The sequence below is a fragment of the Anopheles arabiensis genome, chromosome 2 (assembly GCF_016920715.1).
Source record: "Anopheles arabiensis isolate DONGOLA chromosome 2, AaraD3, whole genome shotgun sequence".
Lineage (NCBI taxonomy): Eukaryota > Metazoa > Arthropoda > Insecta > Diptera > Culicidae > Anopheles > Anopheles arabiensis.
In genome coordinates, this window is record NC_053517.1 from 86157188 (window position 1) to 86225272 (window position 68085).

Consider the following 68085-nt stretch of genomic DNA (forward strand, 5'->3'; position numbering starts at 1 on the left):
TATTTGTTTTGTTTATACAATAAACACCACCAAGGAGTCAATGGAAAGCTTCGTCGTAAAGCTACTTGAAGCGCACCCACCGACAAAGAACGTAGCATATTTTTACACTCCATTATCATCGGGGTTCCTTTTTTGTCTTTCCTTCCCTCTGCCGCATAACATTCACAGTCGGGTTTTGTTTTTTTTTGCTGTGTGCGGTTACACAACAGTTGTATTTCTGCACCTCTCTCGCTCTCTCTCTCACACTGCTCCTCAGACTCACACGCACACACAACAATCTTCCCCGCATCTTTGTTGCGCCCGAGAACAAGTGGGCGGGAATTGCCGGGAATTATCAAGCCGGGAGGTGTTATGCTGGCACACGCTAACACCGAAACCGATTATGCAACAGTTTTCCGCCGACTTGCGGTGCGGCGGGAGACCGTGTAGACGGTGATACAGGGAGGGGGGGGGGGTAGACAGCCAGGTTTCTCTCCGGGAGATTCTAGAGGCCTACTCTCGCCCACCTTTTTCCACCCAGTGTATGGAAGGTGTTCATTGCTCAGTTTGTGTGTGTGTGTGTGTGTGTGTGTGCCTGGAAGCGGCACTGCGTTGCCATCGTTATCCCGAAAAATCGTGCAAAGTAGTAAAAAAAGCAGGGACTGGGAGAGTCCTTTACCACAAAGATAGAGAGAGAGAGCGTAAGAGCGCGAAAAGTAGTATAGGGAGTATTTGCTTCCAGCCATTAACGCGCGTGTTGGTTTTTCGCGCCACCAGTTTCACCGGTGCGATGGGGGAGGGGCAGGGGAGAAATTGCACGCCACCCGGGTCCGTTAATTTTCCACCGGTCAGTTAATATCAATGTGAACGTGGCAAGGAAACGGCCCGGCAGCACGCAGCTTAGATTTATGCGTGCGGTGATAAGAATGCTGGTAGTGCGTGTGATTAGGAAACACTGGAAGGGACCACTCTGGCAACGGTACTTTCCACGATAACAATGGTTTATGACTTTTATACCAGAGCGGGGGAAGAGGGTGTGTGCCGTTACGAGTAGTGTCCCGGTGTAGTCGGGAGGGATTTAATTACCCAGCCATTAGCCGAACTCAAACGCATTCGATTTGTAAGGCTCCCGGAAGTGTGTTTATGACCCGGTGCCGATGGTAGTAAACTATTTGCCCCTTAAAATGTAACATAATTATTACACCGAGAGCCAATATCAAATTCGGCCGACAAACGGCATTGACCTTCCGAAACAAAAAGATGCCACTCAAACGGTTCGATTACATCGCCCTATGTTGTGCCCGTGTACATTACACCCCTTTTTTGTGTGCTGTCGCCACCACCGCCAATGATGTCCTTCCGCCATTGCAGCTGCCCTAGCGTGCGCAGTGCAGTGAGGGAAGTGACCGTTGCGTAATGCAGTGGGGTTTTTTTTTCTTTTCCTTCTTCCTGCAGTTGATTTCTTACGAAAGTGGGAAGATGGAAGGACAAGCCCGCAGCGGATGGGCCCCGCTTGTGAGGTTACGTCCTATTATTGTTCCATTTTTACTTTATACATTACATGATGTCACCACGGTTCGACCAGCGGAGGAGAATGGTTGAAACATATTTTATAATAGAATTTGCATAACCGCTCGGTGGAGTGGGGGGGGGGGGGGGAATGGGAACCATTCGGAAGCGCAGGACGCGGGTCAAAGGTGTGCGGATTCTGTTCCGCGAATTGTTGCTTATTTTTAGCAGCCAATTACACCCGTCGCGTGTCTGTGAAGTGTGTTTTGGTGTTTTTTTTTTGTTTTAAATCGGCTTTGTTGTGCCAACACGTGAAACTGAAACCTCATTAAGTGGAAGTTCGCTCTGCTCGCATGAGGAGCATTGTTTTTTTTTATCTTGAATATGGTTATGGATTACTTCCGTGGCACAAACACGCTGTGCCAACATCATTCCAGGACCGGAGGTCCTTATTGCATCATCTGCAATTGCATAATGTACGGCATTATCTCATAGTGAATGAGGAAATTTGTTTTGGAGCTTCTGTTTTCCCGTGTAATCCCCTAGCAGTGAAGTAATTTTAGACGACCAATGTCGAAATTTTACCGAAACGAATCAAATATTTCGTTAGGGAATAAGGAATGGAAAAAAGGTTGGATGAAATTTAACAATAGGTCTTGTTATTAGTAACACACTGAAATATTTTATTTTACATTTTCATGTTTTAAGGCCATTTTTTATGAATTAAGAATGTTTCTTCGAGCAAGAAATAGTTCTTCAAGCATTTCCAAACAACCACTCGTCACGCCAGCCCACCTTTTTATCCCGCCAAGCAAATATTGTTCCCCTTTTCCTTCGTTAATTATTGCACTCTCTTCAAACACTACTCAGCGAAACAATACTGGCATAATTATAATTATAGGGCTCAGCTCCCTTTGCTTCACCGCCCGCTAAGAATCTTAACCAACGTCTTACCCTTACGCTACCAAACAGGAAACCCACTGGTCCCGTTACACGCAATGCATATCGCACAGCGGTTCCGCCCGCTTGGTTACAGTCCCCATCCCACATCATCCCTTCCAACTCCAAAAGCCCTCGGCGTATAAACATTCTAGCCCCTCTAGCCGTTCTGATGCTACCAGCGCTGCACAAAAACGTACGCCAACGAAACGACATTGCAAACCGACAAACCCACAAACCCCCGTAGTACTCCTGTAGCCTCACTGTAGTTAGGGTTGCGGCTGAAAGCATGCTGGGGGAGGGTGCGATTGCGTGCGGTCGGAAAACTGTGTGCTGTGGCGTTACGTTTTTGCTGTCCGCGTGCGGTTTTTTGCTTTCATAACACAACCTTCAAAAATCGCATTTTATTGTTATATGGGCTGAGGCCCCATGCTGGGGGGAGATAGCACCACGCGCCACACGCCAAGTTCGTGCCTCTCTCTCTCGCTCTATCTCTCTCTCTCTCTAAGATTCACCCTCTCTGTTGAATGATGGGGAGGGGGTGTAAGTCCGTGTGAAAATGAGAGCAAGGGAGCAGTTCTGCGAACAATAGCAAAAGTAACAAAAAGCCGTGAACACGATTACGCGATCAGCGTATGCTCTGGACTCTCCCTCGAATCGCATACCGTGAGTGTCCGTGAGTGGTTCATTCGCGCGCTCGGATGAACCTCCACTCTCCACTCTCTCTCTCGCTCTCTGTCACTCGCTCGCTCTCTCATTTCTGGCTCGCGTGTTTATGGCGTTCTTGGCTGCACCGCACAATGCCGTGCCAGTATTTCTTCGCGGCCTCTCAACACGAACGGGGCAACAATTTTGTCGGCTGCTCGGTCTGGCCGTTTGGCGCAAAGTGTGCAAGTTTTGTCGCGGCGTGCGTGCACGCTGACCCTTTTTTGGTTGGTTTTCTAGAGCCGGAGCACCCAGTTGGCACTGCAGCAGCTCGCGAACCGGTAAGGGGGTTACTGTGTGTTTCGGCAAAACGAATTGTGGAGTGAAAAAGTTCTTGTTCAATATTTTATTGAAAGTTGGTGACAGTTTGTGTATTGAAACACCGGTGACTTTTGTGAGGGAGCGAATAAAAAGTGTTCCTTCACAGCAATAGAGCCTCCAGACAGTGTTCCATCCATGTGCCGAAGAGCCGTACCACCAACCAAACCAACATCGACGTCGTCGTCGCCGAAAAGCGTCGGTCTCTTGCGTTATGTAACGAAACGGTGTCGGCTGAGAACGCGAGAATGAGTCTCGAGCGACAGGACAGTGTGTATGTTTGATACGCTCGTGTGTATGTGTGCTTGTGTTTGTCTGTGTGGCTGGAGTGCAGTCCCTCACCAGAAAATCGGTGGAAAGATGTCCCTTGCCCAACGACCGCCTCTGGGGCATTACTTTTTCCACTCCATTTTTCTTTGCCCGCTCCGTCACCGGGGGGAACCAGCCAGCATAGCACTATTTTACGGTTTTTGGTGTCCCTCCGGAGCGTTTGGCTTGCATGTGTGCGTGTGTGTGTATGTTTTCTCAACCACCAACCCCCCAACAACCCCAACGCCTTGTTGCTTTTCACCGTCGTTCTATTCCCATATTCTTCTGCTGGCCCATGTTTTGCTGCTGCTGCTGCTGCTGCTGCGTACGTGTCGCGTTACACGGTCGGAGTGTGTGAGAACGCTGGAGAAAGAGAGTGAAACGTATGCGCGCTGGTGAGCAGCAGAGAACATGTGCGCGCCGGGTCCCGCTTGTGCGAGATGGGTGCAAGAAGAAACAGCAAACCGACCCCAAAGGGAAACGGGCGTGAGAGTGAGATTGCGATACAGCAACAGTTTTGCTTGTTGGCCGCCCGAAACTTTGTTAGATAACAGGCCGCCGACGATTCTCTGTGTGTGTGTTTGTGTGTGTGTGTTTGGTTGTTTTTTCTTCTTCGGATTGCGAGGGGTTAGAATGTGTGGCTGTGCAGGAAGAAGGAAAAATGCTTACTGATGAAGTGTTGTGCTGCATTTTGGAGGTTGATTTTGGTGTAATGACGCGTCCACGGTGCACGGTTCTGAAGTGGGAGAACGTAACCTACTGCAAGACGGGTTTATGTAACGTCGATTAGCTTCACCGGACAGTCAAAAGTGATACCATATGGAGCGGGCAAAGAACGAATTAAACTGGCGGAATGAGTGTTTCGCTGAAGTTTGTCAGGGGCACTCATTAAACGTAAATTATTCTTCGTATAAGCCTTGCTTAAAAATCAAGCATAATTGTGAAAATTAAATACCCAATCAAAGCAGTTACATAAGTGGTTTTAGTCGTACGATTGTGGTACCATTTAAATTTCAATCTATCCCTCAATTCTCGCCCCAGAGCTCTATTTATAAGTGTTACTTGTTTACCGCCTAGAGAACAACATTTCTAACCTTCCGCTCGTCCCGCGCTCCAAATAGCGTTTAATCGTTCTGTTTACCGACGCAGTACGCACCCAACAAACGCGGCAACGCGGCTGTGATATTTTTAGGTCCCACCACGGGTCCACCATTTGTCCGAAGCCACCGCACCGACCGCACGTTTCTCACTGGAGCTAGCGTGCACGCGACACACAACCAGTACAGGTTGGGGCCGCAAAAATGTCTCAACTCGAAAAATAAACAAACTGCTACCGATTCCCCACTGTGCCCAGCCCCCAACGATTGCCGTATCCAGGTGGTTGCAGCGGGAAGCAGTGCGAACAAAGGAGGAAACTGTTAACACCACCGGCACCACGGGCACTAAGAACGAGGGCAGCCTGGTCCCCGCCTGTGGGCGAATTGTTCCTCCCTCGGGGCCTTATGTAATCCGCGGAAAGTTTTTGGTGTTTTGATGTTTGCTGTGCTGGCTGAGAGGGGTTTTTTTGTTCGAGGATTTTCCAACCACCTGCACCACGAAAGCAAAGGGGGGGGGAGCTTTTGGCCCAATTTCTAAGCGGTAAACTGGTTAATGGTGATGGTCGAACGACGACAGAAGCAACAACAGGTCGGTTGGGTTTTGTTCCGAATTTACCTTGCCTACCGGCCGGTACAGATAACCACACAGAGGGTGGAGGAAAAGCAGAATGAAATTAAATGTTTTATACATTGTTCGGGAGTTTGTGTGTGTATGTGTTTGTGAGGGCTAATGGAACTCGTTCCTTTCCAATAGAAAAAAGACACAACCAAATTAACGAACCACCGAACCGCATGGAGGTGAAATGGTGAAATGAAAGCAAAGCAAACCAACCCCGTTCACCTTCCTTCCGTCTAACCCCTATTCAGCTGGTTAGTGGTTGCTAGGCCGGGAAAGCTTCAATTGGTTGCGTTTATGTACCACACCGAATCGGCCACTACCGGCGGCCATTACCGTTCGGTTACCCGAGAATCAATTAAAAACATTAAAACATTCCTTCCCGCGCACGCGGTCGCTCGCCGTCGCTGTCCCGGCGTTAGACCCACATTTTTCTAATTTATCTGCACAGAGTGGGGGGGCTTTTCCTTATTTAATGCTTGTTTCGGGGCAAACTTCTCCATCGCAGCGTTGGCGGGGCCGCAAATGAAAAAGGATCATTTTAATGCACCTTTTAACGTCACCCACCCGCAACGCACAGCGAGAAGAAAGGGCAGGGGCACGATAAGATAAACAGAGTGGCAGCGGACCGCAATCAATAGCGGTCGCGTCTCTTCCAGAACGACATCCCCGCGAGACCGTGTGCGCACGCTGATAAAGAAGTTTAATTATTTGCTCGTAATGTAAACAGCTCGTAATGTTGTTTTCCGATAAGCTAATTTGTGTACAGCAGAGTGGCAGGATGAGGCAGCTATGAGGCTTAGACGCGGGGCCTACGGCAAATGGGCGTAAATAATCGTCGCGACGTCATCAGCGGACAGGCTGACTCATGGGCGAGCAGAATCCGGACGGTTCTGAATCATAGTTTGCATTATTTAAAGATTTTTGCTGCATTTATAGCCAACAGCACACATAAGCAAATGCTTCAAAACATGTTCTCTTAGAACGGATTCTATTGGCTTGTTGATTTTGTTTTGTAAACGATTGCCTAAAAAGGCAATCATGGTGAGCTTTTGATCAGCTTTCTATGTGAGAAAATGAAATTCATTTCCCTGTTTTTCCCAGAAAATGCTCTGTCACATCCAACCACATGCTCCCTCCGCCGTCCCAACCAGATCGTTGCCCACCATCTTGAATTTCGCAATGATACATTATTGATCGGTCTCGGCAAGAATTGTACGCACTGACGCATTGCATTCCGAGAATTGTTTTGCCAGCAAAGTATACATTTCCCTCCGTACATCTCGCTGTCTTCGCCTCCGGGATGGGAGATGTTTTACAGCAGATTTCGGTTTACTTTCGACAAATGAATTTGCCCGAAACCATTTCCGTGCCGTACCGAGAATTAATCATAACTTTTGCTAACGTTCCGTTTCTTCTTTTTCGCTCTTCTCTGCACTCAACAGGCATCGCAGCATTTGAAACTCGTACATCCAAACCAACGCTGTGCCCGTTCCGGGAGAGACGGAGAGTTTTCGGGGTGGGCAAGTTGTACCGAACATTTTGCCATCAGTTCACATGCGAACAAACAAACCGAAATCTCCCCAAAAAACAATAGGTCGCTTGGAAAATTGTGCTGTGTGTGTGCCTGTGTGCATAAGTGAACCGTTTATAACCGATTTGAAAGTTGGTGTTGCCGCAAAGTGACAAAACCACCACAAGCTGACGTACGCTCCCGCTGGCCGGGACAAAACGCCCCCACAGCGAGACGGGAAAAGTTTACCCCAACCTTGCCAAAACCGCCCAGTGTTTGGTTGCAGTTTGCGCCTGGAGCACCACCACAAAAAAACAAAACAAAAGAGAGAAAAGTTCTGCTGACCAACCGCACAAATGCATTCCCCAGCATTTCCCAGTGCGCTACAACGCTCGACGATGCGTTAATGTGTGCGCTAGTGTACGCCATGCCGGGTGGTTTCTATTAATAAAGCGATGAAGCAAACGCTCCTGCTGATGATGATCATGATGGGCGCGAATAAAATAATGCCGACCGGCGCATCCGTGTGGATCCGTTGGTAAGTTGGAACCGTGTGTCACCGCCGCGTTTGCCGAATTTCCGCGCGCGAAAGTGCGTGAAGGCCGTGTGCAATCGCAGTAGGACGGACGGTGTACCGCAGAAGTATCGGAAGTGTTAAAGTGTGCCCATTAGTTGATATTCTCTGCTAAGAAGCTCAAGTGGGGCAGTGAGTGTGAGTGTGAAGCTAATTTATTGTGGTGCATTCTTTCTCGCGGGAAAGCAAACGAAGCAAAAGTTTAAAAAAAAAAAACCTAGCCTCATAATAAGTGTCCGTTTTCGTATCCATTTGTGCTGCGTAAGTGTGTGAGTTTTGTGTGAGCAGTGATTACATAAGCACCAAGGAGTGTGGTGGGGGCCAAGGTGGCCAGCAAGTTGCATCGCAAAATCGTGGTGCGATTAAAATATTGTGCTCGTGCGCTGGCGCTGGCGCGCACGTAAATCTGTCCACACCTCGTTTTGGCGCTTTATCGGTGTGTGGTGCGCGAACGAAGCCGGCTTCACTTTCACGCGGCTTTCAAGTGTCTTGCATTGCGAGAAGATCAAGAACCCTAGGCGTAGTGTGTGTGTGTGTGTGTGCTTTTGTGCAGTGAAAAACGTCGCTCCGACCAAGGCCGTCGCTCCGTGCGTGGGTTCAGGCGTGGTGAAGTTCCGCAGTTCTCCGTCCGGGCGGTAAAGGTTAGCTGTTGAAGGTGTGCGGGCGTGTATGTGCCAGTGTTTAGTGTGCCACACGTTAGTGCTAGCAGGTGGGAGCCGGGTGGTGGTGGAACAAACAAGGTGCGTACAGCCATAATGCCCGCCACGTCGTACGTGCGCGTACACCGGAAGTCGCTGTACTATGCGCGCCCCGAGCGGGCCACCCTCTACGACAGCACCGAGGAGGACGTTCGCAACGTGTGGGACGGTTCGTCCCAGGAGGGTGACGAGAGCGGTGGGAAGGATGCGGCCGAGGATGAGCTGTTGCTGGCCGAGCGACCGCAGCCACTGGTAGAGCGGCCCGAAACCGGTCGGGCCGAGCTGAGTCGGCAGTTGATGGAAGATGTGGCCACCGTTAATCTTTGGGCGTCCGTGCTGGAGCTGGTGGGTCGGGTTGAGGCACGCCGTACGGAACACATCCGCCAGGGCATCGGGCTCACCGCCGACGGGCTGTGCTGTCCGATCTGCGAGGGTGTGCTGCGGTACCCGGTCACGGCGACCTGCGGCCACACGTTCTGCCGGCAGTGTTGCTTCGGGCATGGGCGCTGCACGGTCTGTGGACAGCGGTTTCCCTCCGTCACGGGAGCGGCGGCTGCATCCAGCAGTGCGCCCATTGCATTTACGTCCACTCCGTCCGCCTCCGTCTCGTCCGCTTCCGGCTCTTCCTCGTCGTCCTCGGCGACGGTGACGTCCGGGTCGTTCCGTGCGCTACCGGCCCCGGAGGAGGGAAGCGAGCTGGCGCCCGCGGCGAGCGTTGGGTTCGAGCTGGACATTCTCATCCGGCGGCTGGTGGAGCGGTGGTGGGCACCGGAGCTGAAGGCGGCCGATCTGCACGAGGAAGCGCAGCGCCATCTGGAGGACAACTCGCTCGACGAGGCCCTGCGCTGCTGCAATCAAAGTCTCGAGCACGGTAAGTGGAACAAGACAAGAGCACACACACACACATACACTTATCATGGCGGCAAAATTGCCACCAAAAGGAATCAATTGGCAAAACTTTTTCGTCACGTTTCACCGTTTTCGAAGCGAATTTCAACCGACGAAAACTAATTCGCTCACGGTCCATTTTCTACGGCTCATCCATCACGTTTGCGGAATTTTGCACGACTTGAACAGTGTTCGAAACTAAGTAGCACCTCGGTCTGATGGCACGAACAGGTGACACAAAAGTTTCGCTGATCATCGCCCAATAGCATCTTCCAATACTTTCCGGGGGATTTGATTAATTGAGCCTTGATAGAGTTCGCTCTTGCTAATGGAGCACCGTGTAATTGACTTTTCGGGGGACTTTTAACTGCGCATTATTCATTCTGTCTGTGAAGTCGTTCAATTACTTGCTACAGACAGCGTGACAGCGCTCTTAACAGTTTTAAAGTTGTGCATTACAATGAAGGACGAATCAACGGAATGGTGCTGAACTTGTTTCAGAAGGTCATGTGCAACAAGGGAAAGAGTTGAAGGTTTTATTAAATCTTTTTTTGTGGACACGAGCAACTTTCCTGGAAATGGGGAATCCATCCACTTTATTCCTTTCTTCCGAGAAGCGACATGAAACGATCTGCTCGAAAAGGGTCCATTTTCATACTCCGCCATCTCCGACACCCCGGTCCCTGAACCTGATGGATAGAGATGATTGATTTCATAAAAAAAATAGCTCCAAAGGTTCATCCTCGGCCACCCCATTTCCGTCATTTCCAGCAGAGAGTTCGTTTCGCTACCAATAAGTAGAAGCAGCCTTCCGGTCGCTCGAGGCCTCTGACCATGATGGCACCTAAGGAGTGGGTTTCATAAACTTCTACCTCGATGCAGCTGCGCTTCTACATCGTATTGTAGCACAGCGTTAAGGAAAGAAAAGCATCAAGACAATCATAAATCGGCACTTTGTCCATTTTCGTTCTGCAGTACCTTTCCCTAGCGCGGCCTAACACCATCCCCGGCATCGGGTTAAATCCTCCCGAGAATCCATGTGTGGAAGGATTTATGTGCCCGCAGTTGTTCGGTTTGCTCCGTTCCGTGGGCAACACGTTGCTCACAAAGCACACACGAACAACAAAGAACACACCACACCCGGGTACGTGTGAACTGACAGCACAGGAGGCTGATAAGCGCCACCGTCTCGCGGCGCATAATGTGGCGCGCGGCTATAAACACGGCAGCTTCACGGTGTGTGTGTGTTGAGTTGAGTGCTCTAGTTTTTTTTATTATTTCGTACGAAAGTTTCTTTATTCGTTATTTGCAGCACTCTGGTGCCGACACAGAAAGGTAGGAAAATGTTATCCTCCCGAGTGAGAAATATCAATTTAACACACCACAAAACACGACGCGCCTGCATTTCCACTCTGGCCTGGATTTGCGGTCGTGGCAAGGATGAAGGTTTTTTTTTTGTTGGCCACCCAGTTTCTTTGAGCTGCTGCTACTCGGGAAAACTAACTTTCCATTTCGGTGCCAAAGAAACGCACCAATACATAATCCTTTCCTGCGCCTTCGGTCACACATCGGTCGTAAAATGTGGAGTACGGCTACGGGGCAGAAAGAAAAGTTGCGCTCGCTGGTGATTGGAATTTAAAAATCAATTTTTTTGGAACTCTTTTTCTCCACTGCTCTCTGCTTTTATGTTGGCGGTGTACATTTCGAGAAGTACATTCTGAGGTACGGGTGTATGTGTGTGCATGGATTGTGTGGCAGCGTGCCCCTTCCCCAAATAAAAGTATTATTTTACGATCCTGTTTCTGCGATGGAATAAATTGAAAAAGGTCGTTAAAAAGTTGGTTATTGCAATGTTTGACTTGCGCTCGCGTGCAAAGGATTGCTGCAAAGGATTGAATTACCGATCCTTCTGCTCGTGTAAGGCTTCGCGCGGGCACAATTTATTCCAATTAGATTAATCACCAAGGTTCGCAAGGTTGCCGCGCAATGTGCGTACATTTAGCATCGAAAAGCATGAAACTGTGAATGTTTAAATTAAATTTAAACAATGAAATACCGCCACGAGTTTTTCCCTTACACGAGCTGGCTGTTTTCGATAATCGGATTTCTCCCCGGTTAAAGCTCCTTTTACCTGCTGGATGCTGCCGAAATACTTATCTCATCAGTTTTCCTACACCATTAGGCACAAAAAGGAGGGTTTTGTTCGAGCATAAGAAATCACATTACATTTCTCCCACCGCTCACCATCACCTTCGGTGTGGGTGATATAATCTCCTTCCTTTTCAATCAGTCCTACATCTATCACACCCTTCAAAAGGCCGCTACCACTTCCGAAGGCTTTACCAGGATCGAAGTATAAGCCCCCCGCCGTGTGTGCTGGCGGAAAGTACGGAAAAGGACACGGTTTCTTTATGACTCACGATAAGAACGGTCCACAGATTACCGGGGCAAACTTCTTTTTTTTGCCCGTCCCGTCCGTTCGTCCGTCTCGGGGCATTAGTTGACATAACCTGTTGGAAGAAAGTTTGAATACCACCATGAAGAAGCGCACACAATCGCTTCATTTCGCTTCCAGTCCGAAAACTTTAGAGCCATATTTCCTGCCCTGCCTTCGCACACTGTTCTGCGGTTCCTGCGCTCTGCGGCAGTACGTTTACCCACCACTCGTTGCGTTTAACTTTGGAACAAAATTGTGGTAAAAATGGTAATCCCCCATCAAGCTGTGAAAGCTTTTCACGAAACAATTCCGCTCCCCCCGCAGCTGAGCTCGTTCAGGAAGACTGCATGCTGTGAAAGGCATCGCTTTCCCTCGATACATTTATGAAGCCTTTTTTGTCCGTGATTGGGAACCATTTTCAGAATGGCTAGCTTGAGCTTCCGGGCTTGAAGCAAAATTTCTAAAGCTGGGAGTCGATTTTTGGTGAGAAAATTTCAAGTCACTGAGGCAACAACAAAAATAATATAACCGTGTTTCATGAGAGCCTTAGGGTAGTTTCACCCAAGAACCGTAAGGAGTGTTTCTCAACAAAATGCCCCCGCAAAGCACAGTGAAGGCGAGAGCAGAAGCGAGACGAAAGAAATTGCTAAGCAAAGAAAATGAAATAATAAACTGTTTAACTTTACGAGCGATCAAGAATAAAACACACTAAAAAGAATCTTATCGTAGGGCTCGCTGGTTGGGGCTTTTCCTCTTGCTTTTTTTCGGAAGGATACGTAAGGAATTGAGCTCCACTATTCCCTTGGCAAACGCTACCAACGGTTGAGAAGATGTAAAAGATTTTTTATTTCACCTCCTGCTCAGGCCCCTACCGAGCCAACCAAAAACGGGACCAGTAAATTGTCAAAGCGGAAGCACCATCCCGGGGAAAGAGTGGACTGAGCAGAGCAGCAGAGAACGGACAGAATGGAGCACACAATTTAATTTTCGCTTCAATTGCTTTGCTTGTGCTCCGAAAAAAAATTGCGGACGAGAAAATCGGTGCTTGTAAGCGCGATGTACATACGTAGTGAGTCAGCGGTTCAACCGAACCTCCAAATCGCTCGCCTTTAGTCGCCTTCTCTTTCGAACGGCCCCTGAAGCAATTTTGATAGAAGTCACGAGCAAGGCTGATCGAAAGTGGAATCCTTTTTGTGGTGGTGAAGAAAAAAAGCAGAGCCAAGGACAGGTGCCAGGTTGCGATTGGATTCGCTCTCAATCTTTTCGTACACTCCCAGCCACCCTGCCCAAATGCATGTAGCAAGTATGAAAGAATCGTTCTTTCCGGGGGTTTTACCGTGAGTAATTTATATGAACACCATTCACACCACCGTGGTAGACCTTTTTATATGAAAGCAAAAGTTGGAAGGAAGGAATGTACTTTCCTGTTGTACAAACGATTACCAGCCACAAAAGTGTCGGAACACACGTCGGTGACACGGAAGGATCGTTAAGGGAGTTACATTATGGGCTGTCTTTTTTTTTTTTTAAGCTGAAGCCATACTGTCGTCGTCGAGTGTGACATAACGAGCCAGCTTATGGTGTGCATTGCACATGAACTTTAGTTTTATTTAAACAAAAAACCTGGAGTATTGTTGTGCGGCTAAAAGTGAAAAATTGTCAATAAACATGTTGAACTATTACTGAAACACTTATTTACTTACAACACGCTCTTCGTAAACAACATCTTTTTTGCCCAATCATTCTGTTTGCCATTTCATCACGCCGCTCTTTACCTCGCGCGCCGTAATTCTTTCGAGGCTTAATTCGAGGTTAGCTAACAACTCCCACTTCCAACCATCGGGGCCGCTGCGTTGCACAAATGCATCATGTAACACGAATTCGAATGCACCGGCACTGCCGACGTCAACCTAATCAGAGAGCCAATCGGCCAATCACTATCGATACGACTTGTTTTTTTTCTTTTATGCTTTTTCTTTGCCCCTTGCAATGCCCCAATCGGTTGCCCTTTTCACCGGCCCGACGCTGCGCATAGGCTCGGTTCTGGGAAATGTAGCACTTTCCTTCCCTTCGCAGTCTCGCCTTGCGCCATCGCAAAATCCCGGCAACGTGCCGCAACAACTCATGGTCGGCTCATTTCGCCAAGGGTCTCCCCGTGGAATTAGGCGAACCCAGACGTGTCTGTCGGGCACGTGACTGGGCCGGTACACCCAGGCCCGAAGGTGGTTGCAGCGGGCTAGAAGTTTGAAATGCAGATCAAAATCTAGCGCCACCAACCGGCTGAAGAAGTGAATGGGGTAAAGGCGGAGGATGCGTTACAGTCACACCCGTGAGTGTTGAACGTTGCACGACGATAGGGACAGGCAAGGGAATTAAAAACTTACCTTCCACCTCCGCTTGGCAAAACTGGGGAGCTTTGGGATGAAGAAATCGAGACCAACACCACGGCCCAAGCAGCAGCAGTAGCTGCAAAAAAAAAAAGACTCCGAACAAACTAAAACACATCTACATAATTGGCGTAACCATTTCGATAGTGTTTGCCCTATCCTACCCGACCGGCCCGCGTCCCGTTGCGATTGTGAACGCGTTACGTTGCGCTCACGTGAACAGCCAACAATACGTAACGAACGGAACGGGCTCCCTTTCGCTCCCGAGGCCCGACCGTTGGGGTCCATGCCACCCACACGAATCACACACACACAATCCGGGGTCGGCACTTGGGATTGCGAAAAGCAGAAGTGGAGAAAAAAAGCATTGAAGTTTATTTAGAAGAGTAAGAGAGTAAAAAAATCGCCCCGGAACGCCGCATAACGATGGTGTTTCGGAATCGGGGTCCGGTCATCCCCTCATTCCCTTTACCGATGACCGAAGGGTTCGCGGGGGTTGACCGACAACAACAAGAAGAAACAGAAATGGGAAGTCGCTCAACGCTCGACTTTTACACTGAACTTGCGTGTGCTTTTATGGCGTTTTTTTGTTTGACTCGTGGACACGTGGAACGCGCGAGAGTGTCGTTTGGCGCCACAGGACAGTTGACGAGTTTAAAACATACTGGCCTAATTTGTGGAACTCTTTCGAAGAGCTGTTCCGGTAATGAGGTGTTGAAGTAGTGAATGGGGAGTGAGTTTTTCTTAATTACATTTTATAATTTCATTCACTTCTTGTAAGAGCAAGAATAGTGTTGCGCTAAGTGATTGACTAAGCCAATGAGGAAAAAGTAGCTGTTTGATTATGTATTATTATTAAACAAAATTTTGGATTATAAAAAGTAGTAGCTGCAAACAGTTTATTTTAGTTTTCGTAATACACTTTTGTAATGTTTTTCTAACCAAATTACTCTACTAATGGCTGTCTAGAATACATTCACCTTTCTCGAAAAAATATATTTTTGTATGATGGTAACAGAGAGATTTTAATTGGTAAAAAAAACTCTGATAATCATGATTAATACATAATTGCATTATCTAATTAAAAACAAAACGTTTACAATATCTTCACTACATGCAAACTTCTCCAACAGTAATCAATTAGCCGTTTTATTTTCTGTAAAATATATTCCACCACCAGTCACACGTGTTTGTGCACGAGAACCAAGCATGACAGTAAGCATGATTCATCGCCCGGGTTTCAGCTTTTGTGTAACTCATAGCACAGCTCGCTCGATCTCGCGTTACATTACAAATCGCGCGCGCGCGCTCCCACCCGTACGGGTGCCGGCGCAACGGCAACAATCGAGCCGTAAAGCACGATAAAGAAGTTTTGCATACGCAACCATTTGCATAGCTCGCGTCGGCAAAACTGCAGCATGGCCCGGGCCCGGCTTATCATGCTGCTACGCTTGTGCTGGGGCAAAAAAAACAACCCCTCTAGGCGATTGCCTCTTCCCCAAACGGGTTGGAGCGAAAAAAAAAAGGTTAGGAACCGAGGGTCCGATGGTAGATAACTCTCGTTACGGCAGCGGGTTTGGTACATTGTTGGTGCGTTACTCGTTGCCGTGTGCCAACATGCAAAATGGTTTCGGTTACGTCGTGGGCGGGCTAAAAAGAGCATTGGTGGTGGTGGTTGTTGTTTCCCTACAAACATCTATTTTTCCCCAAAAACAGATACAATATGTGTGTATGTGTGTGTGTGCATGCTGTTGCCGGGCTAGCGACGGTATGTTGGAAATTTGACGATGGGCGCTGAAAATCAAGTTCAGCGATGCTGGAGCAAGTTTTGAGAAGCAACACCCCTGCGTACACCGCCTCCCTTTTTGTGTTGTGTGCTGAGTTACGGGCAAAGTGCTGTCACTCAGCAAGTTTTCAAGCGAGTTTTTCCTTTCCTCGGCCCAGGAGGAAGGGGAGAGTAAGTTGAACGTTTGCAGATGTGTTTTTTTGGGGTTTTGTCAGCAAATGTTACATGCACAAGAGTTTGCGCATCGTACAGGTGCAAGAAAATTTCATGTTAACAGCATAAGTTTTGTGCAGAAAGAGTTTGAGCAGAAGAGACCGTTCACCTTTGACTACGGCACCCACTCACTATGGAGCGTTCTGTGCAGTAATGGTCCCGCCGATCCCTTCCGCAATGTCGTTACTTCTAGCTGACGCAAATACCAAAGCCAGCTTACACTGGCGCTTCAGTTGAGTTGCTATCGGGGTTAACCTTAATTTCAGCAACGTTCCGTTCCTGGAGTTGCCCGGCCACGTCGAAAGGTAACGAGATGACGTAAGGGCGGCGTGCAATCGATGCGATTATAAAATTGGCTCCCAATAAAACTGCAGGCTGCCCGCACTGGACAGTCGATTCGAAGGCAGGGCAGATTTATCTAGAACTGAACCACACGGTCACCAAACACGATCGCTCACGTACGCATTGCAACAGCAGTCGTCTCCCCGGTCCCATCCAGTTGCCTGCCATGCAGCTTCGGCGGCGGCGAGCTTGACGCAACATAATTTGACGCAATGGCACCTGAACTGCGAACTGCGGTGGACTGCCGGACAAGAAAATAAAGAGAGAGAGAGAGAAACGGCGAAGGTGAGAGATGTAATCCGCAACAAAGGTTATGTGCGTTATGTTATGTTTCGGCTGCGGTTTTTTTTTTTTTTGCATTATCCACTGCACCGAAGACAGACATAATTTTCATCGAGTCCCATGTTTTCCCGAACCATGTGCAAAGGGGGAGAGATAGTCCAGACAGATTTGTTGGTAGCGCCAAACGATTGAACCAAACCCTGTGCTGTGTGTGGCACGTCGTGTGATGGTGTTACGGATTAATGTTTATGCTTCTTTCGCGGCCACGATTGCACCGCCACGAAACAATAGGTCGAGGGTGAAGCGTGCGCCTCGTGTGTTTGTGTGAGAGGGGAGAAGTGAGTGATTTAAACCGCAACACTCGAAAGAAGTACCGCCGAATGTCTCGCAACAAAACGAGACTGACTTCGTAACGCCGATTGCAATCGCGTGAGCCTCCGGGGATTGCTGCCTCTATGTGTGTGTGTGTGTGTGTGTGATCTACATAATAACGCGTGATCGGCCGTGGTCACCTTCTCATCCCCTGCGCTTGCTGTGTCTGATGCTGAGACCGGCGCGCGCGCAATCTCTTGGGTGAACCGCAGCCGAACTGCATCCTGCACGCACGCGTTGTGTTTTGCGCACTCTCTCTCGCTCTCTGTTTGGCCATTCTCTTGCAGCTGTTGCAGCGGCTCTCGTAAGCGGCCCTCCGAAATGAGCTCAAGGTTAGCAGACGTTACCCAACCCTTGGTCTGCGGTCGAGCGAACCGAGCGAGCCGCCGAACCGAGCGAGCCTGAGCCGAGTCGCAACTCCTCTGGGCGCGCGTTTGGCTCGTCACGATCATATTACCTCACCGCATGTGCTGATCGAATGTGTGTGAGCCGGGTACCATTATACAACCAGCGGCAAGTGAGAGCAAAAGCGAAGAGAAAGAGAGAGAGAGAGAGAGAGAGAGAGAGCGAAATAGAGAGAGATAGGAGAGAGGGATGGTCTCCATTAAACAAATCGTACAACAAAATGCGAACCCGAATGCGAACGGTCGCGATCGGAGGAGGTCACACCGTCCACCTTTGGCAAGCCTTCTCCACACTTATCCACACTTTTTGGGTAACAATACGCACCGGCAACGTCAAAGCTCTGACAACGCGCGCGCTGTCATTACGCGAAGTCACTCGTTATGACGCCAAACGGGAGCAGCGCGTAACACACGATTCACGCAATGTTTCTGGTTGCACAGGGGATGGTTGGAAAGTGGACTGAAATATTTTGTATTGTACATGCATATGGTTCAAATTTGGCCACTGCTTTGCTACTACCAACTACCAACAGAGAGCAATGAGAACACAAATTTGAAGACGTGCAAATTCGCCTTTTTAAGAAGGAATTAGTGGCACCGATTTTGTAGCCATTTTGTCACTCGGCGTTACTGCACGCTGCATTCACATGTTCACACACATAGTGGTCAATGCATTTGCTTAACAGTAACAGTGCACAAAGCAAATCATTAAATAAAAACAGTCCTCACCGCACAACCCACTGCGAGTAGCTGTAGCACTTGACGTAATTTCATGAGCCACCCCGGCGATGCTGCGCGTCCCCAATATCCCAATGCATCGCTGGTGCCTGTCGCGTATCTGCTGTTGCTTACACACGTAATGGTGCGAAACCGAAATCACGCAGCGGCTTTGCTGAGGTGAGGTGAGCAGAAATAAGTTATATTGCCCCCAAAAACCGACGGACGACTTTCGAGGGTCCGTTGGCTCGAAAGGGGAAGGGGAACCCCAAAACGGGCAAACCCGAAATAGGGTCATTCGCCGCGGCAATGTAGCAGCAGTAGCAGGCGACATAACGACCACGCGCACACACACTGTGTGCCCTCTGTCTCTTACTGCTGGATCGTCGATGCACTGTGAAGGGGGGAGTAGGGGAGTGTTGCAAAAGCCATTGCTCCCAATCTTGTGCCGTTCGTTCTTTCGAAACAGATTGGTCGAACCGTGTTGTTGGTGGCGTTGCATAAGCAATATCCTTCACTGTTTGGACGTCCGAGTGATTGAAGGTTGTGGCGAACAACTAGAAGAAACTAAAACATGTCGAAAAGCGTTCATTAAAAAGCTCAATAAATAAAAAACCGTATAATGAATCGTGCAGTTTCAAAGAATGTAAAGCATATTCTCACCTCCAGGGAAATGCCAACTCAACATTCACAACCAATTCATTCCGTCCAACGCCCAACAACGCGTTGAAAAGAAAAAGTCACTGAATTCGGTTTGATTGGTGCAATTGATAGAGTTGTGTCTGGCTGGAACCGGTTGCCGATACTGCAAACCTTTGCCCATGCATACATACATACACAGAGACCCTACCGGCCTGGCCCAGATCCCGGACCGATCGGTGTTTTGTAAGCGCACGGTGTTCTGTGCAACTATTGCGACATTATCTTCGCAGCCCTTCGAAAATGTTACTCCTACTCTCGCGACGGGGAGTGTTCTCGGTGCTGTGGCAGACGGCGAGCCCAGTTCCCCTCGCCCCCGGTGACCAACCCTCTTGGTCTCGATCCCTCCCTATAAACTCGAAACCTGCTGGAGTCATAAAAAGTGCCGCGAATGTAAGCCAAACGGCAGCATGGCGCCGAAAAGTAGGTGAGCTCAAACAGGTTCGTTTGGCAATCGGTATACCACAGGGAGGTCTAACCAGCACTACACTGATCGATGCAATTATCACTGTTTGTTTATTGTAGATTATTTTAAATATAAAATAAAATCGTATTGTAAATACTAGTACAGAAATAACCTTCCCTACTTGAGTGATGATCGCATGATTTATCCCAACAATTGGATCGTTCGCTCATTCACCTCGTTGCGAAACGACGCCTCCCATGCAAATGTCAAACTGCATGTCGTAAGAGAAACAAACAACCTGCAACACGGCACGATCTCGGCGAGGGTCATCGGTACGATAAAATTACCTTGCTAAGATCGCTCACCCCGCGCTCTACACAAATCGATCAATACCGATCCCCAGCCGGCATAGAAGGTTACAATGGGCCCACCTCCTTCCCCCTTTCTAGCTCGATGTCACAACGACGCTCTTACTGCTGGCGCTTTCCATTCGAACCCACACCACCTGGTTAAGCAATGCAGGCCCTCGCGTGCATGTCTGACTTTCCGTACAGCCTGTGTCGCTGTATTTGTGCCCGGCCGCTGATGGTGATGAGCTCATCTCATCCCTCAACATAATTGCATGTACCGCAACAGCACTCGGAGCACTCGGCGGTTTTCCCCACAACTCCACTCAATTATCGTGTCTCATGCCGCTCGTTCAGCCGGTGGCGGAATTGTCCTTCAACGCCTCCCGATCGCCTTCAGCTGGAGGGGAATGGGAATTTATTGCTCCGGTGCACCAAACACACACACACACACACACACACACACCGCTATACCGACCGGCTCAGGCTGGTGATTATTTAATTCAATAAATTTCTGCACCACCGCTGCTTACGTTGTGCATCTGCCAGGGATTGAGTTTGGTCGTTTGTTGGTAATGGAGGGGCGCTTTTTTCTTCTTCTTATTAAATCGACATTAAACTCCTGCTTGGGGCTAGGCAGAGCAGTGGAGGGAGACACAAATTGGAGTTTGAATGTGGGTCGAGTGTGAAGAGTGTGAACGGAGAATCGGTCTGACAACATCATTTCGTAAGGTCAGGCTGAAGACACTCTCCAAACGAAGCTGTGTGTGTGTGTGTGTGCATGGCAGATGGCGTCTGGTTGGAGCTGAACAGAAAAGGCAGAAAAAAAGCTTAAGTAATTGCAACAGTGCAGAGCTAGCGTAACGCACACAAACACACACACATAGACGGGCATTGGTAAGAGTCGGTCACATTCACCTTGCCATTACTTAACCCGCGGCGTTTCAATGCGTTGTGCGTGAAGTAAGCGTGAAGCGGTGGAGGGGGAGCTTTTTTTCGCACTAATTGATAGTCACTGGTGTTAGCTGGACGGAGTCGCAGGCCGTAACGCGTGCAATATAGAACGTAACGGTTAGGGGGAGTTACCACAATATCAGTTGCATAATAAAGCATCTCAATTTAAATATGAAAATATTAAACATATTATGGGTATGATGCAAAACACGAAAGGAATTTTAAAATAAATGACTTTAAAACTGGCATAAAACTGAACAAAACTGCTTTTTGAACAAACAGAAAAACATTCATCCTTTGCTTTCCATTCAATCTCTGCTTCACTTTTGTGCTCTCCGTCTAGCAGCTCTCAGCCGGTGCTCGAAATGTTGCTGTCAAAACCATCCCCACGCTCGTTTAGCTTTATCGGCTATCCCGGAGGAGTAGTTGGCAGTTGGAAAGTCCACTCCTGTCATCGGTCGCAAAAGGACTGGGTGGAAAAATTAACATGCCAGGGATAGGTAGCTCCCTTCGGTCCCTGTCAAACTCCTCCGACACCAGTTCGCTGTTGACAGATTTTCACAGCAGCTCGGTTGGTAAAAGGGGGAAATTTTATGTTCTGTTTTCCATTCCCCACTTTGCTAGAGAGCATTCTGCACTTCACACACTCTCAGCGAGCTAATCGAATGTCACTGCAGCAGGAGTGTTGTGCTTGGTGCAATCATACGATCGTACGCTGTGCTGTTCTGTACTCTGTTCGATTCGTCAGCTGGTGCATCCTTTTTAATCCCACCCGCCTCCGGAGCTGTACGTGTGCATCTCATGGCCAGGATGTTGAAAACACGCTCTGTTCAATATCTCATTTCTTTCGACAGGTTTAGAAAAAAAAACCCAAATCTTCTGCAACACAGTTTTGATTGCATTCTCATCTAGCGCGCGCACACACTGAGTGCAGGAAAATGAATTTTTGATGAAGCTCACCTCACCTGCGCACTGTGCCCGGGGGCTTAGCTTCTAGTTTTTGGAGCGTCAAAACCGAATGCAGTAAAAAATAACTTCCCCTGACAAATGTGCTACAGCTTGTCTCCAACACCAGGGGAATGGTGACTTTGACATCGTTTTCGGTTCAATCGACTGAAGTTCTTTGTGATTCGGCATGGCTGTGAAACGAGAAGGTGTGGAAAGTATAAAGTAGAAAATCCGATTGCTAGAGAAAAACCCAACAGCAAAAAGGCCACCATTCCGAACACTGAGAAAAATGTCCAAATACAAAATCAATCCAATCAAGCATTTCGTTCTGACATGCTGACTGGTAGCATTGGGCGAGCGCAATGCGAATGAAACAAATTTCCATCCAGTGACAACAACAAAAACTCCCATTTGGCTACGAAAACGGATTGAATCGAGATTATGGCGATCGTGGAAAGGCAAAAAACTTTATTAGTGTCATTGGCAGAAAGGACAGTCGACTAAGGGAATGTCTCGTGCCAGCATCCATCAGCAGCAAGCTAAGCGGATTAGCACGTGCAAATGTTTATTTCGTGAAATGAAATATTGACTGCTGGCGGAATGGAGTTCAATTTTATAAAAAAAATGAAAATTGAATTCCTAGAAATGATGATGATTTTTTTATATTACTTCATTCTTGATGAAGGTTTATTGGTAGATTATTATTTTATCTATCATAAACCTACTCCCACGCATACAATGGCAGCAAAAGCCCTATGCTGATAGTTTATGTTCTTCCAACATCACCATCATCATGACCTGTCCTAACCCACCCCAACGACAACAAATGAAGACTCTGTTTTGCTATCCGTACAGCAAAATTGCATTACTCCTCCTGCCCGCTTGTAAGACGCGCCTTACAAAGAGCTGCCTCTGCTAAGATCTCTATTTATGTGCATTTTTTACGACGTTGGATGCATCCTCCAAGCGGCATCGAAGCAACGAAACACAGACCATGTTTTTTTTGTATCATTCCCGCCTGCAACTGCAAACGAAATGCAATTCGAATGATGATGGTTTTTGCTCGCTTTTACTTCTCCTGCACTTCTCCATGCCATCTCCATTGCTCAATGTTTTTTTTTTGCTCTGTTCCTTCACCATTCGTCAGCTGGTAAACATTGGTAACAACATTATCAAAGCCCCTGGTTGGTGGTTTTGCAGCCGCTCGGGAGTGCGTTTGCGTGTGTGTGTGTGTGTGTGTGTGTGTGTGTGTGTGTGTGTGTGTGTGCGGAGTGGTAACCATTTGTGTGTGCTCGTGTAAAACATGGCTGTAATCATGATGCCCCGGTTCACTTACATCGTAGATCGCCCAGACCCAGACCCTGGTCAGCTGGACAGCAAAACAATTTATCCTGCAGCCAATAAATGGGGCTGCCTCGGGATGCACTCTGCAGTGGATGCGGGTGGATGTTGTAAACAGTTTATTTGTTTTTAACACTTCTGTCAGAATGCTGAGCGGGAAAGGGCAAAGCGCAGGCTACAAATAGCCGTGATATCCCGTGGTATCTGCACTTAAATGCAGTTTACTGCCTCGAGCGGGTGGGAGTTACTCGATAAGTTTAACAACCTCATAAACCGTGCTGTTGGCTGTGTTTTTCTGCTGATGTGGGAGATAAATAGAACTGTAGATTAGATCGAATTTGTTTCTTGCTCGTTGGTCTATACTTTAATTTCATTAAACATCATTTTTCCACAAACATGCCGAACGTATGTTTTTGTATTACAACGTATTTCAACGATTTGCAGCCAAACAACCACCTCGATGGACAAGCGAATGTGAAATGCATTGCACAGTGATTCATAATTCATCTGCTGTCCATGCTGTAACATTTTCCCAGTAGCAGCATATGCTAGCTTTGTTTTCAGGATATGTCTTTTCATTACTTGTTCGACATTTTTCCGAGTAATACGGGTGAGAATTGTAACAGATATTGTAGCAGCGCAACAGGCAGTCGCAATGTCGAAAAGGGTTTAATGATTTGTTACTACTCAATTAGCATTTATTATGCATGTCTGGAAAGAGAATCTCCACGTCTCGCACTGATACCACAACACTTAACAAAGAGAGATATTTAAAAGGCTTTTTTGCTTTAGCTTCTGGATATAATGTTGTTTAGTTCTTAAAATGTTTTTTGTTTCAATCTAACCTATATTAATTTTACATAATATCAGCAAAACTCTGTTACAATATTGTTGAATAGATGTTTTGTGAAAGTTAAATTACTCTAGAGTAATCACTTATCATTAAAAAAAAACACAATAAAACAAGACAATGTCTTTAGTTTGTAACATTATTTGTTACATACTTCCCGAACGGAGGCAACAAATTATTTGTGCTTGCTGTTTCATTTTCCGCTTTGCCATTTCGGAATCAGCAAACGCTCCCGTCCAACCATGAAGATGAAACGCAAACCCTGACCCAGCACGCGTGAGGAGAATAAAATCATTTAATGTGAACATCTACACACACACACACACACTGAAACACACAGCCACACACACACACACACACCGAATTCACGCAGAAATGTCGTATCGGTGCGGAGGGGTGCGATCGGACGTGATAAAAGTTAACTTTCAAGGTCGCGGCACCCGGCCCGACGAAACGCATGGTTGCGCGATTCCGGCCATTTCAGCGCGACGACCTCCCTGCCTCCGGCACCGCCACGAGCCAAGCCGTACTTTTTCAGGGCAGGAGAGCAAACCCGCCTCTTGCTGGTGGGTTCGTTTTCTGCTGTGTTCGTTGTTCGATTCGGGTCAGACCTTGCCGTTCGCACCAAACCGACCAAAAGATGTGTTACATAATCACAGAAAAACTCCCCGCGGGAGCGTTTTCTAGCGCACACCCGAGCACAACTGACCGAAGTCGCAGTGAGACCGCAACCGTCCGATCAAGGTGGCCGTGTGCCGTGTCCCAAGAGTGGTAACAGTGTGTCTCACAGTTTATTTCGGGTGCCAGAAGTATGTTCCGGGTTGGTGCATGAATCAGCAAGAACGATGATCACGAAGCGGGAATCATACCATTCAAAGGGAACATGATTCATCTGCAATAATAAATTCTTGCTGCAAGAAATGCTTAAACATACACCAGCCCAGAACAAGTGTGCCAGTTTACATGTTCATCCTTACTTTCGGCGGAAGCACGTTTTCTCACATTCGTCATCACTTAGCACACTAACGCGGGACGGGACGGTTTGCGACTGTCACGAAGCGTCGACACACGATGACAGCTGTCAGTCAGTGATGAAGAGAGCGCAGATGGATCGTGCAAACCGATCCCAGCCGGCTCCGTCTTCACGCTTGACATCGATCCTTGTGTGCCGGTTTTCTTCTTGCCAGCGCAAACAGACGCGTGTCCCCCTTTGCACAGTGGAAAACGCTCGCCGAAGAAACACCTGTCTCGGTTCTATGTTGCGTTAAACTGTAGGTTGGCCTTGATGTCAAGACTGTACGTGAAAAGCGAAACCTCAAACGCGTGTTCCTGCGACACAATGTCAAACTCGGTATGGGCGTTGTGGTTAACGCAACCGCCAAAGCAAAGCGTCTAAAACGCGTTTTCAAATCACACCACTTAATAATACCTTTATGAGGTTCGACTTTTCCGCACCGGCAGCCACAGTCACACTACCGGCACCAGGCACCACGTCTGGCAGGCGGCGCTGGTTCTCCCGAGCGGAAGTGACTTCACGCGTCAGGCATTCGAAATAACTGCGGGAGCAATGAACCACGCTTGCTACGATCCGCGCCAATTCCCGTACCGGCGTGCGAGGGCGGTTGGGCGGCGTGTTCGGGTCGAGTGCTTGTATATTTATTCCCGGTCTACTACTGCCCCTCCAACCCGCGTGAAGAAAAGAGAATAATAAGAAAAAAAACGTCACTCACAGACATTGCAACGGCGTGTGGCGTGTGAGGTTTGCTCGTGTGTCGTATGGTTAGATTATTGTTACTTGCTTGTGCTATGTTTATTCTTTTTCATATTGTTTATTTCACGGTTTCAAACATGTTCAAACGTGTCGCCACTCACGCCATACAGACAGGAGACCTTTCGCTCTCTGCTCTTTTAGTTCGCTCAACAGCATCCCCTAAATAGAAAATGAACTCACCGTAATGAATGTGTTCATGCTCGTGAGGTGAGTCTCGTGAGCGGTCTAGCGATGAGGAATGATGGTGAGTGGAATTTTGGGAGTGCATTATCAAGTGAGATGCTGTCAGTGAGCTGTCAGTTCAGAAGCAGCTGCAAGGTTGAGTCTGCATTGCGTAAACACCTACAGCATGAGTTGAAAAGTATATCGTTTCGCCACAAATGCATTTCAAACACCCTGATCGACCATTAAAAGCCATAAAGCCGGTAGAAAGATTTGCTTGAACCATCGTTGTACATAAACGTCACCCTATTGACATTGCTGGTTTGCAGGCAAATTCAATTATTTGCTCGAGGAAAGGTGCACCTAGTGCATGTAAACAGTTCTGCCAGCAAACGTAAATACAATTAGTACATCCCAATCGTTTGAAACGGAATCTCTTGATTGATCGAAACGCTTGACCTGCCGTATGGCGGTGCGCAGATTCGTTTGCATTAAATTGATTTGTATTACAACTTTCAATGTAAACACATCATATGTCGTTGAATTAATTGATCATAGAAACAGTTGATGGGTCAGATTTGCTATTTGTACAGCTTTTGAAGGATAAAAAGTAATTTCGCAAATGAAAATCTGTTTCATTAATTTTATTACACATGCACTTCCACAATCCCAAAACTGACTCCTCAAGCACTGCAATCTGGGCCTTATAAAACTGATGACCCGGCACTTCGATTAGCGCTTTACGGTTGGGATGCGGTCCATCGTAAACAGCACATTCTTACAAGGCGTGACAACGCTGAGCGACTCATAAACGAAAAAGGCAAAATGAACATATTCTTCCGGTCAAGTATTCGCAGATTCACAGCCACCACTCTTGAGGGTAAAATAAAAATCTAAACGATAGTCGCCCAATCGAAAATATGATATCGTGGCGTAGTGTTCTTCATGTTTATAGCATCGCCTAGATCCAATGCATGGTTCACACATTTTACGTACCATTAAGCGATAAAAATGCTCAATCGCTCCTTATCCTACCCACCGTCCTATCGTTTGCCAATAAAGTCGGATGACATTAAGGGGGAAAACGGAAAATGTAAATTTTCCTACACAATCACCAGCACCGGGCACCGTTTCAGCTTGGGCATGGCGCTACAAATGGAACGAATTCACCATTACGGATGCGGGTTTTGCGACGGTTTTTGGTGAGGGTGGATGCCACTTCTTACGGATGCTGTCTGACTATCGTCCCTCCGACACAGACTCAGACTGGCGAAATGGGCGATACCGTTGATTGCTAGTGGTTCCCCAAATGCCAACAAACTTGACTTCTTCTTTTCGATGGGTAAGCTTTCTCAGCTTTACGAGCGTCGGTACTGTCAATGATCGACCCCTGCCGGCTGGTAGCCGTTTGCGCCGAGACGAAAACGCTGTACGAAACAGCGTGTTCAATTTACGAAATTCTACTGCTGCTGCTGCTGCTGCTGCTGCTGCTCAGTTTATGTCTTATTTCATTCCACAATTCTTCATGACCATCCCCCGGCCAAGGACCGTTTGCTGTAAGTGACGGCAGCAGGATGAGGGCGGCGACCGTGTCTAGATCGGTACGCCTTGCATGATGCCCAGTGCTCCATTTAATCAAGTACGGCCACTACCCCCCAAAACACAACTGCAGAGCCAAGATCAAAATGGCAAATTGCTTGTTAGTGGAGGCTCTCTCAAGAACCCCGGTTGAGAGTGATATGAAATGCTTTTAAGCTGCTGGTCCACTTCGGCCGGCTCGGTGTTCAGTGGCCCTCGTGAGGTGAAAATAAAAAGCCACTAACATTTCGTTCTTCTTCAACCTGGCCTGGGGTACGTGTTCCCACTTGTTATTCGTGCTTCAAGTCCAAATTTCGAAAAAGGAAAAACAAAAATGAACGCTTTGCAAAATTAATGTTGATTTGTTTTGGAGTTTTCTCGGAGTTCCAGTCGAATGCTAACGATGGTGTACACCTTTTTGGGTGTTTTTCTTTCTTTTCCCCGCCGCTTTTTTGCCCCCCCCCCCCCCCTTCCGTTACAGGTGAGTTGTTAAGCAGGTCGACTGAATGGGACGACGGAACCGGACGACGGTTTGAAAAGTTGTTCAATTTTGTGGTCCAGCGCGGTTCGGCCTGAGCGACAGAAAATTGACACTCGAGGCAAAAGGACGTTTCGGGTCCGAGAGTGATGTTGGTCGGCCGCGGGAAAGGAAGCCGGTCTTTATCGCGACCGGCTATGGCAAGATGCTGTACATCTCTTCCACGGTCGACAATCTTTTGTATAATTAAGCAATTTTAAGTCCACTGAGAGCGCAATGGCTGCTCGTTGTGGTTTCGTTTAGGAGATGTTTTCTCAGACACAGTCACAGGAAATGGTTCGGTGTTAGGTTTGGGAAGGAAATGGCTTTCTAGGAACAAGTTTCACTACGATTCATCTTATTAGCTGCTGGAATGCGACAGGTTAGATTACACGAGGCACGTTTTCGTGGCATTTTACGATGAGGTTTCGGATGAGTAAGCTGGATTATTACTAGTGTGTAAAAACTATCTTTTGCCATTGATCTTAGTTCCTTCGCTCAACGTGATTTCAAACTGTAATTTTGATTTCATTACTGCATAATCCGTGAATTCACAAGCACTAAAATTGGCAGCTCAAATCGATTCAGCCATTTGCATGTGATGTTTATAAGCTTCCCGGTGGAGACGAAGACTCAAATTCAATTAGGTATTTAAATGTTTTGTCTACGCATTATAACTTAGCTTCCCACACACACACACACACTCTTAAGCACAGCTTGCCCTTATCGACAGCTTTTAACGACTCCCTTCTAATTGCCTTACGTACGTGCAGCTAAGGGCAAAATTGGTTGCCCGGGAAGGGAAGGCCGTTTGTTATAAATAGAGCAACGCTCTTTATTTATCGCGCAATGCAGATAACCTCATGCAGCGTTTCTCCCCGTGGTCTTCTCGATTGTTTGCTGGAGCATCCTGTTGCTGCTGCGGTGCAGTATTGTATTCCCTAGCAGGATGGTAATGCAGTAGACGCAACAGAACAGGATAAGAGAGGAGAAGGGAATCTAACATGACCCACTATCATCAGATGATAAATGGACACTCGTGTCGCCCGGTAGTCGATGGGGTGACCTTTTCCTTTGCCAATGATCGACCTACCGACCGACCTAGCATGGTCAATCCTGGAACGGTACCACAATGGCAAACATCTATTGTTGAGCGGTGGCAGTCAGTTTAGCCATCTCGTGCCGATGGATAGGCAATCTATTTTCTTCCCTAGCATTAATAGGTTCATGGGAATAGGTGCTTACAGTAATGAATTTGCGAAATTATATCATACATTTATCTGTTCTGTAGTATAGAAATATGTGTATTAAACTCTATAGAACCATACACTCATTTACACCCATTTTCTGTAACGATGGGTCAGCAAAAGCCCTCACGGACGGTCCCACAATCGATATGGTAATGGGAACGGTTGCAACAGCCATTCATTTGCATAGGCATGGACACTGCGGACCGATACCATCTACGGGCTTGGGTAAATAACTTCCAACGTTCGCTCTTGTCCGAACGATAACGCAGCCGCTGCCAGGCATAACGCTCGACCGCGCCGAAGGACTGAAAAGCGTAACGTAACGGAAGTCCAGCTTGTCCGTGAAAATGTAATGTCCCTTGCTGTGCTCCCTGTGCGAAACGTTGCTCGCTGTTAGCATCAGGTGATGCGCCGCCTACAGGCATAGGGCAATATTATTTCAACCCTTCATCGTCCATCTCGAAACCTTTGGGCACCTTCGGCAAGCCTTCCGTTCTGCAGAAGGCAAATCGATGTTTATGGAGCGTAATTAAAACATCACTCCGTTGGTCCGGAAATTGTTTTAGCCTGCATCCTTCATGCGGGCTGGAATGGTATGGACACGCATTCATCAGTTGAAAGTACACCCAAGTATCGGTCCAACCGTGTACGGAAGCGAACGTTGGAACTTGGTGCTCGTGGCCCACTTCTCAGCCAAAGGAGAAAGTCACGCCCAGTGGACATCACACGCGATGAAAACGTGTGAGCCATAAATATAAGAAAGCTGCTTGTAGTTTTTCTTTCCCTCCCAGCTGCTCGGGAAAATGCTGCAGTGATGAAGACCGCCACTCCTCATCTGGCAAAGCGACAAAACCGTGCCGAAACCGTGCGAGCCGTGCAAGACGCAGCAAAGAGGAAACAACCGGAAACGTCATGTTGAATGAATTATTGCCTCGCATAGAGTGCTCTTCCACGTATGTGTGTATGTGGACGAGTCCAAGGTTTTCTACCGAAAATCGTTACAATTGTGCCTACTTTTTACTCTTCTTTTGTCCATTAAATGCAGTTTTTGTACGTACCAGTTCACGCACACCCGGGCTGAGGGCTTTTGTTTTTTTCCGGAAGGACACGACACTGGGGAAAGATTTATGTCCGATAAAAAGTAATTGAACTTTTACAGAGCAGCAAGAAATCAAGCTGGAATGTGAAAATCCCGCTCCAAGAGGCAATGCATCTTGGTACAGAATGCAGTAAGAATGCTCACTTTCCTTGGCCTTTATTTTAAAGCCATAAAAGCAGGCGTTGAAAAGCATTCGTTCGGGACAAGCCACACTAGATACAGCCACGTCGTAAATTAAATACGGATAATTTAATTACATATCAAACAACGATCTTTCGTCCCACTTTACACTCCCACGATGGACGTACCAGTCCGCTACGAAACAATGGTCATTTCGGTGTGCCTCATTTGAAATTCAATCCTGGAAAGGCAAGCGTTCGGTTACGCCCAGAGGGGTTGAGAAGGACAATGGTGCAATGGTTGTGTGCATTTAAATAACCGCACCGGTCATAAATCATCACCACAATAACGATGTAAAGCCGTGTAAATAAATACCTTTGAATTTATAGTCCCTCGGTGTGGATGCGGGTTAATGCAAACATTGGTTTTGGTCGGCTGTCCTGAACAATGCTGTTACTCCCGGTTGGAAAATCGGCGGAATGATTAGTGCAAGAGGAAATATAAACCGTACACAAATACACACATACACACAGATGCTTATACACACATGTCATTTCAGAAATTGATTTTTATTTTCCATCTGGATTGAGCAGATGAATAATTATTTGCTTTTCCGAGCGAACGCTGCCAGATGGATCGGATGGCAGGTGTGATTGGAAATTTAATTGCCGCGAGCGAGTTAACGCAATAATGGTTAACCGGAGTTGATGGCGATGTTATTACTGCAGGTGGTGCACCTCCTCGTGTGCCTGCGGTGCACCGGCGAGAAGGCTCGGTAATTAATTGTATGCCATTATAAAGGATTCGTGATGGAAATGGCGGGACGATCAAAAGCGCAATATGCGGAGAGCTCAATTCGTCAACATTAATAAAGAGCGCACCACGGCGTTGTACGGCCGGCGTTGACGGTTCAAAGAGAATGGGAAAATTATGACAATTTATTTTTATTTTTTGTTCCTTTTTCCTTGCACTCCTTTTGCAGGAACTGTTCCGTATCGTGCAATTTCGGTTTCAACAGTAAAAATAAATCTCTCGCGGCTACCTTTTTTTATTGCGCCGAAGCTTTTGTTTCCCAAACTATGAGTCTGGCGCGGATATTAAGCTCCGTGTCTCAGTGGAGCACTAAATAATATCGCTAACATGGCTGATGCTGCTGCTGCTGTTGCTACTGCTACCACGTTGCAGCATCATCCGCATTCGCATCTGTTTGCAATTTTTACTGCCCAGCTTATCCTGCTGTACAGAGGTGACGTACATTTTTTGCACTTGCTGCGTTGCACCATGCAATACGCATCAATTTCCTGCAGGGGTAAAAGTTTCGGGTAAAAGCGTGGAAAGCAAAACTCGCACACCCGGAACCCACGGGATCGTATAGCATCGCAAAATGCAATTTAGGCTTGAGTGGTATTGCGGCGATGCGCTTCAACAGTCACCGCGGCGCAGGAACGAGAATAGGCAAGGGAAATCAGTCGCCAGCGATGGGCTTTGTGAGCGTAAAATGAATTCAATTTCACGCGCCGCACAGAATCAGAAGCACTCATAACAACCGAGCACCGTCAGCCAGTTTTGGGATTTCGTTGTGGTTGTGTAGTTTAGCGCGATCGATGGTGCGTTTGCAGTTAAATATTTAAAAAAAACTGGACCAGTTTTTACCAGTCTCACTAGAGGTTGTTCCAGTTTATGAATATTTAATGACAACATCTGGCCATCAAATGCATTCTCCCATGCAAACAGAGGCCCTAGCAGAACGGTTCTATATTGGAGTATTCTGTATTTCTAGCTTGGAGAAGGGTGGAATATAAAATATGTGGATAGAACGGATTTGGGGATAAGAGATTGTCTGAATATATGAAGCAAACAACATATATTCAACGTTATATATCTACATAAAAACGCAAAACCGATAACCAAACTGATATCGATTCTACTGGAAACAATTTATGTGTATTTCCTGCTAGACAAAAACTAAATCACACTTGAATCAATTTGAATAACAGTTCTACAACAACAAACATTTCCCCAGAACAAAACACAAAATCGATTATTCCCTACAGAGCACCGTGACAAGCAGACGATATTTTTTGACGCCTAACAGCAAACGAAAGCGAACATAAAAATTAGAACCGCCAAAAGCCGCTGCAAACACGCAGACATGCCGGAAAACAAACTGGTAATAAAAACCAAACAACAGAGCCGGTGCCTAATTGTGAATGCAAAATGTGATGACACAAAATGGTACGGCGAGAATAAAAAAAACAGAAACATTCCGGTGCCACACAAGAGGCAAGCAAAAAATAGCATCTAGGATCAGCACACTGGATTTGCTGCGTTGCCTGCGCCTTTGGCTGGATTATGATGAGCACAGCCCGGCCCGGAGAAGGGGTGGAAAAAGGAGTGGAGCCGTAATTGTATGCAAATTAAAGTAGGCATCCTAGTCAGTCGATCGCAATTAAGCCAGCCTCGGATGGTTGTGTGTGCGATCTGAGCGTGAATGTGTATGCCTTTTTTGTTGCCTTTCGTTTGAAAATCCAGCGTTGTTTAGCCGTTTTGCTAACGAATTTATGTACCCTTCAGCGGACAAGGCTTCATTAAATTGGCGCGTGCTGATGGAGGCGCACGGTACTTTTAACGTGTGCGGTGCGGCACTAGGCGCCTCCATGAAAAGCGCACCGCACACAGTGGGTTGGTGAAGCATGATTTCACACGTTGGAATGGAATGATATTTTCCAATTTCAATGAATGCTTAATCCAGTTCTTCAAGCGTATATAAAATTATTTGGAGATTATACGAAAGCAGCATTACAGTTGAATTGTTAAACATTCAACTCAAATACGTTAATGTTTAGCAATTGCTGCTCGCGTGTTCAACAATCAACATTTAAATGCATTATTAAAGCCATAAAAATGCCAGACATTAATGAAATTCATAAATTTTCCCTCAAACAAATCATTTCCATTTTCCATTTCATGCCCGATGCATATCTGAATTTGACATTTTCATCACGCTCTGCCTGGGCACTCTGTCAGATCAATTTAATATTTATCAACATTATTCGTAGCTTAACTCAACGTCCAGCCGTGCAATTGCCAACCCTTTGGGTGGAACGAATATTATGCAGGGCATGTAATTTAATCTCAGACATGAAATGAATATTCTGAACGGGACGAGAGTTACTCCGCTCATCCCAAAGGGCGCCGGTCGACAAACAGAACACAAACACGGTGCACCGGTTCGTTCCAAGTCCATTTTGATGTCAATTACTCACTAAACTAATCTTCATCTGCTGTGTCCATCCATTCCATCATAATCATCATTATCTTTTGAATGGCTTTGGACGTGTTGTGTACGTGTGTACGGGTGCAGTGAGGCAGTGATGATTTTTTTCGCTTTCAGCTACCCACAGCCCGAGGACACTCACTGTGGTCGTTCCGGTGCACTCAAGACGTCGTAATTTGCAATAAATTTTCATTAACCCACTCCCAGTCCCAACCAGTGCGCCTGTGGAGGGTTTTTCGGGGAGATGATACAGATTCTCGGACATCCAGTAGCTGTGTGGGATTCGAAACGGACGCGTCGGGCAGAAAGTCATTCCCGAAAACTCGGTCACCCAACCCGTAGAGACAAGCCCAGAAACGAGCACACACACACATCGATGCACAATTCTGGTTAAAGTGGCTGGGAAATATATAGCACACAGGCATGGCAGGCTGCTCGGGCGAAGACGAGCTTTGTGGCAGGATGAACGATGAGCGCTGCCGCTGATGACATTATGATGGAAGGTCCGGCAGCACGTTCGCATGTGTCACTGGCTGCCCTGCCGCTGCTGCCGGACGGGGTGCTGCTAATGAATAATTATGCTAATGCGAAATTTAACGCAAAAGCCTCATCAGCGCAGATGAAGTTTTAGAGCGAGTTCGGAATGAAGCCATTCCGGGACTTAATCAGTGCCCGGATGATGTGTACGGTCGAGATTGAGCATGACGGAGCGAGCACAGTCACCGACACATTAGTCGGTTAAAATCAGGACAAAGCGTGTCTATGGAGTGAGCAATTACAGAGCTATGCGTTAAAGAATGAGCGAGTGTGTGTCTATGTTGCTATGTAGTGGTAAATTAGGTTTGAATTAATTAGTGTATAGCGTAATTTGGGGTTTGTGCAGCTTTGCTTTGAAGATGAGCAGACGCGTGACAAATGTAAAAAATGTTTAATTATTTTACATGAATTGGACATTTCCTTGCGTCATGAACACAAGCAATTCAATTCACCTTTTGGTCTACCCAACAACGTCTGTACCAGCTGGAAATTGATGTGAATTTTGCTTACACCCTTCCGGTTCGAAACCACTGAATCTAGCACACTTTCAGCGCCATTAAGCGTGTCACTCGCGACTTCAAAGAAAATACAACACCCCAAAATAGACGCTGCCATCGTTCACACGCGCCACTGCAGCAACAGTGCGCACTGTCAAGACGACCGGCAAACCAATGGCAAGTATACCACGGCTCAGCTGACAAAGAAACGAAACGGGAAGGAAGGAACGTATATAACAGCAACAAATAACACTCAAAATTGGGGAATGTCTGGTTCCATGGCTACTGCCCACAACCCTCCCGCCGCAGCAGCTCTGTTTAATATCAGCTCTCCAATGTCACGTACACCATTGCTCCCTGTGAGTGTGGTTTGTTTTTTTTGCAGTTTCGTCCGTCGTTCTTTGTGTGTTTTCGAGCTCCAAGTGGACAGCCCGGACACGGGCCTGACTGACAGATGGACTCGTTTTTTGAGGTCAGTCGCTGGCGTTTACCAAAACGAAGAAAGAACGCAGTTACAGCGAACCACACCGATAGATGGAGGGAAAGGAAACAAGAACTTTGAGGAGACGTGATCGAGGTTGGTTGGTGTTTCCTGCGATTTGCAAAAGAAAGCAATGGCGGAACAGTGCTTTTATTCCACTTGTCATGAAACCGTTTTGTTTACAGACCTGCCGGTTCAAACACCTACTTTGCTGCACTACTTGGCTCTGTGAACCTGACAGCACAAAATATACACCAAGTGGGGTGGGGGAGGCCGTAGGGAGGTTATCAAAGTACAATAGAATGAAAAAATAAGGCAACTTGACGAATTCGTTCAGTTAACGATTACGGAGGCAGAGGTTTCGCACTGTCATCCGGCGAAACCCACCCCATAACAAGTGTTGTGGTTGCATGTGTAAGTGCTGATTCGTTTATAATACTGATTATCAAGTGCATTGTGAGAACGTGCCGGGGAAGGGGAGGGCTCGATGCCCGAGACAACAAAGAAATGGCGATTGCCCGTCCGGTTCCAGGCCAGGCAAGGTCGGTAGGGGGACGTTTATTTTCGTTTATCAAAACAAAAATTTCTCACCCCAACGAGTTGAATGACTTGTTTACGTGTATCTGTGTGTGTGTGTGTATGTTTGACCGGGTGTGACCCCATTCGCGGTGTGTGATTTGCTCACTCTGCTCACGAAATTACAGTATACGGCTCGCTGCTATCTGACACACCAATTTGCTGTCCCGGCCAGACAAAGAACAGTCCATCCTCACGAAACGGGGAGATTTTGTTTTTCTGCCTGTATTTTTGTTATTAACAACCAACATGTCCTTTCCGTTCTGAGCGCAAGGGGTCGCTTATTTATGCTGTCGCTGGTTCACTGAAAAGGTACGCGTCTAGTCAAAGGAATGTGTAGAGGGACTGGTTGTCTCCATTTTCATTCTTTCAATGGTTACATCGCACAAACTGGATTTAAGAATCCAGCGGATGGTAATTCGTTCCTTCAGTGAGCGTTGGGTGACATTTTGCCGAAGGACAGCACTTCTAATGGCACTCATTATTCAGCAAGTGGGATGGATTATGCAAATTGAAGTAACATGCATACGCCGCTTGTGGGGGAGCGTATTTTTCATACGAAAGTTTTTACAGCAACTTTGTTGCAATGGTGTGCTGTGCCGGTAAATGAATGAGTTTATTTATATTTGTTCCACCCAGTGCTACATGGAGCGTTAATTCAGACCATTAATTGTGCGGCTTGCAGGACAGCGCTCAACAGTGTCTTTACATTTTCACAAGATCCATTGCAATCATAAGGATTGTTGTTTTGTTTGGAGCATTTTTGTAAAAATCTGAAAAATCTTTTGTTAAGTGATGTTTGATGACACTTAAAAGGCAGTGAGCACGCTAACTTGCTTGTGTTTTTAGAGTGTTTTTGTACGATCTCATTCGCAGGATAGTTTCGGTAAATAAATAAATAAATGAAATTCAACATCCTTTGGATAGCTTAATAGTAGTTGAATCAAAATCCTCTTCTGAAAAATATATTGCCCTTCCCAGCTAATATAATAATGGCTCCTTCCAGCTCCGGTTCAACAGACACCGCTATCGTTACACAGAAAAGAAGGTTAATATCTGTTTACTTCCCCATAGTCACCTTCTACCTATCCCAGCTCAGCTTGATTGAGTGATTTATTTCCGTGTGCTTTTGCAGGATTCACTTCCAAGGATTAACACATCCGGATTCATTTTGTCTCGTGTTCTTATTTCACTTCAGCCTTTAGGGTGAGATCTCGCTACAGCACCGTACTTTACCACCGAGAGGGATCCTTTCTAGCTATAAATTAATTCCCTGCACACCTTAGCTACCGAGCTACCTTCGTCGTGGCGGGGATTCTTGTAGTCAAGGCCACAAGCACACCACAAACCGATGTACCGAAGGATACCAAAAATAATCATCTTGCACCGACACAAACCGAAAGACAAAGGAAACCCCACATGTACCAACATGGGAGAGGGCAATCAGGTTTCTTTCCGTCTCGTTTTTGGAAGGAAATTGAATTTCCGCTCATCGACAGCGCGCGCCCAGTGGAGCGGAGGCGGAAACATGTGCGGGACGGCGAAAGTAACGTACCGTACATGAACTAGCTTTTTATTTATCTGCCGGCATCAATTTGTGACCACGTGCAGGGCTTCTCCAGTGTGGTTGCGGCGCGTCTCCAAGGAACCATAAGATACGTTCTCGCTCGTTGCCTTCCGGGCGGGCAGCACCGTGAAAGCGCACAAAACAAAAAGAATATGCCGAAAGACTCATTTGCCGTTCTTACCAAACGCTGGGACAGGTTTTCTCGGAAAGCCCGCCCTAGGGTGGAATGGGAGGTAAACGACTGTACCAACGGTACCAGTATCCGGATGAGCCGGAAATGGGCAAAGGAATGCTTTGTGCTGACAGTTTCCTTCACCTTGAAGCCACGAGCTACGTTCCGTGACGATTGCTGCCCACCTTCCCCGGCTCCCGGGATGGAAACGATGGACATACCCACATACCCGGGGCACGGGCAAGGAATTTTGAGTGATTCACTTCTTCACTTCCTTCCGCCTGCCGCCCGGGGGAAGCGTTGTGGGCGGTGTTATCGTGGGTTGCATATTACCACGAGCGTCTTTTCTGTTCGTGTTTGGGAATGGCACGTCGCTGCACCGAAACACACGGGACCATAGGCGACGATAAATTATCTCACTTCCTGGATGGAGCTTAGAGCGGAAATTCCATTTCGTATTCACCACACACACTCACACGGCCGGCCGCTTGTCACGGACTTCTGGGGCATCCGTAAACTAGGCCGAAAAGGTTGTTGCTCGCGCAAAGGTTGATTTATTAAGCAGAACAGCAGGCAAGCCGTGTGGGTTGAGATTGATCTTACGCCGGAAAAAGGTGCATAAACTATGAGGACTTCGTTTCGTGTTCCGAGACTTCAAAGAAACGACTCGTTGCTGTGAAGGTTTCCGTCTTCATGCGAGTAAAAGCGTTTAATAAGAGATATATCGTTCACACTTATGCTGTTAACATGTCACAAAAGAATGCAAACAACAGTTACATATGAAAGCAGTAGTAGTTGTCACTCAAAAAAGGCATCAAGCACGAGGAATATTGTTGAGTGAAATCAATGTATTAAACACCTCCGAGGAAGGGCCTTTGTTTTACTCAAAACCTAAACAACCATTCAAGCATAAATCAGGTTTCTCAAAGAGCTCAAAACGGCCCAGGCAACATTCGATACGCTTAACCGCCTAATGTGAGATGTTCCATAATCCGCTTCGCTCAGCTTTTTATTCAAAACAAAAGCCATTGCAGTTTCGTTTGCTGTTCATGTTTCGTTCAGTGTAATCGGTTTAAAACGCGCAACGATAGAATAAAACACAAACCGATGTTACGGGTGCACAGCACAGACATATCGACATGACACTGGTATCCGGAGCGACTGTTCAACGAGAGGCCATACACCGGCGTAACTTCGGACGGTCGGCGCGTAATACTTGCGCGTTATCAGCTTACAAGGCAGAAAGTTAAACAGCGTCCCAAGCAAGTACGCCACCAGCTATAATAAACACCGTTCGTCGGTTTGTCGATAGCGTTACATGTTTGTTTTTGTTCGCTCCGGTAGCCCTTACACAACCATTTCTCCCTAACCCAAGACGTCAGAGCGAACGGTGATGAAGGTTGAGACCCAAAGGCGCATTTGACAACCATTGTTAGGTACTTTTATTACGAAAAAGGAGGAAAATCGTATTCCAAAGCTCGACTCACATTCAAAGTCAATTTCCAAATTGATAGCTAATTAATTTTTTCAGCTTGTCAGTGTACTGCACATTACTCCTAGAAGCATGATACCTCAGAAACTCAATTTACTCCAATATTACAGAATAGGACATCCCAAACGTCTTACCGAAGCCAAGGTCTTCTAGCTCACTCCTAAACATAAACTGCTTGGCTCTTTGAGACCCTGTCTGCTTCGGCGGACGGTCCTAACCTACGACAACAAAACCGGCAGCTCCATCAACCCGCGACCGCTGATAGTTATCGTGGACGCTCCTGATATGTAACGCTCTCTCAACCCATGCAGCAGCTCAAACCCCCCGACTAAGACAACAACTGAGAGCAGGAAAGTTAGAAATCAGAAAACCTTACGCCCCGTTGACGTGGATCCACCAGAATGAAAACAAATCGTCTTCGCCCATTATCAGCCCGACGGTGTGATGGGGCGTGCTCCGTTGCACGTCGCAAACCTCTATCGCGGTGATTGATGGTTGGCTAGCTGGTGGTAGTGGTGACGGTAGGTTGGTGGCAAAGTGGGTGGGTGATTCATTGATGCAAGGCGATAGCAGGTTCCTAAGCGGCAAAGAGGGAAGAGAAAAGGGTGGTCCGAGTGGTTTTGAGAAAGTCTGGTCCATCGAACTCAAGCGTGAAGCGTCTTATCAGCCCGCGTTGTGCTGAGGCGAGAAGAACCCGTTGTAGTAAAGGTGTCAGAAATCGCAACTCTTGATCAAGATCCGACACGTTGAGACGCTGAGTGGTGAGATCGGTTACAGTCCCGGGGTCAATGCACGCTAATCAACAATGGCGAAATAAAGCCAACGGTTTTGGGTTTTGTTTGAAATTTTTTTCTTGTGAGCTATTCTAGAGTTCATTGTATCTTTTTGTCTCATCCCATGGTTGTGATTCAATAAATTAATCATTTTAACCAAGATTATATAGATTCAATACTTCATGAGTAGTTAAAGATAATCAAACGTCACAGAACATTATCAAAATCTAGCGACAATGATCCAATCACGCCCGTCAACCTTGAGCTCTATTCAATAATGATATACCAAGAATGACTATTTAAACCATCGACAGCTCATTCAACCATCGCAAAGCAAACCCAGGGCCAACGCAAACTTGTTGCTTATCCCGACAAAAGGCGCCTCATCCATCGCGCCCATCGCGGTGACTCATCGGGTTTTTCTGTGGACGAAGCTTCCTAACAATGGCAGGCATGCTCAACACCACCACCACCACTACCACAACAACGACAACCTGTGGCAGCTTATCGATAGATTACCACTGTCACTGTGTGTATCATCTTCGCGTGGCCTCTCTTTTACTGCCCCGTAAAGTGGGGAAGAGGATTTAGCTTTTCCGCCGACACACACACACCAACATTCAACCCCATTTTGTCCCGTCATTCTGGGTTGATTATTTACGTTAGTCGTCGAACAAAAGAGAGGCGGGGAAAAGATTGTCTCTTTGTCCGTGATCCGTTGCCATAGAGCGCATTTTCCATATTTAAGGAGTAGACACCGATGCCGAACCTGCACGGCCACAGCCACAGAAAGCGAAACGAGCGCCTCGCCGCGACGGTAACCTTCTGCCAATGTCATGGTTATCGGTGCACGCGTGTCACTTGTTTCTTTTTTCCTTTTATTTGCCTGCCTCCCACTGCCCGATTGAGTCTTCCCGGCGAGTCGTTTCGCTTGTCTGGAAGTTTTCCATTTGCTTGCGCATCATTCCCACTTTCCCATCGCTTATTTTGTCTCTTATCTTCATTTTTAACTTTTGCTCTCGTGAGTTTTTTCCTGCACTTGCCCCGAGCGAGTGTAACTTTGGGGTGAAGCAAGATTTGTTGTTGTTTGTGATCGCTTTGTGTAAGGGACCGTAACTTTTGACGAGATTTTCTTTGAAGTTACTAAAGTTAATGGTTGTTTGTGGTGATATGTCGTAACACAAGGTTACAGTTTAAATCCTTCATTTTCATGATTTCACATGCGATCGTTATGAAATCAAATATGACAGTTTTAAATGTGTTTTTAATCTTCAAAATCTTGCTATGGTAACAAAGGGAAACATTCAACGGGCAAGATTTAGCTGACCATTTAGCCTCACACACAAACTCAGTGGCCTCACCTACCAGAGTGCTTATGGCCTGGGCTCCATTACAAACCCGCAGACATGTAAAGCGGGGCACTACACTAAGTCCAATTAAAACTCCATCAATATTGATGGCCATCGGATAAGTTTCGCCGCTGCCGTCACCGTCGTTGTCGGTGTAAGCGAAGCAACAGGTGGCAAACCCTACACACACACCTACAGTGGCCTCGCTGGCCGGCGAGTGCGGCGTTCAGCAAATCGATACCGTACCGATGTGAAAGGGACCGTGTGGACCGTGTGTGAGGAGTGCGAAATAGGATCTTGTGAGGAGTGTTGGCGGACGCCATGGCCTTCCGGCGGAGGACGGAGAGAATGGGATTGATGAGGTTACGAATAAGTATCAGCTAATGGTTTCGCTAGCAGTGGGATAATGTAGCACACACACAACTGCACGACTACTGTGATGGTAAGCTGTTCACGGTGGCCACAAAGAAGTTGGAAGAGGGAAAAAATATGACCCCGTGTGTATAACATTTCGCAAGGAACCAGTTCAAAGGGTATTCGAACGGGGGGAAAGCAAGACATTAGCAAGGATGGGTTAATAGAAGTGTGCAATTTACCATCAATCATTTAAACGGGCGGGATGATCGGTAAAAAGTTGTATAACTTTGTCATTACAAAGGGGACGTGTGACTAAACGGGTGGAGTAAAATAAATAAAAAATATGACTCCATTTCCATTAAACAACATATTTGCTTGCAATTTTTCTACAAAATAATACTTTTATAACATGAATCGGAAAATAAACTTAATTAATAACTATGTTAAACAAAAATTACCTACAACTGACAGTTTTTTGCGTATTTTTGTTATCTCACACTCATTCACGATGGTTTTTCTTTCTCTTCCACAGTGCCCAACAGTGCCAAAGGACTGCAGTTACGGTCGGAGGTGCTGCACCGGTTGCACCACTACCAAAGCGCACTGGCCGATGCGGACAGTGCGCTCAAGTGTCTACCCACGTCCCACAAGGTAAGAAAGCTTCCTCCCCTCCCCTGAATCATCAACTCATACACACACACACACATACACATCTGCCTGGCACGATAACGCTGCACCCTCAAAGGCCTACTCCCACGTTCCACCGGTGTCCCGCTAAGCAACACTCAGAACGTGACCATGGTATCGCGTTTTCCGAGATGGAAAAACGCGCCCTCGCTTCCCACTTCACTTCCAAGCGCTCGTAATGGCTGTGATGTAATGAAAATCGAAACCAAATTTTACCAACACCTGCACACCCACCCACACTGCATTATTTCTCTCTCTCTCTCTCTCTTGCTCGTTCGCTCGTTCAACTCATCTCAGGCGTGTGGTAGCGTTTGCTGGAGCGCTCGGCCAAAAAAAAAAACAAACGTAACAACCCAACCTCAATGCACGTTTTTATGAAGCCGTCTCTGGCCAGATCGGACGAAGAACGGCAGCATAGGGATGGTTTTTGTATGGGTGTGTATGTGTGTGCGTGTATATGTCATTTACTAAATCTTTCGCAGCATGTGCCAACCCCGGCACATGGCGTACGATTGGATACGCTCGGTGCGCTATACTATGGATTCTTACTGGGCGGCTCACGGCCAGACTGGTCAGCTTTCAGTGACCGGCGGTTGTTTGGAAGAGCGTGTGACATAATCTTAAAAATCGTTGGCAACGGTAATTTAATATTGATGTTGCGTAGCCATCCCGTCAGCATTTAAGACGATGAGCTGTATGTTGTTGTCCCATTTCAATGTTTTGCCAACTCTGAAACTCAAATCACTGCCACGAGTTTGAACTGTTCTATAATAAATAGTAAAACTCGCACTTTACTACCAGCAAAGCGCACGTTTCAATTGACATTTTGACGATGCACAAAACCCCGTACAAACACACAGATACACTGGCATCACTCTGTAGCGCTTAGTGTGTGTTACGTGTCAGCCAGTTATCCCAGCAAACATACGGCGAATTAGCCACGGGGAAGTGAAAATTTCGTTTGAACAAAATACAACCTCAACGCCCTCTCTATACCCCTAACAAGAACATGGCTTCCACAGGAAAACGTGAGCTCTTACGCTCGTCTGTCGAGGCTAGGGGCGGCAAATAAAAACGTGCAGCTAAAAAGTGTGCCGCTGGGTGCTGAAACTGAACCCCCACTGGCCTGGTGTTGGGCGATGCAAGTGCAAATGAATCTTGGCTGCGGAGAATACGGAGGTGAAGATGGAATAGACATTTGGTATTCTTTTTTTCTTCTTCTTGGTTTTGCTGTATTTTTTTGTTTTTCGTCCTACATGTGAGTTCAATAGCATGCGTTGCACTAGAGATGTGTAAACGGAGCGGTTGAAATTGCTCGAATCACCTCCGGGGGCGAAGTCCTTGATGTGTCGATGGCTGGTAAACGCTGAAACACGTTTGTCGGAAACTCATTGATCATTCATGAGATTTACTTGGTGGTTGGGGAGTGTGAAGAGAAGAAACAAAGCACCGTTGAATGCAAATTTAACCTTAAAGAAACGTGATCTTGTTGGGAGTAATACATTCAACCTCAATAGCGTATGATTATTATAGCTTCATGACTAATTCAAATTAAAAAAAAATGCTAAAAAAACTCAACAATGTCAAAAGGCTAAAAAAAACTATATCCTATGTACATCTGTGAATGAATAAATTGCTAAAATATATGTTTAATATGATTCAAACAATAATTTAAAGTGTATCAAAAGCAATATAACTCATCGCGAAAAGAGAATTAAAAAATGATTTTCTGATCCGTTTGGACATTTATCGGAATCCAATATGAACAAAACGCAATTGCATATGCAAAATGTAATTCGGTTGATTTAGTATTTCCACTTAGCCAGGCTGTGTCCTAGCTTAAACCATGAAAGGAGACACTATCAGAACATAATTTGATAGTGGACAAACAAATTTGTATTTAGATTATTGTTCTAGGCCTCCAATACCTTCATTCCATAACTTATAAACAAACATTACCCTATCTATATTAAAGCAGCAGAGCAGTAAACTAATTGTATTTCTTTGTCATTTCATTTGCAGGCTCACTATTGCCGAGCCAAATCGCTATCAGCACTGGGCAAGTACGAGGAAGCCATCATAGCCCGTTGCCTATCCATCTTCCTAGACCGGCAGTCACAAGCCGTACCAAGCGGTATCAAATCAGAACTGATGCAGGTACGTTCTAACCCGTCCTTCAAATTGGTAGCTTTCTTCTTTACTAAACAACCTTTCTTGTGCACCCTTCCAGGATCTGCAGCAACTACTTTTCGAGCCCGCATCGGTCGCAGGCTCCCGTGGCGCTCTCATCGATCATCATCCTCCCAGCGAGCCTGACGACCCACTCGGGCTGATGTTGGACCATTCTTATGAACTGATCGCGGGTTGCCGCAAACGGCGGCACCGGTGCGATCCGCTCGCCACCCAGCGGCGCAAGTCGAAGAAGCAGTTCCCTCACCCTCCGCCAGGGCGACTTTGACGAAGACCATTCCGACTACGGTGGCGACGACTACCTGAGCAGTGAGCTGCTGTTCGACTACATAGACGATCCGTTCAGCGAGGAGTCGCTGCTAGGACCGGTGCCGACGCGAAACCAGCGCCAACACCGCAGCCACCACCGGAGGCGCCGAAAGTCGGGCAGCGCACTGCTGCTACAATCCGATCTCAGGCTGGAGCAACACCTGCGGGACCACCAGTACCATCAGGCCCAGTATCAGACGCCGCACCTGGTTGAGCCGAAACAGGAGCAGTGCGACTCAATCATTCCGCAGGCCAGTGCCCGACTGAAGTCGCTGCTTGAGCGGCTGGATGGTGAGTTGCAGTCAGCCCGTTGGTTGGACACGACGCCGGTTCGGTTAGCGGTAAACCCATCCCTCATTGAACCTTCCGACTTCGACTGTGTGCTGTGCTGCCGGACGCTGTGGCGTCCGGTTGTGACCCCGTGCGGTCACACCTACTGCTGGGTATGTAAACACTATCCTGATGCCTTGCAGACATAGTCGCTCTAATAATGTCTCCTCCCGATTTTTGCAGGTCTGTCTCGATCGGTGCATGGACTACTCATCCTCCTGTCCGCTCTGTATGGCGCCGCTGGTCGAGCAGTTTCGCAACCATTTGCCCGGCAGTGCTTCGACTCCACCGGAAGCAGCCGTACCGGGCCCTGCCAGCCCGTCCACCAACCTGATCTCACTGGCGAAGCGGAAGATGACGCGCTTCGTCGATCTCGCCATGCAACGCTTCATCCCGGAGGCGTACGAGCGGCGCCAGCAGCAGGAGCAGGACCGCGAACCGACCGTACCGGTGTTCATCTGCACCACCGCATTCCCCTCCGTGCCGTGCCCGCTGTTCGTGTACGAGCAGCGCTACCGGTTGATGGTGCGCCGGGCAATCGAAAGCGGCGAGCGGCGGTTCGGCATCGCCCTCCCGGCCCAGAACGGGCGCCAGCGGTACGTCGAGTACGGCACGATGCTGGACATCCGGGACTGCGTGCAGCTGGGCGACGGGTGCTCCATCCTTTCGACGGTCGGGGGCCGCCGGTTTCGGGTGCTGACGCGCCACGAGCGGGACGGGTACGATACGGCGCACGTCGAGTTTTTCGAGGACGAAAAAATACACGGCGGCAGCACGGAGGCGGACGAGCGGCTGCAGCTGGTGCGCGATCTGCACGAGAAGGTGCTGCTGAAGGCGATCGAGTGGCACCAGAGCCTGCCGGAGAGCATACGGTGCGAGATTTTCAAAAGCTTCGGCAAGATGCCGGACCTGGAGGAGAACTGGGAAGATGTGACGGACGGGCCGGCGTGGGCCTGGTGGATCATTGCAATCTTGCCACTGAACGATAAGCTCAAGGTAGGTTTGACATCAGTAGAAGATAGCCATATCGACAGAACTTTAATATTGTGTACTTTTATAACGCCCCAGGTCGACATCCTTTCGACGACGAGTCTGAAGAAGCGGCTGCGTGCCATCGACAAAACGCTCAACCTCGAGTCGGCACAGCAGAAGCGCCAGCGCTCCGTGTGCGTCATGGCTGGCGCGTCGTCCGCGTGCTGCGAAGGACTATCATCAACGCAACAGTGCCAAGCGATCGACTGTTGCCTGCGAGAAAGAACTACCTCAAGCGTTCATAATCACCACCATCACCCTCATCACGATAGCGACCGGCAGAGCGACTCTACGCAGCACCAGCATCTTCACCACCACCATCATCACCATCACCATCACCATCATCACCATTTGAGCACGTCGACGGACGAGTATCTGCTGTAAGGGCTGGGCAGGAGAGCCGAAGTCGAGCAGAAGCATACTTCCACTGCAAACACGCCAAAAGTGTAGTGCGTCTCCGTATCGCACAAGGACCGAGCTGAACGGCACAGTCGGCAGAAGCTCACGGAGAGTCCAGTTTTGTATCTCGTACTAGCTAAACAACATAAACAACTCTTTCCTAATCAATCGATAAACACTGAAACCGATGGATCAATAGTAAAAAAAACACATTAGGGCAGTAAAGACGGGGTCGAGGGCGCTGAAGAAGGGCGAACAATTTGAATCGTGATCAATGATGCATTTGATGTAACTAGAAGAAAGGAGGGGGACAGCGAACAACCGTTCGGTCTGTACAAGGGCGCACAGTGTGCGTACGCCCTTTGAAATCCATATCGTCGCGGTAAGGTAAAACATAATTGCAAGCTTTAATGAGAGTGTTAATTCCAACGCCAAATCCAGTTTTTTCAAACATAGAAGTGAATATTCCTCTTCCCAACTTTTAAAAACAAACACCATATAACCTTTAACTACCAGCAGCTACGCATATTTCTCCAAACAATTACCACACTTTACAACCTTCCCTTGAACACGGCTATTCAAGCTATACTAATCGCGTTATTAGAAGTTGACACAGAAACCTTTGCCTTGAGCAATGTAATCGCATTCAATCTTACCACACACGGTGAATATATCCTTCCTCCAAGGTGTTTGTGCCGCTAACTATATAGGAACGTTTTTGCCATTTTCTGATCGCATCTTATTACCCCTCTTGCTCGTTCGATAGCTTCAACGTTTTGGCTTTGACTGCACTTACACCTGTCGCAGGTGGGATCCGCCTCCAATGTACAGCAAAGCTTTATCTCTCAAACGTTTCCACTGCAACAAGTTTTTTACTTCCATTATTATTCCCTGTTCTCTCTTCATGGAAAACGTGTTTTCCCACTTTTTACATTCTTTCCATCTCTTCTATTGAAAATACCAAACACGATAAATTTGTCCCAAACTCTACTATGGTTAGTCATAGCAAAATACATGTTTAGCAAAAGAAAAACCAGAAACCAATATTGTGCATTTTTGTAAAAGGGAAATGAAACGTTAGAAACAAAAGGTGTGCTTGTGAGGGACAATGAAAGATGAGATGAGATTTGTGTGTAAAGCAACACAACAGATCAACCAACAGAAAGGCATGCAAAGAAAAGCAAACTTAGCTGGTGCTGTGAGACAATGTGAGGACAATCTTTTCTGCAGGTGACCAAAAACCAAACGAACAAACAAACAAACAAAAACCCTCAACAAACAGTGCAACGGAATCGGTTTTCTAAGAGGGCGGTGCCGGGCGAAGATCAACCTGATCTGTCCCGGCACAACCTCGACCCCGAAGGGAACATTTCCTCAATCAAATCAGATAGCAGATGGTAAATGGTAGTAAATGTCACAACGATCACACAAACACACAGTATTCAGTGCACGTATAACAAGCATGGAAATCAATTTTGCTAATTAAAGTAAATGCAAAACGATGGAAGAATGTTGACGCAGGGACACTGTTACAAACACACAATACACACACACACAAAATAAAACACAAGGCAATAGTAGGCAATGGAACAATCTGGCAACAATCAGTCAAGCAATTCTCATATTTAACTTCATGCTCTACCGTACCCGTAGAGCGCAGAGGCCGACATCTATCGGTCACAAAAACATGCACTAAATAATCAAAACACTGCGAATGGAAGAGACTCCAGAAGAAAAGGGAGAGATAAGTTTACGCTCTTAGCTATCAGCACCTAGTTTTTTGTTTTTCAAACTCTTTGTACACGTTAGCGTACTTTATCCATAAGATCGTTTGCTGATCATTAATTGTGATACTGTGAAATTTAGTTTAGTCGCTATGTTTAAGCGTCTTCTGTTTTCCTTGTTTTGCTTGTCTTTCCACGTCTCACGCTTTGTCTACAAGAGTTTAGTTTTCTTATATTTTAATGTATAATTTGCTACATTTTCTTTATTGTGTTATCTTTTTACCCCCGAAACCACTTTCATCCATTCTTTGTTCATGCTCCTGTGCTCTCCCATGCACCAGGAGTAGCCCTGGTCTCTGGTTTTGAAAAGCCCTGGCTCCAATGTAAACACAGGATGGTTAAAAAACAAGTATGCATTTCAATCAGAACAACACAGAAAGGGATAAGTGTTTATGTAAGCAGCTAGGCCATAGGTTAGCGAACGATGTAAAATGAACACTTAGATAAGAAAAGGTAACTAGTACACTAAATTCAATGTTTGGGACGTAAGTAGAATGATAGGCTTTTTTAAATGTAAACTGAATTACCAATTACACTCACACTCTCACAATAAGCAAACAGGATCAGTTCTGGCTGCTTGGGCTTACTGGTGAGAAGCAGTACACGTACAACAGGTGCAAGCGTGTGCTGGAAACAAAATGGTTAAACAACAACACACAAGCAAAACACAACGTTTCGGTCACTTCTGACTATCGCCTGCACGACCACACACACACACACACACACACACATAAACAGACAACACAAAGCACACTATTACACAGTAGATAAGGTGAAAAAATTGTACTAGCTGTAAGCTAAATTATGTCAACTACTAGGCACCGAATGTATCTCAATCATTCCCAAATTCCCTTCTCGTCGTTCTCCCGTTTTTTTTTTTCTTAACCAACTGCGTTCGCGCAAACACCGCCATAAAGCGTTAGGGTTAGAAGCGATGTGCATGAGAGACGCCGGAGGTGACAACATGACAGCCAAAGTGTGCCAGCAGCAAGAGCAGAAGCAAGAAATAATAATGATCCAACCTGGGAATGGGATTAGTTTATCGAAGCGAAGCAAAGAAGGGAACGGCACTCGCTAGACGCAGGGCGGTATAAAGTGTCACAAGAGTCTTATTCGTAAGAGGTACAAAACTACTACTATTATTATTACTACTACTACTCCTACTACTACAACTACTACTACTGTTAGAACTGGTGTGATTTTGTCAGTCGCATAAGTAGGGAAAGCGCCAGCGAGAGCCGTTGAAAGCCTACGAAAAAAGCAAATGATGCAAACAGTAGTGTGTTGGAGACAATGAAATCGATTACAAAGCTGAGGACAATGATCGGCGTAGAGTTGTGTGCAAGCCGTGGCAGGAGGAAAATTATTTTTATTTTCTGTTCTGTCTTGTGGCACGTAAGTTGCGCGGAAGCAATTGATAGATCTTCAACTAAATAAAAGAATGAATCCATTTTTCAATGTAATTTAAATGTGTTATTCCTTTTTTCAATGATTCTTTTATGTGAATGAATGATATGAAAAATCCGAATTTCTAATAATCAAGCCTTTTCTTTTATCAACCATTTCAGCCCCAATGGGGCGATAATCATCATCCAGGTTGTATCTATTTAAAGTACTTTGTGTCACAAAAGAGCTTTATTACAATACTGCATAAAAATCTAACAGTATGTCAGCTTGATAAACATCAAATCTTAAATAAGAGATGATGAATATTAAAAATAATATCTTCTATATCGTATTCCATCATATAATGTTCATTTGCTATTAATATTAAAATTTTGATATATATGTCATGCAGATTCACACTTCACAAACTCTACACCATTCAGTCTGACATTCAGTTGATTCAATTCATTCGTTAATTCAGCATGTTCAACACACTTTTCGTTTCATTTGTGTACCTTATGAGAATTACTTTTATAATGTGCAATGTCCTCAACTCTATTTCAGATGATTGTAACCTTTCACCGTCAATTCACACAATCATCCAACTACATCATCAGCGTTTCGTACACAACAACCATGCTGATGTCTGCATCATATCCACCAACAACTCCACACTGGACCAAACCCATCCAACTGTCAAACCTCTTTTCATTTCCAACTATCCTACTAAGTTTGTAGCGGAAAACCCTATTGTATCAGACATCAAAATTAAGCCCAAGCTCGCTAGCATCGTGTTGCTGGATGCTACAGGTTGGGAACAGGTGATCTTAAACGATCAGACTTAATGTGATTCAATGTGTAATGATGAATGCTCGTTTCTCAGTTTCCAGTGCAACAGTTTACGCATCAGTTCAGTGTCAATCCATGTCATTTCATCGATGCTCGCTTTATCGTCCTTGTGACGCGATCATGTTTCTCCAACGATCGTCGCAACGTCATACAGTTCCTCAACGATCAAGGCATACTGAACTACGCAATCATCCCAATGCCCAGCAGTGCCTCAGTGCCAGTGAATAACATCAGCGTGTGCACAGAAAACCGATTCTCAAACGAGACGATCTTTGTACAGCTGGGCGACCTTCATAATCTACATCGAATATATCCCAACAAACTAACCAACTTCCATGGATACACCGTCTTCATGGAAATAATCCGAGACGATTTCCCATACATTCGATCGTACATAAAAGGATACTACTCCGGTGTTATACAATTATCATTAAACTATTTCAAAATGCAGTTTTTAAACCTATCATTCTATTACATTGATCCAAACTTCAAGTCTAATCAACCCGAGGCACAATTTGGCCTCATCACCCAGCAGGACAATTTCCAACAACAGATCGTGTTTCGCGAGATGACCGGTATGTGTTTGGTGTGCCCAGAAAAGATCCATCGATATTTCTCTGCTCATCTAATGATGCCGTTCTCTGTAGAGTTTTCTATACTCCTTGGAACAGTGATCATCTGTTGTACTTTGCTGCGACTTCTCTTTCCAGCCCTGTTCCGATTCGATCCGCTATGTTTCATCTTGTTTGGAGCTTATAGGACCGCTTGCAACCATAATCTATATACTCAATTACTGCTTTTTCTATTCGCCATGCTTTCATTTTTTCTTGCCAAAGCGTACAACAGTCAAATCTTAAGTCTGATCTCCTTTAGAAAGATTCACCCACGTTCAAACACTATCGACGAGTTTATGCAGTCCGATTATATGGTTTTGGCTCACCAAAACCAACACAATCAGTTCATTGAGGATATCTTAGGCTCAAAGTTGCTGAGTCCAGAAGATGTGCATCGTTTAAGTGGAAAATTTGGAGTAAATATACACCATTACTACTGTTCACTGGAAAGCTGTTGCGATGCTAACGAGCTGAGCTCTGTCTTTCAGGACGAATCACATCCAATATACACAGTGAAAGAGAAACTAGTTTCGGATATCTTTCGGTTTCAGTTTGCCGCTAACTCACCGTTCGCTACGGTGTGGAAGCGATACTTTGGATGGATCAACGATGCAGGGTTCTGGAATCACCGATTGCAATATTACCTTAATTTAATGCGCGTAAGCCTGAAGGCACCGACCCCACCGTTAATGGAGGTCCTGTTCACTTTTGAGTACCTAATGACTGTGTGGCAACTGCTAGCGATTGGTTGGATGATTAGCTTTGCCGTTTTCACTGTGGAGTATTTTTCAGTATGGAAAATATTCACCAACAGCCGGTTCAAGTGAATCACTTAATCATAGTGTATACTAACAGCAAACGAACGAATAGAACATTAAAATAAAATAAGGTGTGGCCCATTACCATTAAGCTTTCTCTTTCGATGGTTCTACAAAATTTGTCAAAAGTAATAATATAACATGTCTGATATACAAAATTATATAATCACAGAAACATCTTGAAACTATCACATTTCACAGAATAAATAGTTAAATCTTTGACACATCCGGTAAGAACAGCAGAGTAATACACACGCATTAGAAACATAACTGATAAATGCAGTAAATGCAGGGATAGAACCAAACTCTAACTTATCGTATGGAATTATTATCGCTGGCCTAAATAAACAAGCATTTTAGAACGGTCCGGTATTTGACTTCATCGGTAAGCGTAGGGCAATAAAATGTCTCAGCGTAGGTCGGGACAGCATGACAAGAAAATAGGAAACAGACTGCATGATGCAACAAACATATGCGTAGGGATAATTGAATCCTATAAGTTAACAACGGAAGACGCATAGGTCATAACATCTCAAGTGTGTTTAGGAACGTTCTAGAAACGCGAAGGATTTGAAGACAAACATAAAAAGGCAAAACATAACAATACATAGAGAACCATAAAATCCGAAAACAGACCAACGGAAAGAAATAAAAAATAGGCATAGCATAGTCATATGCACCTACACATGGATACAAGATATACATACACATCCAACACACACAAATATTTCCAAAATATAAACTAGGGTTTTCGTGAAAAACAGACAGATTTAATTAGACAGTACATTAGTCTAAGAACGTGTGCTGGGAGTATCCCCCTTCCAAAGGTAAGGCCTCTTATCTCCAACGATTCCAGTAAGGAAAATTTCATACAAATATTCAAGATCGCCTGGACGATCTCAAGTCTGAAGTGAGGAGACACAGCTAAACAATTTTCATTCTACAATAAGTTTAAATTAAACTGATATGTTACTCGCACTTTGTTGATAGCAATAAGAAAAAGGATTATGATGACAACTACACACGATAACTCTCTCAAACCGCATAATAAATTCATCCAAACCATTACCAAAATCCTAATGTTCCACACATTTTGGTTTCTTTATTTCTTTATCAAAGCAGACGACATTAAAAAGATGTGATAATTCTACTTATTATAAAATCTTTACATTCGATTAGATTAAGAATGCTACGAAAAGCTATGAAACAACAGAAACAAACTATTAAACGCATGATTCCGACATTCAAATTATCACAACACCGTTGTACATACATCTACAGCAGTGCCAATAGCGCAAATAAAAATGTATAACTAATGTAAATGCAACCGACAATAATGTCTTTTACACCTACATACAGTATTGTTGTAACAATTTAGCAGTTGCTGAGATTTCTTCTACTTCTTATATAAATTGAATGTTTCTACTGAACTGTGCAACATTTAAAGGATATCAGTCAATCCGCTGCTCAAATTGAGCATTATTCAAACATAATGAAAAACACTCATCTAATTGCATATCATATTCATGTTTCATATTGCATTATTCATTACACTGAAATGATATTTGCAAGGTCACTAAAATGTATACTTCGCTAGACTATTGGTGTATAACTTTATTTGATTTACTTCGAACAGGCATTCCTATAACTACACAATGCTCTCAACCAGATTCAATTGTATTTTGTGTTGGTTTTGTGCCTCTGTCATAGGACTTAGAGCTGAGCTGGGTACCATTTCGGACAGTTGTAGCCTTTCGCCAGCTGTCGAAACTATCATCCAACTACAACATCAGCGTTTCGTACACAACAACCATGCTGATGTCTGCATCATATCCACCAACAACTCCACACTGGACCAAACCCATCCAACTGTCAAACCTCTTTTCATTTCAAACTATCCTACTAAGTTTGTAGCGGAAAACCCTATTGTATCAGACATCAAAATTAAGCCCAAGCTCGCTAGCATCATGCTGCTCGATGCTTCTGGATGGGAACAGGTGATCTTGAACGATCGGGTATAATGTGATTCAATGTGTAATGATGAATGCTCGTTTCTCAGTTTCCAGTGCAACAGTTTACGCATCAGTTCAGTGTCAATCCATGTCATTTCATCGATGCTCGCTTTATCGTCCTTGTGACACAATCGTGTTTCTCCGACGATCGTCGCAACGTCATACAGTTCCTCAACGATCAAGGCATACTGAACTATGCAATCATCCCAATGCCCAGCAGTGCCTCAGCGCCAGTGCATAACATCAGCGTGTACACAGAAAACCGATTCTCAAACGAGACGATCTTTGTACAGCTGGGCGACCTTCATAATCTACATCGAATATATCCCAACAAACTAACCAACTTCCATGGATACACCGTCTTCATGGAAATAATCCGAGACGATTTCCCATACATTCGATCGTACATAAAAGGATACTACTCCGGTGTTATACAATTATCATTAAACTATTTCAAAATGCAGTTTTTAAACCTATCATTCTATTACATTGATCCAAACTTCAAGTCTAATCAACCCGAGGCACAATTTGGCCTCATCACCCAGCAGGACAATTTCCAACAACAGATCGTGTTTCGCGAGATGACCGGTATGTGTTTGGTGTGCCCAGAAAAGATCCATCGATATTTCTCTGCTCATCTAATGATGCCGTTCTCTGTAGAGTTTTCTATACTCCTTGGAACAGTGATCATCTGTTGTACTTTGCTGCGACTTCTCTTTCCAGCCCTGTTCCGATTCGATCCGCTATGTTTCATCTTGTTTGGAGCTTATAGGACCGCTTGCAACCATAATCTATATACTCAATTACTGCTTTTTCTATTCGCTATGCTTTCGTTTTTTCTTGCCAAAGCGTACAACAGTCAAATCTTAAGTCTGATCTCCTTTAGAAAGATTCACCCACGTTCAAACACTATCGACGAGTTTATGCAGTCCGATTATATGGTTTTGGCTTACCAAAACCAACGCAGTCAGTTCATTGAGGATATCTTAGGCTCAAAGTTGCTGAGCCCAGAAGATGTGCATCGTTTAAGTGGAAAATTTGGAGTAAATATACACCATTACTATTGCTCACTGCAAACCTGTTGCGATGCTTTCGAACTGTCTTCTATGTACGCTCAGGAGAAATCACATCCAATATACACAGTGAAAGAGAAACTAGTTTCGGATATCTTTCGGTTTCAGTTTGCCGCTAACTCACCGTTCGCTACGGTGTGGAAGCGTTACTTTGGATGGATCAACGATGCAGGGTTGTGGAATTACGAAATACAATACGTCCTTAATTTTATGCGCGTAAGCCTGAAGGCACCGACCCCACCGCTATCGAAGGTCCTGTTCACTTTTGAGTATCTAATGACTGTGTGGCAACTACTAGCGATTGGTTGGATGATTAGCTTTGCCGTTTTCTTTATAGAGTATTTTTTAGCATGGAAAATATTCACAAACAATCGGTATAAGTGAATCACTTAATCATAGTGTATAGCGTATGTCCCAACCAGCATTAGTTTTCTCTCTCTCTGTCTCTCTCTCTCTCTCTCTCTCTCGCTCTCTCGCCCTCTTTCTTTCTCTCTCGCTCTTTTTATTATATTTGTTATAAGTAATATGTTTTAGTTAAACTTTACTTGGATGTTTTGTCATTAGTAATAATAAAAATACTAACAATACATATTTTATTGGAGCTAAGAGGCCTCATCTTGGATAAAGGCACTTCCAGCACTTGAATTGAGAAAACATAAGACTTTGTTTAATTTCTTTACTAATCAGTCTTTATTTCACAAAACTTGCATATTTATCCGGCGCTACAACCGGTTTGCGGTCTTGGCCTTCCTCAGGAATGTCCGAAATCGCTCACGGTCTCGTGCCTTCGTCTTACTGTCCGTTATTCTGGCCATAGTGACAGACGCCTCCACGCCATTTTGCCACCTCAGTTTGGGCCTACCACGCTTCCTCTGTCCTTGTGGGCGGCCTAAAAAGACTTTACGGGCTGGGTCGCCCGTTTCCATGCTTACAACATGGCTAGCCCACTGGAGCCTATTTCACGAAAACCCTGGTTTATATTTTGGAATTATTTGCGTGTGATTGGTGTGTATGTACATCTTGTTTCGCTGTGCTGGTGTAATTAGCTCATATATGATTATGCTATGCCTGTTTTGTATTTCTCTCCATTGGTCTGTTCTCGGGTTTTTATGTTGTTTTATATTATTATAAAACTTTTATGCCGGTTTATGATCATCTTGAAATCCTTCGCATTTCCAGAAGGTTTCTAAACACATTTGAAACTTTATGACCTATGCGTCTTCCGTTGTTAACTTATAGGATTTAATTATCCCTACGCATATGCATTTTTCATCTTGCAGTTTGTGTCCTGTTTGACGCTGCAGGCTGATTTTTTAGGCCAACAATAATGATACAATAATTTACAGTTGGGTTCTATCTTTGCATTTGCTCCATTTATAATTTATCTGCTGTTCAACCCGGATGTGTCAAAGTTTTAACAATTTGATCTGTTAAATAGTTTATTTATTAGAATTATTTATTAGATAGAATTATTTGCCAAACATTGATTACGTGATTCGCACCAAAAAATTAGTCATTTTTTCCCGGTGGTTATTTTAAGAGCCTCGAATATTGGCCCGCCGCTCTTTTTGTGTCTTTTCCCATCAGTTCGGCTCCTATCTGTTAGAGTTTTTTGGCTATCTTCGGATACCTTCTGTTTATGACAGGTCGTTGCCCAAGTAACATTTTAAATCTTATCATAGTTTTAACGTTGTTGTTACGGTTATTCCATTAAGCCTCCCTTTTTCATTTTAATGTCTTGTATGACCTAATAAGACTATAATAAGACTATAAATCTCTTAAAACTGATAGGGCCCATCTACAGAACTCTGTTAAGACTTCTTGTTAAAACCATTTCTAGACCTTTAAGATGTGAGGAGTAAATAAATTATCAACATTACAGCTTATTGCTATGGATATGTTCTTGAGACAGCAATGAAGTAATGATTATGAAGTCATAATAATAATTGATAATTATTTGAGAATTATGATGTTGCCTTAATATTTTTTGTGATTCTGAAATCGCTCGCGTATGCGGAGAAATTCATGCCATCAAAATATCACTGTTGAAATACTTTATAATAATTAAAAAAATATCAAAGCGCCTCAATAATAAGCAACTTTTTAGTATAATAATAATTTTTTTTTTAAATATAGATTTCATTGAAACGCCCTCAATTTGCACAAAAAGTTTTTTCGAAGCTGTGGCATAAGAAACATGACGGGAAAAACTTTTGAAAAATTGCCATTTTTCTGTTTGCCTTGTAAATTATGAATTGGTTTATCTACACATCAACATGGCTGACACATTTTGGACACACAAATGAGCAATCTTATGCATTAAAATGGATTCCATTGGCTTAAGATCAAGAGGAATTTCTTGATCACAAGTTCAGTCGATATGAAGTGCTGTATTTGTGGCTAAGATAGTTTTAAACAGCACATAGCTTTAGTAAGCACTTGTGCAGATTAACAAGTTTTAAGACTTTCCACGTACAGGTAGTGTCCGAGTTACGTGGATCCTGGTATATGCAAATTTACACAATCGTGGGTTTCTGAACTTGACAGTTCTTTGCACGAATTTTATTGATTTGAAACAATATCAGTTAATGTCAACATGATTGAATAAAAACCACCCACTGCAAGCAAAAGAAAAAAAACTTAAATCTATAATGGCTGAAAACCGCTTCTTCACGATTTGCGTTAATAGCGTATCTCAGATACAGCCTGTATAGTTTGTTCCAAGTTCCCTTCATTCAAGACTTAATAAGCATTTAATATGATCAATTGATCTTGATGCCCAGTCTTAAATAACGAGTCTTAAAACATTTTTAAGAATACGTTTACTTGATGGTTAAAACCAGGCATCTTTTAAGTCTTATTAGACAGTCTTATAATCGCCTTCAGAACGTTTTAACGGTTTAACAACTTAAAAGACTGTTAAGCATCATTAAAAGATATGTTAAAACTATGTGGCTCCTATCATAGTTTTAACAGACAGTCTTATTATCGACTTCAGAACGTTTTAAAGTTTTAACAACTTTAAAGACTGTCAATCATCTTCAAAATACATGTGAAAACTATAAGGCTTAGTACACTCATAGCAAAGCATTCTTTAGACAAGTTTAAGTGTAAAAGCTGTAGGAAATATTTCTGGAAAAAGTCCCAACAGATAGTTTCCAGATGGTTGTATAATTATATACTTTTCTATAGCAGACATTCTACAGTGTAATAAATTCAACCAAATCATTACCAAAATCCTAATGTTCCACACATTTTGATTCTTCATTTCTTTATCTAAGCAGATGACATTAAAAAGATGTGATAATTCTACTTATTATAAAATCTTTACATAAGAATAGATTAAGAATGCTGCGAAAAGCTTTGAAACAAGACAAAAGAACTATTCAATGCATGATTCCAACATTCAAATCATCACAACACCGTTATACATACATCTACAGCAGTGCCAATAGCGCAAATAAAAATGTATAACTAATGTAAGTTCAACCGACAATAATGTCCATTACAATAACATACAGTATTGTTGTAACAATTTAGCAGTTGCTGAGATTTCTTTTAACTCTGATCTATATTGAATGTTTCTACTGAACTGTGCAACATTTAAAGGATATCAGTCAATCCGCTGCTCAAATTGAGCATTATTCAAACATAATGAAAAACACTCATCTAATTGCATATCATATTCATGTTTCATATTGCATTATTCATTACACTGAAATGATATTTGCAAGGTCACTAAAATGTATACTTCGCTAGACTATTGGTTTATAACTTCATTAGATTTACTTCTAACAGGCATTCCTATAACTACCCAATGCTCACAGCCAGATTCAATTGTATTTTGTGTTGGTTTTGTGCCTCTGTCATAGGACTTAGAGCTGAGATGAGTACCATTTCGGACAGTTGTAGCCTTTCGCCAGCTGTCGAAACTATCATCCAACTACAACATCAGCGTTTCGTACACAACAACCATGCTGATGTCTGCATCATATCCACCAACAACTCCACACTGGACCAAACCCATCCAACTGTCAAACCTCTTTTCATTTCCAACTATCCTACTAAGTTTGTAGCTGAAAAACCTATTGTATCAGACATCAAAATTAAGCCCAAGCTCGCTAGCATCGTGTTGCTGGATGCTACAGGTTGGGAACAGGTGATCTTAAACGATCAGACTTAATGTGATTCAATGTGTAATGATGAATGCTCGTTTCTCAGTTTCCAGTGCAACAGTTTACGCATCAGTTCAGTGTCAATCCATGTCATTTCATCGATGCTCGCTTTATCGTCCTTGTGACGCGATCATGTTTCTCCAACGATCGTCGCAACGTCATACAGTTCCTCAACGATCAAGGCATACTGAACTACGCAATCATCCCAATGCCCAGCAGTGCCTCAGTGCCAGTGCATAACATCAGCGTGTACACAGAAAACCGATTCTCAAACGAGACGATCTTTGTACAGCTGGGCGACCTTCATAATCTACATCGAATATATCCCAACAAACTAACCAACTTCCATGGATACACCGTCTTCATGGAAATAAGCCTAGACAATTTCCCATACGTCATATCGTACGCAAAAGGGTATTATTTCGGTGTGATACCGGTAATGTTTCGCAATTTCGGCATGCAATTTTTAAACCTATCATTCTATTACATTGATCCAAACTTCAAGTCTAATCAACCCGAGGCACAATTTGGCCTCATCACCCAGCAGGACAATTTCCAACAACAGATCGTGTTTCGCGAGATGACCGGTATGTGTTTGGTGTGCCCAGAAAAGATCCATCGATATTTCTCTGCTCATCTAATGATGCCGTTCTCTGTAGAGTTTTCTATACTCCTTGGAACAGTGATCATCTGTTGTACTTTGCTGCGACTTCTCTTTCCAGCCCTGTTCCGATTCGATCCGCTATGTTTCATCTTGTTTGGAGCTTATAGGACCGCTTGCAACCATAATCTATATACTCAATTACTGCTATTTCTATTCGCTATGCTTTCGTTTTTTCTTGCCAAAGCGTACAACAGTCAAATCTTAAGTCTGATCTCCTTTAGAAAGATTCACCCACGTTCAAACACTATCGACGAGTTTATGCAGTCCGATTATATGGTTTTGGCTCACCAAAACCAACGCAGTCGGTTCATTGAGGATATCTTAGGCTCAAAGTTACTGAGCCCAGAAGATGAGCAGCGTTTAAGTGCAAAATTTGGAGTGGATATGCACTTTTTTCACTGCTCACTGCAAACCTGTTGCGATGCTTTCGAACTGTCTTCTGTCTACTTTCAGGACGAATCACATCCAATATACACAGTGAAAGAGAAACTAGTTTCGGATATCTTTCGGTTTCAGTTTGCCGCTAACTCACCGTTCGCTACGGTGTGGAAGCGTTACTTTGGATGGATCAACGATGCAGGGTTCTGGAATCACCGATTGCAATATTACCTTAATTTAATGCGCGTAAGCCTGAAGGCACCGACCCCACCGCTATCGAAGGTCCTGTTCACTTTTGAGTATCTAATGACTGTGTGGCAACTACTAGCGATTGGTTCGCTGATTAGCCTTGCCGTTTTCTTTATAGAGTATTTTTCAGCATGGAAAATATTCACAAACAGCCGGTTCAAGTGAATCACTTAATCATAGTGTATACTAACAGCAAACGAACGAATAGAACATCGAAGGCTATTAAAATAAAAAAAAGGTGTGGTCCCATTACCATTAGGCTTTCTCTTTCCATGGTTCTACAAAATTTGTCAAAAGTAATATGTTTCAGTTCAACTGATATGTTACTCGCACTTTGTTGATAGCAATAAGAAAAAGGATTATGATGACAACTACACACGATAACTCTCTCAAACCGCATAATAAATTCATCCAAACCATTACCAAAATCCTAATGTTCCACACATTTTGGTTTCTTTATTTCTTTATCAAAGCAGACGACATTAAAAAGATGTGATAATTCTACTTATTATAAAATCTTTACATTCGATTAGATTAAGAATGCTACGAAAAGCTATGAAACAACAGAAAAAAACTATTAAACGCATGATTCCGACATTCAAATTATCACAACACCGTTGTACATACATCTACAGCAGTGCCAATAGCGCAAATAAAAATGTATAACTAATGTAAATGCAACCGACAATAATGTCTTTTACACCTACATACAGTATTGTTGTAACAATTTAGCAGTTGCTGAGATTTCTTCTACTTCTTATATAAATTGAATGTTTCTACTGAACTGTGCAACATTTAAAGGATATCAGTCAATCCGCTGCTCAAATTGAGCATTATTCAAACATAATGAAAAACACTCATCTAATTGCATATCATATTCATGTTTCATATTGCATTATTCATTACACTGAAATGATATTTGCAAGGTCACTAAAATGTATACTTCGCTAGACTATTGGTTTATAACTTCATTAGATTTACTTCTAACAGGCATTCCTATAACTACCCAATGCTCACAGCCAGATTCAATTGTATTTTGTGTTGGTTTTGTGCCTCTGTCATAGGACTTAGAGCTGAGCTGGGTACCATTTCGGACAGTTGTAGCCTTTCGCCAGCTGTCGAAACTATCATCCAACTACAACATCAGCGTTTCGTACACAACAACCATGCTGATGTCTGCATCATATCCACCAACAACTCCACACTGGACCAAACCCATCCAACTGTCAAACCTCTTTTCATTTCAAACTATCCTACTAAGTTTGTAGCGGAAAACCCTATTGTATCAGACATCAAAATTAAGCCCAAGCTCGCTAGCATCGTGTTGCTGGATGCTACAGGTTGGGAACAGGTGATCTTAAACGATCAGACTTAATGTGATTCAATGTGTAATGATGAATGCTCGTTTCTCAGTTTCCAGTGCAACAGTTTACGCATCAGTTCAGTGTCAATCCATGTCATTTCATCGATGCTCGCTTTATCGTCCTTGTGACGCGATCATGTTTCTCCAACGATCGTCGCAACGTCATACAGTTCCTCAACGATCAAGGCATACTGAACTATGCAATCATCCCAATGCCCATCAGTGCCTCAGTGTCAGTGCATAATATCAGCGTGTACACAGAAAACCGATTCTCAAACGAGACGATCTTTGTACAGTTAGATGATCTCGATAATTTGCATCGTGTTTATCCAAACAAACTCATTAATTTATATCATCTACACCTAGGCGTTGGAATATTTCGTAGAGATTTTCCTTATGTTATATCTTATGTGAAAGGCATGTACGCAGGAGTTTTACCAGTGACGTTTACTTATTCAGGCACCAAGACTTTGAATGTGAGATTTTATTACATCGATGCAAACATCAAGTCTAATCATGTTGACGTCTACTTTGGCCCAATCTCCCTGGAAGATGATTTTCATCAACAGATCGTGCTTCGTGAGATGACTGGCACGTGTCTGCTGTGTCCAGAAAGGACCTTCAAATATTTCTTTCTTCATTTGTTGAAACCTTTCTCAGCTCAAGTTGCAATTTTACTTGGAGCTGTGTTCACCGTTACTTTTCTTCTGAAACTTCTCTTTCCAGCACTGTTCCGATTCGATCTGATCGGGTTCGTCTTCTTTGGAGCAAATAGAACTGCCTGCAATCACAATTTCCCCACTCAAATATTGCTTTTTCTATTCGCTTTGCTCTCGTTCTTCCTGGCCAAAGCTTACAACTGTAGACTATTAGGCCTAACGTCGTTAAGAAATTTCCATACACGGCCAGACACTATCGACGAGTTTATGCAGTCCGACTACATGGTTTTGTTGCACGAACAGCAACGCAGCAAGCTGTATGAAGACATATTAGGTCCAAAGATACTAAGTACAGAAGAAGCGGAGAAAATGTCCGCTGAACATGGAGTTCTATACAATCGTCATGTTTGCTCAGTCCAAAATTGTGGTGATGCTTTAGAGCTTACCTCGAAATATTTCTACGACCCACATTTTCCCAAATTTGTGGTGAAAGAAAAGTTGATCCCACATATCCACAGGTTCCAGCTTCCTGGCAACTCTCCATTTACGGAAGTATTCAAACGTTACTTTGCGGAATTCAACGATGCAGGATTATGGGAACGCGGTAGGCAAAGGGCGTATGTCATCATGGGATCAAACATAAAAGCACCGACTCCTTCATTATCGGAGGTTCTATTCACCTTTGAGTATCTGATACCTGTGTGGCAGTTGCTAGCGGTTGGTTGGATGCTTAGCTTTACTGTTTTGATTGTTGAATATGTCTCAATACAGATAATAGCCGGCATCGCGAATAAATGAACACATTTTAACAGTCGTTTAAAGTTAATTTTGGTTTAACCGAGTTCATTTGTTGTTCATTCCTGTTAAAATAAACGACCGTCAAAACAGTTAACGACTGCTCGATATCGCATATAGGCAAACACGGGGAAAAAAATCAAGCAGTATAATTAAACGACTGTTAATTTGTATCGCATACGCTCTTGACAGTCGTTTGTTTAACGGCGGCATAGGACCAGTCGTTAAAATTAACAAATGAACTCAATGCGTTCGCGATGCCAAATTCTAGCATCTTTTAACGACTCTGGTTAATTTTTAACGACTGTTAATTTTAAACCAATTCTTTCGCGATACCAGCTAATATCAACTAATAGTCTGGACAAACCGCGCAACAATTAAATCACATTATTATTTGTAGTTTATGTGGCTTACTATCGCTTATGGCACTATAATGTACAATCGTTTTTTTAAACATTATTGGTGGTTAAATGTGAAATATATATGAAGCATTTGCATTTGAATAAAATCGAAACACATTTGCTTTGTCTTATTAAAATCGACCAGTTCATTGGTCATTCGAGCAGCCTTAATGCAAAAGCTTGCTTGCAGCTGCTCATGGCCTGTGTACAACTTCTAGCCTCCGCTTGCATACAACATACAGGCTTACATTTCGTTTAGGTGTTTACATAAGTTCAGTTTCATTTCCTGGAAAATCACCATCACTGTATTACTAAAAAAAATCTTTCATTTTGCTTAATATAGCAATACATTATGTTTGATTATCATAATGTTTCAACTTATTCAAACCAACAGGATTTCAAATACAGTCTGTTCCCCAGATACGCGGTTGATGCGTTCCCGAGGAATCCACGTAAGTCGAATTTCACGTTTTATGATTAAAATTCAATTGATTACTTGGTATTTTTTATTTTGTTAAGTACTTTTATACACTTGATCACTTTTTTGATATGGCTGACTTTTACATAATTTTATTTTAATTTTTAATTTAATTTTTACAACAAAAATGTAGTTCATACAGCATTAGACAATTATTTAAGCAAATTGTACTGATTTGATATTTGATCTGTCAAATTTAGAAAACCGCGTATCTCCGAATCCGCGTAAGTCAAGAACCGCTTATCTCGGGAACAGAATTTAAGGTTTATGTGAAGAGTAAGCAGTTAGTAGTAAGTAAATATGTAAAATAAATAATTAATTATTATTTTAATAAATAAAAATATTGACGTTCAACTAAACGTCAAATTCAACTGCAAAATAAAATCTATGCACAAAACAGTTCATCGGTTCAGCTATTTTATGATCTGTCCGCTATGAAAAAATAAACAAAATTATTTTTTTGTGATCGCCCCCAAGCTCATTTGTCATTTTACATGCACGCCAAATCAATGCCACTTGTTCCAACACATGCTCCCGCTTGCCAACCGCAAGTGCGGTGACATAATCAGCCACTAGCTAAATCGGTGCACTACTACTGCACGGTGTCCCGAAACCGTGCCGCACTACTAACCTTTCACATGGTTGTACCGGCCCCGGTCAATAGGCTCCGATCGGACACCCATCATGCATCGAACAGGTTCTGCTGGCACAATCGCGGCCAGTTGCGAACCGAAAACCGTCTCGATTAAAAGTGTGCCAATAAACTCGCGCAACCTTACTGGCCGAGCGCGCTAACCGCTGTCCATTCTCTCCCCCCGGAACGTTGCAGCTTTCCGTGGAGCCACCGAAGCTTTATAAGAAAAACAAAACACAACACAACAACAACAAAAACATACAAACGGGTGGCTGATAAAAGCGAAACAGTTAAGTGGAAGGCGGTAGGGCAACAAAAAACTAGAACATCTCGGCAGGACCAGCCGCAGCAACGAGGAAAGTCTCAAGGACAACCATCGTAGGACAACGGTATGAAGCCACACACACACACACATGCGCAAACACACTCATACAGGTGAGCTAAATATCACATCATTGGAATGGAGCGATCCGACAGCCTGTGCATGTAATTTGAGGCACACACAAAAAGCCACCACAAAGTGCAGTATAACGAAATGTCCAGCCCGGGTGATCCTGTTCCCCTCCGAAAATGAACGAACGAGCAGAGACTGGAATGGATGCTCGAATAACATGGTTTCATTTTTCTGGATTTTTTTTTCCAGTATGATTACTCAATCCGTGCCGCCGAGATTGTGGCTCGTTAGCCCGAAATGGCACACGTTGTAGAAAACGACAAAGAAACAGTTGTTGATTAGCTGCAAATCTAAATTTACCAACCAAAGGCTCTTTGCAACGAATTTTCAAGATCGAACGTTTGTGTAACGTTCCATTTAACCTTCCTCATTAGCGCGATTTTCACAAAAATAAACAAAAATAAACTAATGCCAAAATTATTCCTCATTCATAACGACCCACTTACACGTTTGTTTGATTTATTTCAAACAAATTATTCCAAATCCCTACTCGAAACCTCCGGACGGTGACATAAACGCCGGAAGACGCGAAACCACAGGCTCTCCCTCTGTGACGACGCATTCGCAAACCCGTGGCACATTGTTTGATTTTCCTCCTTGCGCTCGCGTACACAAACCACCGTCCCGCTTACTACTACCCGCTGCCCCGCCATAACGCCCAATGCCTTTCTTTTAAGGCTGGGCTCGACTTTCCATTTGCAAATAGTATAATTACTCTCTCGCCGGACGCACACACCCGCTGGCGAAGGTTTCGTTTCGGCTGCCTGACGGTGATGGGTTTTTGTTACGGTGTAACCCTCTCCTTGTGCGGCCGTCGTCGTCGTCGTCGTCGTTGTGGGCAGCTGTAAGCCCACTGCCGTCAACTACGGTCTGGCTACGGTTGGCTTGCTGGCAGCATCACCGCCATCTCCCTCGTAATGGTACATTTTGCGCAGGTGGAGGAAAAGTCAAATCAAACACTAATCATAGCATTAGTATACGGTACCTCCCGCGCGCAAAGTGACGTTGGTGTTGGCTTAGGTATTTGGAGCGGTTTCAGACGCACCTGCACAACAATGATACGCAGCCACAGTGCCATAACCGAAAGGGAAACATTTTGTGCAAAATTTGGTAATGTTTCTGTTGCCACAGGCTGCGTCGCAAGTGTCACATTGTTATGGGAGAGTCGTGGCTATCTTGGATGATTATTGACAGTAAAGACAAATAGTATATGACTGATGAATATCATTTTGTTACACCTAGATATTTTGTGAAGAGTTTTGAATAAAATTAATTAAAATGGCCCGATAAGAAGAGCTACGCTACATAATTTGAAATGAGTTTACTTACTTCAAAGTGCACATGAAGTTTTATACCTTGCTAGGAAGCACTGTACCTTGTTGTATCCGTGTCTTTGTCTGCATCCTGGGACATTCCTTTATCTCTGACGTTAATTCGACTCCTTTCGAAACATCTGTTCCTCAAAATGCCCATCGATGCTTCACTCTTGGCTCTGTTTCAGCCTTATTTCCAATCTCAAACTACAATCCATTCGAGGATTAGTACGATGAAGGGCATGTTAACCCACCTGCACTACAATTGCATTTATTCAAGCTTTGTTCAAGCATATACAATCTCCACAAAAGCACTTTAATACACATTAAATCATCACTTAAAGATAATTAAATACGTTTCTAAACAGTTTGATTAGTATTGCTATCGCACACACAATTGTTGACTATTTTCGTTTAAGGAAAACATGCAGTTGTAGTTCTTCCAGAGCCTACGTGGATAAATCTCAGTTTCGTGACTAGGTGTGCAAAAAAGCCAAAAACAATATCCAAGTGATCCATACCGACCATACCCGAACGAACGAACGAAATAACGAACAAGCAAAAACCGGGTGGAATTCTTTGATAAGCATTTATTAATGGAAACGTGCCGCAAAAACCGTCGGTTTTCTCGCTATTTGGTTTCTTCTTCTTCTTCTTCTTCTATTTGGCGTAACGTCCTAACGCGGACATGCCGGTGCCTATACAGGCTTTCATACAGGAGACTTAATTCATTACCAGCCGGATAGTCAACCCTTGTTTTTCAAATTAATGAACGGGCTTTCTTTAGCTTCTCGCGCATTCAAAATAAAACTGTTCCATTACGCACCGAAATGGGTGTAAGAAAACATCTGCATCGCATGACTCATACATAGAGCCAACCAATACGATGGAAGAAGAAAACCGTATACTGCAGTACAAAGTATCGAACCGCTCAATACACATCCTGGTGGGGCAATTGATTATGAATTAAGTGTTGAAGTGCTTTAGATCCCCAAGTAGTTCTAAATCAACGCGATACATTGCTGTGTAAGTGTGTGAGATTGTCTGTTGTATAATTCGCCCAAACCTTCCCCCATTCAAATCCGCCGGCCACTGTTCGCCAGTTCGGTTTCACGGTATCCACCGGGTGATTAATCTCCCGACTACCACTCCCTGCCATACTTGCCCTGTATGAAAACCACCTAGCCCTAGTCTGCCACTGCCAGCTGTCGAAAGAGAAGGGATTCGGTGTGTTTCGTCGCAAATCGGACCGTTCGGGTGAACGGGGTGGCCACGTTCTTTTCGCTACTAACCACGTCCGTCATGCAATTATTCGGCTCTTTCGGCTCTACTCGACCAGTTTGTCCAGCACTATAACGCACCTTAGTCGATGGAATACTTAAAGTCTCAACCGTTCGCTCACTCACAAGCACTAAAATTGCGCCCCACAACCGAAGGGATAAAAAAGTGGTTTGATTTTGGTGCGTTTCAGTTCGGGGCACGACTGGGCTTAAGTGTTTTACTGCTTTAGATTCAAGTTTTTTTTTCCTTCTTTTTGTTGCACTTTCGATTCTCGTCACAGCTCGTTGGACGTTGGATCGTGTCAAGCCCGTTTCCTCATTTGGTTACCATGCGGCCGGCAAGAACCGTGCCGCCACGGGCAGGGCACAAGCACGGCGTGCGAAACGCGATTGTACAAAAATTGACAATTGATCGGGTGTCAGTTCGACGTTCGATGATCGCGAGACCTTGAAACGCGTGTTGAGATGCAGAAATCTACTCTTACGGTGTTGTGAGTCAAGATGCCGTCCTGTTGAACCTTAAGCAAACAATTACTGCAAGCTAGTTAACCATC

The 68085-nt window shown here is 44.8% G+C and overlaps 1 protein-coding gene across 1 annotated transcript; it reads left to right on the forward strand.

Moving 5' to 3' along the window:
- Positions 1 to 3225: 3225 nt before the first annotated feature.
- On the forward strand, positions 3226 to 49399 carry LOC120908612 (LON peptidase N-terminal domain and RING finger protein 3). The gene is given in 8 exon segments (XM_040319801.1): positions 3226 to 3413; positions 6918 to 9128; positions 41738 to 41856; positions 43915 to 44049; positions 44123 to 44323; positions 44325 to 44834; positions 44905 to 45717; positions 45790 to 49399. Coding segments are annotated over 7 exon segments (2940 nt in total). The 5' UTR covers positions 3226 to 3413; positions 6918 to 8314; the 3' UTR covers positions 46138 to 49399.
- Positions 49400 to 68085: the final 18686 nt, after the last annotated feature.